The 58569-nt window shown below is 47.8% G+C and overlaps 1 long non-coding RNA gene across 1 annotated transcript; it reads right to left on the minus strand.

Moving 5' to 3' along the window:
• Positions 1 to 22795: 22795 nt before the first annotated feature.
• On the minus strand, positions 22796 to 35395 carry LOC311512260. The gene is made up of 3 exons (XR_014709430.1): positions 35177 to 35395; positions 31166 to 31198; positions 22796 to 22834 (listed from the first exon to the last, which is right to left on the minus strand). It is a non-coding gene; the product is annotated as an uncharacterized lncRNA (long non-coding RNA).
• Between the last annotated feature and the right edge of the window lie 23174 nt (positions 35396 to 58569).

A 58569-nucleotide genomic window follows, 5' to 3' on the forward strand; every position in this document is an offset into this window, starting at 1 on the left:
GTTCATTTAAGATTTTTATTTCATTTGACTCTGGTTTTTTTCACCTCTAGTGCCACTCCCCCACCAGTCCGACCGGTTCTGTCCTTCCAATCTAAAGAAATAGTATTTTTCAATTCACCTCATACAAGTACTGTCATGCAATCTCTTTCATGTGAAAGTGAAACTTTCAAAGGTAGATTTTATTTTAAAATAACTGCACTCAAAAACAAAACCATGTAAAACTTTAGAGCCTACAAATCCACTCAATCCTACTTCTTGTTCAGCCTGTTTCTAAGACAAAGAGATTTCTTTTCATTTACAGGATATGATGCTGCCCGCTTCTCACTTTCAGGTGACATTGTAAATAAGAAGAGGCATTCGCATGGCACTTTTGTAGCCGGCATTGCAAGGTATTTACGTGCTAGATATGCTAAACATTCGTATGGCCCTTCATGCTTTGGCCACCATTCCAGAGGATATGCTTCCATGCTCGTGACACTTCAAAAAAAAAAAATGCGCTAATTGAATTTCTGACTGAATTCCTTGTGCAAGATTGTATGTCTCCTGCTCTGTGTTCTACCCGCATTCTGCCACATATATTTCACATTATAGCAGTCTAGGATGATGACCCAGCACAAGTTAAAGAGGTACGGATTGGATGAATGGACTATAAGGTGGATAGAAAGCTGGCTAGATAGTCGGGCTCAACGGGTAGTGATCAACGGCTGGATGTCTAGTTGGCAGCCGGTATCAAGAACACTTTCGCTGCAGATTTGACAAAATGCAAAGAAGGTACCAATGTGAGGTTTCTAAAGATAGCTACAGCACTCAACCCAAGGCTTAAGAATCAGAAGTGCCTTCCAAAATCTGAGAGGGACAAGGTGTGGAACATGTTGCTCTTTTAAGACTTCTGACAACACTCCAATGTGGAAACTACAGAACCCGAACCAAAGTAATTTGACAGCAAAGTAATTTTGAGTACTCACCAGAGGAAAAGGTTTTCCAGCTGCATGTTTTCGAAACACCTGTAAGGAAACAGAACAGGATCAAGAAACTCCTTCTCCAATATCATTTCAAGGTTGTTGATTCCTCACAATGGCAATGGCGTTACCAACAAGCTCTACGCTAGGAACGCTTTGCCAGTACAGTTCTACCAGTACACTCGTGTGCTTTTGCTGGTATAGCATATTCTCCTCGAAAGGGAAATGAGGCCATGTCTACACTACAGAGCATATGCCTGCATAGTCCCTAGAGTACAGGCTGCATATGCTGACTTAAGGACTTGTTCCGACATAATAAGACCACTTCCCCACTTGATGTTCAGTAAGCTGAGAGACTCACCCTTCTGTCGGTCTAGTTGCCTCTATCCTGGGGATTTTTCAGCATAGCGTTTTTCACACTGCTAGCTGATATAGAGACACTGGCCGAACACTGAAGTGTACACCAGGCCCAGCAATACCAGCAAAAGCAGTTTTGCTGGTTATAACTGCAGTTACAATAGTCAGGCCTGACCAACCTGATTGCCTTCTATGATGAGATAACTGGCTCTCTGGATATGGGGAAAGCAGTGGACATGACATATCTTGACTTTAGCAAAGCTTTTGCTACGGTCTCCCACAGTATTCTTGCTAGCAAGTTAAAGAGGTACGGATAGGATGAATGGACTATAAGGTGGATAGAAAGCTGGCTAGATAGTCGGGCTCAACGGGTAGTGATCAAGGGCTGGATGTCTAGTTGGCAGCCGGCATCAAGCAGAGTGTCCCAGGGGCCGGTCCTGGGGCCTGTTTTGTTCAATGTCTTTATTAATGATCTAGATGATGGGATGGATTGCACCCTCCGCAAGTTCAGAGATGACACGAAGGTGCGGGGAGAGGTAGATATGCTGGAGGGTAGGGATAGGGTCCAGAGGGACCTAGACAAATTGGAGGATTGTGCCAAAAGAAATCTGATGAGGTTCAACAAGGACCAGTGCAGAGTCCTGCACTTAGGACGGAAGAATCCCATGCACCGCTACTGCCTGGGGACTGACAGGCTAAGTAGCAGTTCTGCAGAAAAGGACCTGGGGATTGCAGTGGATGAGAAGCTGGATATGAGTCAGCAGTGTGCCCTTGTTGCCAAGAAGGCTGACAGGATCTTGGGCTGCATTAGTAGGAACACTGCCAGCAGATTGAGGGAAGTGATTATTCCCCTCTATTCAGCACTGGTGAGGCCACATCTGGAGGATTGCGTCCAGTTTTGGGGCCCCCACTACAGAAAGGATGTAGGCAAATTAGAGAGACTACAGCGGAGAGCAATGAAAATGATTAGGGGGCTGGGGCAGGGAATTTACGAGGAGAGGCTGAGGGAACTGGGCTTGTTTAGTCTGCAGAAGAGAAGAGTGAGCGGGGATTTGATAGCAGCCTTCAACTACCTGCAGGGGGGTTCCAAAGAGGATGGAGCTCAGCTATTCTCATTGATGGCAGACGACAGAACAAGGAGGAATGGTCTCAAGTTGCAGTGGGGGAGGTCTAGGTTGGATATTAGGAAACACTATTTCACTAGGAGGGTGGTGAAGCACTGGACTGGGTTCCGTAGGGAGGTGGTGGAATCTCCATCCTTAGAGGTTCTTAAGGCCCAGCTTGACAAAGCCCTGGCTGGGATGATTTAACTGGGGATTGGTCCAGCTTTGAGTAGGGGGTTGGACTAGATGACCTTCTGAGGTCTCTTCCAACCCTAATCTTCTATGATTTTATGACTTTTGCCAGCGCAGCGATGTCGTAAGGAATCAAACTTCTTCACACCCCATACGGATCGAGCTATGCCAGCAGAAGTCCATATTGTAGACATGGCCCCAGACAGCTCTGCGATGGGAAACCGTCCCCCTATCCTTGCTTCTCAGGGCGGAGATTAACCTGGAATATGGGAGCTTCCTTTCGTGACTCTGATCCCTCAAGATAAGAAATAGAGATGATCAACATTTTTCGTAATAAATTTTTGCAAGCAAATTGTCACTTTTTTACCAGAAAATTAATCACTTCTTTTTTTGACAAAATCAGAAATGAAAAGGTTTTCATTTTTTCATTTTTCCCCCCTTTCTTCTTTGATGGAGCTCTTTGAAAAATTATAAGTTTGTTTGTGGCAAATTTCCAAGAAAAATAGCATTGGAACACTATTTGCAAATAGGACTCTGGGGAATCAACAAAATTCAAAACATTTTTAGTTCTATTTTTCTTAATTTTCATTGGAAAAAAAATCTTTCTTGAGTGGCAACAGCTAATTCAGATCCTATTATTTTATATTATAGTTGGGATTTTGTTTTCCCATGTGCATTACTTTGCATTTATCAACAATGAAGTTCATCTGCCATTTTGTTGCCCAGTCACCCAGTTTTTGTGAGATCTCTTTGTAACTCTTCGCAGTCTGCTTTGGACTTACAAAACTGCTCAAGATATTTATCATCTGCAAATTTTGCCATCTCACTGTTTATCCCTTTTTCCAGATTGTTTATGAATATGGTGAGTAGTACTGGTCCAAGTACACATCCCTGCAGGATACCACTCTTGACTGAAAATTGACCATTTATTCCTGCCCTTTGTTTCCTATCTTTTAACCAGTTGCTGATCCATGAGAGGACCTTCCCTCTTCTCCCATGACATCTTACTTTGCTTAAGAACCTTCGATGAGGGAGCTTGTTAAAGACTTTCTGGAAATCTAAGTACACTATATCCACTGGATTCCCCCTTGTCCACGTGCTTGTTGACCCCCCTCAAAGAATTCTAGTAGATGGGTAAGGCATGATTGCTCTTTACAAAAACCATGTGGACTCTTCCCCCAACAAATTGTGTTCATCTAGGTGTCCGGTAATTCTGTTCTTTACTACAGTTTCAACGAGCTTGCCCGGCACTCAAGTTAGGCTTACCAGCCTGTAATTACCGGGATGACCTCTCGAGTCTTTTTTAAAAATTGCAAAAAAAATTTACCAGCAGGACAGTGGGGTGGGAGGAGGTATTGTTTCATATTCTCTGTGTGTATATAAAGTCTGCTGCAGTTTCCACGGTATGCATCCGATGAAGTGAGCTGTAGCTCACGAAAGCTCATGCTCAAATAAATTGGTTAGTCTCTAAGGTGCCACAAGTCCTCCTTTTCTTTTTGCGAATACAGACTAACACGGCTGTTACTCTGAAACCTTTTAAAAATTGGTGTCACGTTAGCTACCCTCCAGTCATCTGGTACAGAAGGTGATTGAAATGATAGGTTACGTACCACACTTTGTAGTTTTGCAATTTCACATTTGAGTTCCACGAGAACACTTGAGTGAATGCCATCTGGTCCTGGGGACTTATTACTCTTTAATTTTTCAATCTGTTCCAAAAGCTCCTCTAATGATACCTCAATCTGGGACAGTTCCTCAGATTTGTCACCTAAAATGAATGGCTCTGGTTTGGGAATCTCCCTCACATCCTCAGCCGTGAAGACCGACGCAAAGAATTTATTTCGTTTCTCCGCAATGGCTTTATCGTCCTTGAGTGCTCCTTTAGCATCTCAATCGTCCAGTGGCACCACTGGTTGTTTAGCAGCTTCCTGCTTCTGATCTACTTCAAAACGTTTAGCTGTTACTTTTTGAGTCTTTTGTTAGTTGTTCTTCAAATTCTTTTTTGACCTTCCTAATTGTATTTTTACATTTCACTTGCCAGAGTTTATTCTCCTTTCTATTTTCCTCAGTAGTATTTAACTTCCACTTTTTAAAGGATGCCTTTTGCCTCTCAGTGCTTCTTTGACTTTGTTTCGCCATGGTGGCACTTTTAGGATTCTCTAATTATGTTTTTTAATTTGGGGGATACATTGAAGTTGAGCCTACATTATGGTGTCTTTACAAAGTTTCCATGCAGCGTGGGGGATTTCACATTTGGCACTGTACCTTTTAATTTCTGTTTAATTGACTTTCTCATGTTTGTGTTGTTCCCCTTTCTGAAATTAAATGCAGCTATGGCGGGCTGCTGTGGTTTTTCTCCCACCCGAGGGATGTTAAATTTAATTATATTGTGCTCACGATTACCAAGCAATCCAGCTATATTCACTTCTTGGACCAGATCCTGTGATCCACTTAGTAGGAAATCAAAGATTGCCTCTCCTCTTGGGGGTCCCAGGACTAGCTTCTCCAAGAAGCAGTCATTTAAGGTGTCAAGAAACTTTATATCTGCATCCCGTCCTAAGATGACATGTACCCAGTCAATATGGGGATTGTTGAAATCCCCCATCGTTACTGAGTTGCTGTGTTGGTTTTGTTTTGTTTTGTTTTATAGCCTCTCTAATCTCTCTGAGCATTTCACAGTCACTATCACCATCCTGGTCAGGTGGTGGGTTGTCTATGGAATTACTATCCATAGAGATTCTATGGTACAGTTTGGTTCATTTAAGATTTTTATTTCATTTGACTCTGGTTTTTTTCACCTCTAGTGCCACTCCCCCACCAGTCCGACCGGTTCTGTCCTTCCAATCTAAAGAAATAGTATTTTTCAATTCACCTCATACAAGTACTGTCATGCAATCTCTTTCATGTGAAAGTGAAACTTTCAAAGGTAGATTTTATTTTAAAATAACTGCACTCAAAAACAAAACCATGTAAAACTTTAGAGCCTACAAATCCACTCAATCCTACTTCTTGTTCAGCCTGTTTCTAAGACAAAGAGATTTCTTTTCATTTACAGGATATGATGCTGCCCGCTTCTCACTTTCAGGTGACATTGTAAATAAGAAGAGGCATTCGCATGGCACTTTTGTAGCCGGCATTGCAAGGTATTTACGTGCTAGATATGCTAAACATTCGTATGGCCCTTCATGCTTTGGCCACCATTCCAGAGGATATGCTTCCATGCTCGTGACACTTCAAAAAAAAAAAATGCGCTAATTGAATTTCTGACTGAATTCCTTGTGCAAGATTGTATGTCTCCTGCTCTGTGTTCTACCCGCATTCTGCCACATATATTTCACATTATAGCAGTCTAGGATGATGACCCAGCACAAGTTAAAGAGGTACGGATTGGATGAATGGACTATAAGGTGGATAGAAAGCTGGCTAGATAGTCGGGCTCAACGGGTAGTGATCAACGGCTGGATGTCTAGTTGGCAGCCGGTATCAAGAACACTTTCGCTGCAGATTTGACAAAATGCAAAGAAGGTACCAATGTGAGGTTTCTAAAGATAGCTACAGCACTCAACCCAAGGCTTAAGAATCAGAAGTGCCTTCCAAAATCTGAGAGGGACAAGGTGTGGAACATGTTGCTCTTTTAAGACTTCTGACAACACTCCAATGTGGAAACTACAGAACCCGAACCAAAGTAATTTGACAGCAAAGTAATTCTGAGTACTCACCAGAGGAAAACGTTTTCCAGCTGCATGTTTTCGAAACACCTGTAAGGAAACAGAACAGGATCAAGAAACTCCTTCTCCAATATCATTTCAAGGTTGTTGATTCCTCACAATGGCAATGGCGTTACCAACAAGCTCTACGCTAGGAACGCTTTGCCAGTACAGTTCTACCAGTACACTCGTGTGCTTTTGCTGGTATAGCATATTCTCCTCGAAAGGGAAATGAGGCCATGTCAACACTACAGAGCATATGCCTGCATAGTCCCTAGAGTACAGGCTGCATATGCTGACTTAAGGACTTGTTCCGACATAATAAGACCACTTCCCCACTTGATGTTCAGTAAGCTGAGAGACTCACCCTTCTGTCGGTCTAGTTGCCTCTATCCTGGGGATTTTTCAGCATAGCGTTTTTCACACTGCTAGCTGATATAGAGACACTGGCCGAACACTGAAGTGTACACCAGGCCCAGCAATACCAGCAAAAGCAGTTTTGCTGGTTATAACTGCAGTTACAATAGTCAGGCCTGACCAACCTGATTGCCTTCTATGATGAGATAACTGGCTCTCTGGATATGGGGAAAGCAGTGGACATGACATATCTTGACTTTAGCAAAGCTTTTGCTACGGTCTCCCACAGTATTCTTGCTAGCAAGTTAAAGAGGTACGGATAGGATGAATGGACTATAAGGTGGATAGAAAGCTGGCTAGATAGTCGGGCTCAACGGGTAGTGATCAAGGGCTGGATGTCTAGTTGGCAGCCGGCATCAAGCAGAGTGTCCCAGGGGCCGGTCCTGGGGCCTGTTTTGTTCAATGTCTTTATTAATGATCTAGATGATGGGATGGATTGCACCCTCCGCAAGTTCAGAGATGACACGAAGGTGCGGGGAGAGGTAGATATGCTGGAGGGTAGGGATAGGGTCCAGAGGGACCTAGACAAATTGGAGGATTGTGCCAAAAGAAATCTGATGAGGTTCAACAAGGACCAGTGCAGAGTCCTGCACTTAGGACGGAAGAATCCCATGCACCGCTACTGCCTGGGGACTGACAGGCTAAGTAGCAGTTCTGCAGAAAAGGACCTGGGGATTGCAGTGGATGAGAAGCTGGATATGAGTCAGCAGTGTGCCCTTGTTGCCAAGAAGGCTGACAGGATCTTGGGCTGCATTAGTAGGAACACTGCCAGCAGATTGAGGGAAGTGATTATTCCCCTCTATTCAGCACTGGTGAGGCCACATCTGGAGGATTGCGTCCAGTTTTGGGGCCCCCACTACAGAAAGGATGTAGGCAAATTAGAGAGACTACAGCGGAGAGCAATGAAAATGATTAGGGGGCTGGGGCAGGGAATTTACGAGGAGAGGCTGAGGGAACTGGGCTTGTTTAGTCTGCAGAAGAGAAGAGTGAGCGGGGATTTGATAGCAGCCTTCAACTACCTGCAGGGGGGTTCCAAAGAGGATGGAGCTCAGCTATTCTCATTGATGGCAGACGACAGAACAAGGAGGAATGGTCTCAAGTTGCAGTGGGGGAGGTCTAGGTTGGATATTAGGAAACACTATTTCACTAGGAGGGTGGTGAAGCACTGGACTGGGTTCCGTAGGGAGGTGGTGGAATCTCCATCCTTAGAGGTTCTTAAGGCCCAGCTTGACAAAGCCCTGGCTGGGATGATTTAACTGGGGATTGGTCCAGCTTTGAGTAGGGGGTTGGACTAGATGACCTTCTGAGGTCTCTTCCAACCCTAATCTTCTATGATTTTATGACTTTTGCCAGCGCAGCGATGTCGTAAGGAATCAAACTTCTTCACACCCCATACGGATCGAGCTATGCCAGCAGAAGTCCATATTGTAGACATGGCCCCAGACAGCTCTGCGATGGGAAACCGTCCCCCTATCCTTGCTTCTCAGGGCGGAGATTAACCTGGAATATGGGAGCTTCCTTTCGTGACTCTGATCCCTCAAGATAAGAAATAGAGATGATCAACATTTTTCGTAATAAATTTTTGCAAGCAAATTGTCACTTTTTTACCAGAAAATTAATCACTTCTTTTTTTGACAAAATCAGAAATGAAAAGGTTTTCATTTTTTCATTTTTCCCCCCTTTCTTCTTTGATGGAGCTCTTTGAAAAATTATAAGTTTGTTTGTGGCAAATTTCCAAGAAAAATAGCATTGGAACACTATTTGCAAATAGGACTCTGGGGAATCAACAAAATTCAAAACATTTTTAGTTCTATTTTTCTTAATTTTCATTGGAAAAAAAATCTTTCTTGAGTGGCAACAGCTAATTCAGATCCTATTATTTTATATTATAGTTGGGATTTTGTTTTCCCATGTGCATTACTTTGCATTTATCAACAATGAAGTTCATCTGCCATTTTGTTGCCCAGTCACCCAGTTTTTGTGAGATCCCTTTGTAACTCTTCGCAGTCTGCTTTGGACTTACAAAACTGCTCAAGATATTTATCATCTGCAAATTTTGCCATCTCACTGTTTATCCCTTTTTCCAGATTGTTTATGAATATGGTGAGTAGTACTGGTCCAAGTACACATCCCTGCAGGATACCACTCTTGACTGAAAATTGACCATTTATTCCTGCCCTTTGTTTCCTATCTTTTAACCAGTTGCTGATCCATGAGAGGACCTTCCCTCTTCTCCCATGACATCTTACTTTGCTTAAGAACCTTCGATGAGGGAGCTTGTTAAAGACTTTCTGGAAATCTAAGTACACTATATCCACTGGATTCCCCCTTGTCCACGTGCTTGTTGACCCCCCTCAAAGAATTCTAGTAGATGGGTAAGGCATGATTGCTCTTTACAAAAACCATGTGGACTCTTCCCCCAACAAATTGTGTTCATCTAGGTGTCCGGTAATTCTGTTCTTTACTACAGTTTCAACGAGCTTGCCCGGCACTCAAGTTAGGCTTACCAGCCTGTAATTACCGGGATGACCTCTCGAGTCTTTTTTAAAAATTGCAAAAAAAATTTACCAGCAGGACAGTGGGGTGGGAGGAGGTATTGTTTCATATTCTCTGTGTGTATATAAAGTCTGCTGCAGTTTCCACGGTATGCATCCGATGAAGTGAGCTGTAGCTCACGAAAGCTCATGCTCAAATAAATTGGTTAGTCTCTAAGGTGCCACAAGTCCTCCTTTTCTTTTTGCGAATACAGACTAACACGGCTGTTACTCTGAAACCTTTTAAAAATTGGTGTCACGTTAGCTACCCTCCAGTCATCTGGTACAGAAGGTGATTGAAATGATAGGTTACGTACCACACTTTGTAGTTTTGCAATTTCACATTTGAGTTCCACGAGAACACTTGAGTGAATGCCATCTGGTCCTGGGGACTTATTACTCTTTAATTTTTCAATCTGTTCCAAAAGCTCCTCTAATGATACCTCAATCTGGGACAGTTCCTCAGATTTGTCACCTAAAATGAATGGCTCTGGTTTGGGAATCTCCCTCACATCCTCAGCCGTGAAGACCGACGCAAAGAATTTATTTCGTTTCTCCGCAATGGCTTTATCGTCCTTGAGTGCTCCTTTAGCATCTCAATCGTCCAGTGGCACCACTGGTTGTTTAGCAGCTTCCTGCTTCTGATCTACTTCAAAACGTTTAGCTGTTACTTTTTGAGTCTTTTGTTAGTTGTTCTTCAAATTCTTTTTTGACCTTCCTAATTGTATTTTTACATTTCACTTGCCAGAGTTTATTCTCCTTTCTATTTTCCTCAGTAGTATTTAACTTCCACTTTTTAAAGGATGCCTTTTGCCTCTCAGTGCTTCTTTGACTTTGTTTCGCCATGGTGGCACTTTTAGGATTCTCTAATTATGTTTTTTAATTTGGGGGATACATTGAAGTTGAGCCTACATTATGGTGTCTTTACAAAGTTTCCATGCAGCGTGGGGGATTTCACATTTGGCACTGTACCTTTTAATTTCTGTTTAATTGACTTTCTCATGTTTGTGTTGTTCCCCTTTCTGAAATTAAATGCAGCTATGGCGGGCTGCTGTGGTTTTTCTCCCACCCGAGGGATGTTAAATTTAATTATATTGTGCTCACGATTACCAAGCATTCCAGCTATATTCACTTCTTGGACCAGATCCTGTGATCCACTTAGTAGGAAATCAAAGATTGCCTCTCCTCTTGGGGGTCCCAGGACTAGCTTCTCCAAGAAGCAGTCATTTAAGGTGTCAAGAAACTTTATATCTGCATCCCGTCCTAAGATGACATGTACCCAGTCAATATGGGGATTGTTGAAATCCCCCATCGTTACTGAGTTGCTGTGTTGGTTTTGTTTTGTTTTGTTTTATAGCCTCTCTAATCTCTCTGAGCATTTCACAGTCACTATCACCATCCTGGTCAGGTGGTGGGTTGTCTATGGAATTACTATCCATAGAGATTCTATGGTACAGTTTGGTTCATTTAAGATTTTTATTTCATTTGACTCTGGTTTTTTTCACCTCTAGTGCCACTCCCCCACCAGTCCGACCGGTTCTGTCCTTCCAATCTAAAGAAATAGTATTTTTCAATTCACCTCATACAAGTACTGTCATGCAATCTCTTTCATGTGAAAGTGAAACTTTCAAAGGTAGATTTTATTTTAAAATAACTGCACTCAAAAACAAAACCATGTAAAACTTTAGAGCCTACAAATCCACTCAATCCTACTTCTTGTTCAGCCTGTTTCTAAGACAAAGAGATTTCTTTTCATTTACAGGATATGATGCTGCCCGCTTCTCACTTTCAGGTGACATTGTAAATAAGAAGAGGCATTCGCATGGCACTTTTGTAGCCGGCATTGCAAGGTATTTACGTGCTAGATATGCTAAACATTCGTATGGCCCTTCATGCTTTGGCCACCATTCCAGAGGATATGGTTCCATGCTCGTGACACTTCAAAAAAAAAAAAATGCGCTAATTGAATTTCTGACTGAATTCCTTGTGCAAGATTGTATGTCTCCTGCTCTGTGTTCTACCCGCATTCTGCCACATATATTTCACATTATAGCAGTCTAGGATGATGACCCAGCACAAGTTAAAGAGGTACGGATTGGATGAATGGACTATAAGGTGGATAGAAAGCTGGCTAGATAGTCGGGCTCAACGGGTAGTGATCAACGGCTGGATGTCTAGTTGGCAGCCGGTATCAAGAACACTTTCGCTGCAGATTTGACAAAATGCAAAGAAGGTACCAATGTGAGGTTTCTAAAGATAGCTACAGCACTCAACCCAAGGCTTAAGAATCAGAAGTGCCTTCCAAAATCTGAGAGGGACAAGGTGTGGAACATGTTGCTCTTTTAAGACTTCTGACAACACTCCAATGTGGAAACTACAGAACCCGAACCAAAGTAATTTGACAGCAAAGTAATTTTGAGTACTCACCAGAGGAAAACGTTTTCCAGCTGCATGTTTTCGAAACACCTGTAAGGAAACAGAACAGGATCAAGAAACTCCTTCTCCAATATCATTTCAAGGTTGTTGATTCCTCACAATGGCAATGGCGTTACCAACAAGCTCTACGCTAGGAACGCTTTGCCAGTACAGTTCTACCAGTACACTCGTGTGCTTTTGCTGGTATAGCATATTCTCCTCGAAAGGGAAATGAGGCCATGTCTACACTACAGAGCATATGCCTGCATAGTCCCTAGAGTACAGGCTGCATATGCTGACTTAAGGACTTGTTCCGACATAATAAGACCACTTCCCCACTTGATGTTCAGTAAGCTGAGAGACTCACCCTTCTGTCGGTCTAGTTGCCTCTATCCTGGGGATTTTTCAGCATAGCGTTTTTCACACTGCTAGCTGATATAGAGACACTGGCCGAACACTGAAGTGTACACCAGGCCCAGCAATACCAGCAAAAGCAGTTTTGCTGGTTATAACTGCAGTTACAATAGTCAGGCCTGACCAACCTGATTGCCTTCTATGATGAGATAACTGGCTCTCTGGATATGGGGAAAGCAGTGGACATGACATATCTTGACTTTAGCAAAGCTTTTGCTACGGTCTCCCACAGTATTCTTGCTAGCAAGTTAAAGAGGTACGGATAGGATGAATGGACTATAAGGTGGATAGAAAGCTGGCTAGATAGTCGGGCTCAACGGGTAGTGATCAAGGGCTGGATGTCTAGTTGGCAGCCGGCATCAAGCAGAGTGTCCCAGGGGCCGGTCCTGGGGCCTGTTTTGTTCAATGTCTTTATTAATGATCTAGATGATGGGATGGATTGCACCCTCCGCAAGTTCAGAGATGACACGAAGGTGCGGGGAGAGGTAGATATGCTGGAGGGTAGGGATAGGGTCCAGAGGGACCTAGACAAATTGGAGGATTGTGCCAAAAGAAATCTGATGAGGTTCAACAAGGACCAGTGCAGAGTCCTGCACTTAGGACGGAAGAATCCCATGCACCGCTACTGCCTGGGGACTGACAGGCTAAGTAGCAGTTCTGCAGAAAAGGACCTGGGGATTGCAGTGGATGAGAAGCTGGATATGAGTCAGCAGTGTGCCCTTGTTGCCAAGAAGGCTGACAGGATCTTGGGCTGCATTAGTAGGAACACTGCCAGCAGATTGAGGGAAGTGATTATTCCCCTCTATTCAGCACTGGTGAGGCCACATCTGGAGGATTGCGTCCAGTTTTGGGGCCCCCACTACAGAAAGGATGTAGGCAAATTAGAGAGACTACAGCGGAGAGCAATGAAAATGATTAGGGGGCTGGGGCAGGGAATTTACGAGGAGAGGCTGAGGGAACTGGGCTTGTTTAGTCTGCAGAAGAGAAGAGTGAGCGGGGATTTGATAGCAGCCTTCAACTACCTGCAGGGGGGTTCCAAAGAGGATGGAGCTCAGCTATTCTCATTGATGGCAGACGACAGAACAAGGAGGAATGGTCTCAAGTTGCAGTGGGGGAGGTCTAGGTTGGATATTAGGAAACACTATTTCACTAGGAGGGTGGTGAAGCACTGGACTGGGTTCCGTAGGGAGGTGGTGGAATCTCCATCCTTAGAGGTTCTTAAGGCCCAGCTTGACAAAGCCCTGGCTGGGATGATTTAACTGGGGATTGGTCCAGCTTTGAGTAGGGGGTTGGACTAGATGACCTTCTGAGGTCTCTTCCAACCCTAATCTTCTATGATTTTATGACTTTTGCCAGCGCAGCGATGTCGTAAGGAATCAAACTTCTTCACACCCCATACGGATCGAGCTATGCCAGCAGAAGTCCATATTGTAGACATGGCCCCAGACAGCTCTGCGATGGGAAACCGTCCCCCTATCCTTGCTTCTCAGGGCGGAGATTAACCTGGAATATGGGAGCTTCCTTTCGTGACTCTGATCCCTCAAGATAAGAAATAGAGATGATCAACATTTTTCGTAATAAATTTTTGCAAGCAAATTGTCACTTTTTTACCAGAAAATTAATCACTTCTTTTTTTGACAAAATCAGAAATGAAAAGGTTTTCATTTTTTCATTTTTCCCCCCTTTCTTCTTTGATGGAGCTCTTTGAAAAATTATAAGTTTGTTTGTGGCAAATTTCCAAGAAAAATAGCATTGGAACACTATTTGCAAATAGGACTCTGGGGAATCAACAAAATTCAAAACATTTTTAGTTCTATTTTTCATAATTTTCATTGGAAAAAAAATCTTTCTTGAGTGGCAACAGCTAATTCAGATCCTATTATTTTATATTATAGTTGGGATTTTGTTTTCCCATGTGCATTACTTTGCATTTATCAACAATGAAGTTCATCTGCCATTTTGTTGCCCAGTCACCCAGTTTTTGTGAGATCCCTTTGTAACTCTTCGCAGTCTGCTTTGGACTTACAAAACTGCTCAAAATATTTATCATCTGCAAATTTTGCCACCTCACTGTTTATCCCTTTTTCCAGATTGTTTATGAATATGGTGAGTAGTACTGGTCCAAGTACACATCCCTGCAGGATACCACTCTTGACTGAAAATTGACCATTTATTCCTGCCCTTTGTTTCCTATCTTTTAACCAGTTGCTGATCCATGAGAGGACCTTCCCTCTTCTCCCATGACATCTTACTTTGCTTAAGAACCTTCGATGAGGGAGCTTGTTAAAGACTTTCTGGAAATCTAAGTACACTATATCCACTGGATTCCCCCTTGTCCACGTGCTTGTTGACCCCCCTCAAAGAATTCTAGTAGATGGGTAAGGCATGATTGCTCTTTACAAAAACCATGTGGACTCTTCCCCCAACAAATTGTGTTCATCTAGGTGTCCGGTAATTCTGTTCTTTACTACAGTTTCAACCAGCTTGCCGGCACTCAAGTTAGGCTTACCAGCCTGTAATTACCGGGATCACCTCTCGAGTCTTTTTTAAAAATTGGTGTCACGTTAGCAATGCTCCAGTCATCTGGTACAGAAGGTGATTGAAATGATAGGTTACGTACCACAGTTATTAGTTCTGCAATTTCACATTTGAGTTCTACGAGAACACTTGAGTGAATGCCATCTGGTCCTGGGGACTTATTACTCTTTAATTTTTCAATCTGTTCCAAAAGCTCCTCTAATGATACCTCAATCTGGGACAGTTCCTCAGATTTGTCACCTAAAAAGAATGGCTCTGGTTTGGGAATCTCCCTCACATCCTCAGCCGTGAAGACCGACGCAAAGAATTTATTTCGTTTCTCCGCAATGGCTTTATCGTCCTTGAGTGCTCCTTTAGCATCTCAATCGTCCAGTGGCACCACCGGTTGTTTAGCAGCTTCCTGCTTCTGATCTACTTCAAAACATTTTGCTCTTACTTTTTGAGTCTTTTGTTAGTTTTTCTTCAAATTCTTTTTTGACCTTCCTAATTGTATTTTTACATTTCACTTGCCAGAGTTTATTCTCCTTTCTACTTTCCTCTGTAGGATTTAACTTCCACTTTTTAAAGGATGCCTTTTGCCTCTCAGTGCTTCTTTGACTTTGGTTCGCCATGGTGGCACTTTTAGAATTCTCTAATTATGTTTTTTAATTTGAATTACATTGAAGTTGAGCCTGCATTATGGTGTCTTTACAAAGTTTCCATGCAGCTTGGGGGGATTTCACATTTGGCACTGTACCTTTTAATTTCTGTTTAATTAACTTCCTCATTTTGGTGTTGTTCCCCTTTCTGAAATTAAATGCAGCTATGGTGGGCTGCTGTGGTTTTTCTCCCACCCAAGGGATGTTTCATTTAATTATATTATGCTCGTGATTACCAAGCAATCCAACTATATTCACTTCTTGGACCAGATCCTGTGATCCACCTAGTACTAAATCAAAGATTGCCTCTCCTCTTGGGGGTCCCAGGACTAGCTTCTCCAAGAAGCAGTTGTTTAAGGTGTCAAGAAACTTTATATCTGCATCCCGTCCTAAGATGACATGTACCCAGTCAATATGGGGATTGTTAAAATCCCCCATCTTTATTGAGTTGTTGTCTTGTTTTTGTTTTGTTTTGTTTTATAGCCTCTCTAATCTCTCTGAGCATTTCACAGTCACTATCACCATCCTGGTCAGGTGGTGGGTTGTCTATGTGTGACGATGTGACTCAGCAGGGAGGGGGGAGTGTTGACCTGGGAATGTGCCCTGGGGATGGGAGACCTGAGAGCCTGTCCCCTGAGCCAGGAGGGGGAGGGGGAGGTAACACCTCTGTCCAGGAATGTGAACAGAGGCTGCAGCAGGGAACCTGCTGGGTGGGTTTAGTTTCAGTTTGGGGCTGGGTGGAGGAACACAGGGAACCCCAGGGCTGGGGTCTAAGCTCCCTGCTCCCCCAGAGGGACGTGATTGAGGGGTCCTGGTTGTACCCACAAGCTCTGTTTTGGACTGTGTTCCTGTTGTCCAATAAACCTTCTGTTTTACTGGCTGGCTGAGAGTCTCAGTGGATCCCAGGAAGAGGGGTGCAGGGCCTGGACTCCCCCACACTCCGTGACAACTGGTGGTAGCGGTGGGATCTACTGCACCCCGTGAACGGCGCTTCCTGCAGTAAGTGACTGGGGAGCAGTAAAAGGAAGGGGAATTGACGGGGACCAGGCGTGCTGAAGATCCAGAGAGAGACGGTTTCGGGGGGCGGTTAACCCCTGGGAATGTGTGACCAGAGAGAAAGACTTTTGCAGTAACAGGGTCCCCCGGGGGATTGCAGCGAGCGGTCCCAGGGGCGGAGGAGTCTGGAGCTCGACCCTGGAAAGAGTCGGTGACCTCAAGAAGGACTGGCACACGAGGGGCTTTTCCTGGAAACCGTGGGAAGCTGCCCGGCCTGCGAGTGGCCAGCAGGGAGATGTACGCTAAACGCCTTAAGAGCGACCTGGTGGAGCTGTGCAGGCAGAGGGGGCTGCGCATCGGGAGGTCCACCAAGGAACAGCTGATTGCCCAGCTGGAGGAGAGGGATCACTTGGATGACCCGATCCCTGTCCCTGAGGGAAGCTGCCCGGGGGACGCAGCGTGGGCCCTGGGGCCTGACCGGGCTGGGAGGGGTCAGACTGCTGCCGAGGACATCCCGAGACCCTTCCTACCTATGTCTGGGGGAGGGGTTGGGGGAAGCCCAGCGAATACCGAGGGCACCCTGACCCCGGCACCCAGCAGGGGATCCTCCCAGCGGAGCTCCCCATCCCTGGAGCGGAGGCGGCTGGAATGGGAGAGGGAGATGAAAATGAGGGAGCTGGAGGATCATGAAAAACAACGTCAACATGAGGAGAAACAACGTCAACATGAGCAGGAGGAGAAGGAGAAACAACGTCAACATGAGCAGGAGGAGAAGGAGAGGGAGCGTCAGGAGAAGGACAGGGAGCGTCAGGAGAAGGAGAAACAAAGACAGCATGAACTGGAGCTGGCCAGGCTGAGAAGCAGTGGGGCCCCGGCTGCGGTGAGTGCGGGGGGACCCAAGACTGCAAGGAACTTTGATAAGTGCTTCCTGGCCCAGCGGAAGGAGGGGGAGGACATAGATAGCTTCCTGACGGCCTTTGAGAATGCCTGCGAGCTGCACAGGGTTGACCCTGCGGACAGGCTCCAGTTTCTCAGCCCCTTACTGGACCCCAAAGCTGTGGAGGTGTACAGCCGGATGACAGGGCAGGAGGCAGGGGACTATGAACTGTTCAAACAGGCCCTGCTCCGTGAGTTTGGGCTGACCCCCGAGATGTACCGGAGAAGGTTCCGGAGTCAGCGTAAAACGCCTGAGGTCACCTACCTACAACTGGCCAACCGGATGCAGGGGTATGCCCGCAAGTGGACAGCTGGGGCCCGAGCTAAAGAGGACCTGCTTGACCTAATCGTACTGGAGCAACTGTATGATCAGTGCCCGTCCAGCCTGAGGCTGTGGCTGGTGGACAAAAAGCTCGAGAACCCCCAGCACGCAGGGCAGCTGGCCGACGAGTTTGTGAACAGTCGGTCAGGGGGTAGCCGGGAGGAGTCCCAAAAGAACAGGCCCCCCCCGATGCAGAGAGAGGGTCACCAGGGGGCCTCCCAGCGGGGAAATAGGGAGAACCCCCTCCCAAGGGGAACGCCTAGCGTCGGGCCCCTCCGACCTGCTCGAGGGGACCAACGTGACCTGAGCTGCTATCACTGTGGCCAGAGAGGCCACGTACGGTCCCAGTGCCCCGGGCTCAGGGACAAACTGAGCAGACCCAACCTACCCAGGGTTAACTGGGTAGGGACCCAGCTGGACGAGGGGCAGACGACCCAGGAAAGGGGGCCTACCAGTTTACCACCGGCCCCGGAGGGAAGAGTACCCCAGGCCAGCTCCACCAGAGGGCTGGAGGCTCTGGACTCAGGGTGCTCAGTTTACAGGGTGGGCGCGGGGCTGTCCCTCCGGAGAGAGTGCCTTGTTCCCCTGGAGGTTGATGGGAGGAAGGTCAATGGATACTGGGATATGGGCGCGGAGGTGACGCTGGCCCGGCCCGAGGTGGTGGCCCCAGATCGGGTGGTGCCCAACACCTATCTGACCCTGACAGGGGTGGGCGGGACCCCATTTAAGGTGCCCGTGGCAAGGGTACACCTGAAATGGGGGGCCAAGGAGGGCCCCAAGGATGTGGGGGTACACCACCATTTGCCCACTGAGGTTTTGATGGGGGGAGACCTAGAGGACTGGCCAAGCAAGCCCCAGGCCGCCCTGGTTGTGACGCGTAGCCAGAGCCGGCGAGGGGCACTGCGCCCTGACCTTGGGGAGGGTATCACACCGGAGGCGCAGGACCCTACCCTGGGGGGGAGGGAGCGCCGAGGGGCACGGCTCAGAGAGGTGGAGGCCTCAGACCCGGCCAATGAGAGGGAACCGGGCCCCGTCCCTTCCCCAGCCGCTGAGTTCCAGGCCGAGTTGAGGAAAGATCCCTCCTTGCGGAAGCTCAGGGACCTGGCCGACCTCAGGGTGGGACGGACCATGAGGAGAGGCTGCCAGGAGAGGTTCCTGTGGGAGAAGGGGTTCCTGTACCGAGAATGGGCTCCCACAAGGGAAGTAGAGTCCTGTGGGATCAGGAGGCAGCTGGTGGTCCCCCAGAAGTATCGCCGCAGGCTCCTGTACCTGGCCCATGACATCCCCCTCGCAGGGCACCAGGGAATCCGGCGCACCCGGCAGAGGTTGCTACAGAACTTTTACTGGCCCGGGGTCTTTACCACGGTCCGGCAGTATTGCTGATCCTGTGACCCCTGTCAGAGGGTGGGGAAGGCCCGGGACAAGGGGAAAGCGGCTTTGAGACCTTTGCCCATCATAGAGGAGCCTTTCCAGAAGGTGGCCATGGACATCGTGGGGCCTCTCAGCAGGACGACCCGGTCGGGGAAGAAATACATTCTGGTGGTGGTAGATTTTGCCACCCGCTACCCCGAGGCAGTGCCCTTAGCTTCCATTGAAGCCGACACCGTGGCCGATGCGCTCCTGACCATTTTCAGCCGAGTGGGGTTCCCCAAGGAAGTCTTGACAGACCAAGGCTCCAACTTCATGTCGGCCCTGCTCCGGTGCTTGTGGGAGAAATGTGGGGTCCGGCACGACTGGGCCTCAGCTTATCACCCCCAGTCCAATGGGCTGGTGGAGAGGTTTAACGGGACGCTAAAGATGATGCTGAAAACCTTTATGAACCAGCACCCGCAGGACTGGGACAAGTACTTACCTCACCTGCTGTTCGCGTACAGGGAGGTGCCCCAGGAGTCTACCAGATTTTCGCCTTTCGAACTGTTATATGGCAGGAGGGTGAGGGGCCCCCTGGACCTGATGAGAGACGAGTGGGAGGGGAAGGCCACTCCCGATGGAGAGTCAGTGGTGGAGTATGTCTTGATCTTCACAGAGAGACTGGCTGAACTCATGGGCCTGGCCAGGGAGAATCTGGCCAGAGCCCAGAAGAAGCAGAAGGTCTGGTATGACCGCACAGCACGGGCCCGTGCCTACGCCACCGGGGATCAGGTGATGGTTCTCATCCCCGTGAGAAAGAACAAACTACAGGCCGCCTGGGAGGGCCCTTTCAAGGTCGTCAAGCAGCTCAATGAGGTAAACTATGTGGTGGAGCTGTCGAACCGGGCGCACCACCGCCGGGTGTACCATGTGAATATGATGAAGCCATATTATGCCAGGGGGAATGTGGTGTTGGCCGTGTGTGGACAGTGGGAAGAGCAGGGAGATGACCCTTTAGTAGATCTATTCCCTGGGACCAGAGCTGGTTTCCCCCTGGAAACAATTCCCCTCTCGGATCAGCTAACCCCTGCCCAGCAAGTTGAGGTCAGGGAGGTGCTGCATCCGTACCGACAGCTGTTTTCCAACCAGCCTGGACGCACTAATCTGACTGTCCACCGGGTGCAGACAGGGTCGCACCCGCCGATAAGATGCTCCCCCTTCCGAGTCACAGGGAAAACTGCTCAGGACCTGGAAAGAGAGGTCCGGGACATGCTGGCTTTGGGGGTGATCCAGCCATCTGCCAGCCCTTGGGCCTCGCCGGTGGTGCTGGTCCCCAAAAAGGACGGGTCGGTCTGGTTCTGTGTGGACTATCGGAAGCTCAATGCCATCACTGTATCTGATGCCTACCCCATGCCCAGGCCTGACGAGCTCTTAGACAAGCTGGGAGGAGCTCGGTACCTCACCACCATGGACCTTACAAAGGGCTACTGGCAAGTGCCGCTGGATGCAGATGCCCGACTGAAATCGGCCTTTATCACCCCTCTGGGGCTCTATGAGTTCCTGACCCTGCCTTTCGGCCTCAAGGGAGCGCCGGCCACCTTCCAGCGCCTAGTGGACCAGCTCCTGAGGGGGATGGAGAGTTTTGCCGTGGCGTATATTGATGACATCTGTGTCTTTAGCCAGACCTGGGAGGACCACGTGTCCCAGGTTAGACAAGTGCTGGACCGACTCCAGGGGGCTGGGCTGACTGTAAAAGCGGAGAAGTGCAAGGTGGGGATGGCGGAAGTATCTTACCTGGGCCATCGGGTGGGGAGCGGCCGCCTAAAGCCGGAACCAGCCAAGGTGGAGGTGATCAGAGACTGGCCCGCTCCCCACACCAAAAAGCAGGTCCAAGCCTTTATTGGGATGGCAGGATACTACCGAAGATTTGTGCCCCACTTTAGCGCCATCGCCACCCCCATCACGGAGCTATGCAAGAAGGGGAAGCCAGACAAGGTGGTCTGGACCGGGCAGTGCCAGGAGGCTTTCCGGGCGCTGAAGAAGGCTCTGGTCAGTGGCCCAGTTCTGGCAAACCCAGACTTTGACAAGCCCTTTGTGGTGTTCACCGACGCCTCCGACACGGGACTGGGGGCGGTGTTAATGCAGGAGGATGAAAAGGGGGAGAGACACCCCATCGTGTACCTGAGCAAGAAGTTGCTACCCCGGGAGCAACACTACACGGCCATCGAGAAGGAGTGCCTGGCCATGGTGTGGGCCCTCAAGAAACTAGAGCCCTATCTCTTCGGACGACACTTCACCGTCTACACCGACCACTCTCCCCTGACCTGGCTGCACCAGATGAAAGGAGCCAACACCAAGCTCCTGAGATGGAGCCTGCTCCTGCAGGATTACGACATGGACGTGGTCCACGTGAAGGGAAGTGCCAACCTGATAGCGGACGCGCTGTCCCAGAGAGGGGGCCCCGAACTTCCCCAGGTCACTGGTCACAGTGACCCCGCTCAGTTCAGTCTCGAAGGGGGGAGAGATGTGACGATGTGACTCAGCAGGGAGGGGGGAGTGTTGACCTGGGAATGTGCCCTGGGGATGGGAGACCTGAGAGCCTGTCCCCTGAGCCAGGAGGGGGAGGGGGAGGTAACACCTCTGCCCAGGAATGTGAACAGAGGCTGCAGCAGGGAACCGGCTGGGTGGGTTTAGTTTCAGTTTGGGGCTGGGTGGAGGAACACAGGGAACCCCAGGGCTGGGGTCTAAGCTCCCTGCTCCCCCAGAGGGACGTGATTGAGGGGTCCTGGTTGTACCCACAAGCTCTGTTTTGGACTGTGTTCCTGTTGTCCAATAAACCTTCTGTTTTACTGGCTGGCTGAGAGTCTCAGTGGATCCCAGGAAGAGGGGTGCAGGGCCTGGACTCCCCCACACTCCGTGACACGATGGAATTACTATCCATAGAGATTCTATGGTACAGTTGCCTTCATTTAAGATTTTTATTTCATTTGACGCTGTTTTTTTTCACCTCTAGTGCCACTCCCCCACCAGTCCGACCTGTTCTGTCCTTCCAATCTAAAGAAATAGTATTTTTCAATTCACCTCATACAAGTACTGTCATGCAATCTCTTTCATGTGAAAGTGAAACTTTCAAAGGTAGATTTTATTTTAAAATAACTGCACTCAAAAACAAAACCATGTAAAACTTTCGAGCCTACAACTCCACTCAATCCTACTTCTTGTTCAGCCAATTTCTAAGACAAAGAAGTTTGTTTTCATTTACAGGAGATAATGCTGCCCGCTTCTCACTTTCAGGTGACATTGTAAATAAGAAGAGGCATTCACATGGCACTTTTGTAGCCGGCATTGCAAGGTATTTACGTGCCAGATATGCTAAACATTCGTATGGCCCTTCATGCTTTGGCCACCATTCCAGAGGATATGATTCCATGCTCGTGACACTTCTTCAAAAAAAAAGAAAATGCACTAATTGAATTTCTGACTGAACTCCTTGTGCGAGATTGTATGTCTCTGTGTTTTACCCGCATTCTGCCATATATATTTCATGTTATAGCAGTCTCGGATGACGACTCAGCACACGTTGTTCATTTCAAGAACACTTTCGCTGCAGATTTGACAAAATGCAAAGAACGTACCAATGTGAGATTTCTAAAGATAGCTACAGCACTCAACCCAAGGCTTAAGAATCTGAAGTGCCTTCCAAAATCTGAGAGGGACAAGGTGTGGAACATGTTGCTCTTTTAAGACTTCTGACAACACTCCAATGTGGAAACTACTGAACCGGAACCACCCAAAAGGAAAATCAACCTTCTGTTGGTGGCATCTGATTCAGGTGATGAAAATGAACATGTGTTAGTCTGCACATTGCTTTGGATCATTATCGAGCAGCACCAGACAGCAAAGTAATTTTGAGTACTCACCAGAGGATAACCTACAGGGGGATGTTCTGGAAACACCTGTAAGGAAATAGAGCAGGATCAAGAAACTCCTTCTCCAATATTATTTCAAGGTTGGTGATTCCTCACAATGGCAATAGCATTACCAGAAAGCTCTACACTAGGAACGCTTTGCCAGTACAGTTCTACCAGTACACTCGTGTGCTTTTGCTGGTATAGCATATTCTCCTCGAAAGGGAAATGAGGCCATGTCTACACTACAGAGCCTATGCCTGCATAGGCCCTTGAGTAGATGCTGCATATGATGACATAAACTTTTTCACACCCCATACAGATGGAGCTATGCCAGCAGAAGTCTGTATTTTAGACATGGCCCCAGAGAGCTCTGCGAAGGGAAACAGCCCCACATCCTTGCTTCACAGGGGTGAGATTAACCTCCTGAATCTGAATATGGGAGCTTCCTTTCTTGACTCTGACCACTCAAGATAAGAATTAGAGCTGGTCAAAAATTTTCCTAATGAATTTTTGTTTAAAAAAAAAAATTCTCAAACTTTTTCCAGAAAATTGATTAATACTTTTAAGAAAATCAGAAATGAAAGCTTTTTGCATTTTTTCATTTACTTTCCCCCATTTTTTTCTTCTTTTCTGGAGCTCTTTGAAAAATTATAAATGTGTAAATTTCAAAGAAAAATAGCATTTCAACTCTATTTGGAAATTGGACCCTGGGGAATCAAATAACAAAATTCCAAACTTGTTTTGTAAAAAGAAAAGGAATACTTGTGGCACCTTAGAGACTAACAAATTTATTAGAGCATAAGCTGTCGTGAGCTACAGCTCACTTCATCAGACGCATACAGTGGAAAATACAGTTGCTAGATTTTATATACACAGTGAACGTGAAACAATGGGTGTTACCATACACACTGTAACGAGAGTGATCAGGGAAGGTGAGATGTTACCAGCAAGAGAGAAAAAAAAACTTTTGTAGTGATAATCAAGGTGTAAGGTCATGTCTGCATTACACTGCATTGCCCCTGCGGAACATTCTGTGCACGCCAACAGAAGGTCTTTTTCCGCCAATATAGGCACTCCACCTCCCCGATGGATGTTCGGTATGCTGATAGACTCACCCTTCTCTTGGTCTAGTTCCGTCTATACGGGGGATTCTCCAGGAAAATAGCTGAGTTGCCCAAGAGGGGTGATTTTTCCACACAGCTAGTTGATATAGCTGCGCTGGCAGAACTTTATAGTGTAGACCAGGCCCAGCAATACCAGCAAAAGCCCAGTTGTGCTGATTACAACTGCAGCTACAGTAGGGAGAGGCTTTTGCCAGCACAGCCGTGTCAGTCAGGAATCAAACCTCTTCACACCCCATTCTATAGAGCTGTGCCAGCAGAAGTGTGTATTTCAGACATGGCCCCAGACAGCTGTGGGATAGAAGACATCCCCTCTACACTTCCTTCTCAGTACTCAGATTGACCCCCAGAATCTGGAATTTGGGAACTCCCTTTCTTCAGTCTGACTTTTCAAGATAAGTATTAGAGCTGGTTCAATTTTTTCAAAGTGAATATTTGTTATAAAATTGTCATTTTTTTTCCAGAGAACAAATTCATTGTTTGATAGAATCAAAAATGAAAAAGTTTGACATTTTTTCATTTACTTCCCCCTCCCCCCGCTTCTTTCTTTTTTACTGGAGCTACTTGAAAAATTATAGAAACTTTTTGGGATTTTTCAATGAAAAATTACATTTCAACTCTATTTCCAAAAATGGATCTTGGGAATCAAATGACACAACTCAGAACTTTTTTGTTTTAGTTTTCATTTATTTCAATAATGTTTCAAAATGCTCGAGCCCGCAAAGAATGAGACCTCCTGAATCACTGACCACTGCTGCACTTGTTGGCCTAAATGTGGAAGGACATGGCAGAGTAAACTGTTGTCAGTCAGTGAGAGCCTCTCTCTGTCTTCTGCACACAAAACACTTTTAACCATACATGTACACATCAAGTCTGAAATTTGGAACAAAAGCTGCTTTTGAGATATCTGAGCACAATAACATCTAGACAGTTTTCTTAATATGTGATGAAAACCCTTCAGCCTCCTCCCCACCCCCGCTGTTACTCAGGATCTTTCTACACTTAAAACGCTACAGCAACACCGTGCAGCGCTAAATTTGCACACTGAAGCACTTCAGTATAAACACTCGCTACCGTGACGGGAGGGGTTCTCCTGTCGCTATAGTTAATCCACATTCCCATGGAGCAGTACCTAGGTTGAGTGTAAAATTCTTCCGGCTAGCTAGCACTGTCTGCAATGAGGATTAGGTCGGGATAGCTGCTACTTTCAGGGGTGTGGATTTTTCATGCTCATGAGAGACATCATGCATCATGCTCATGAGAGACAGAGATATCAATGTGAGTATTCAGGATAGATGGGGCCTCAGACAATTCAAGCTCAGCTACAGGGAATGCCAAGAGATCATCACAGAACAATTCACCATTGGGTAGAGAGAAAAAGGAGACATTTATGTTACTATATCACAGAGAAAATCATCTTTCTAATATAAAGTATTAATCCTAGTAGTACTTTCACTTTTACCAGCAGAGCTTCTACCGGCAAAGCACTGCTTCCCTTTCGGTAAAGGGTGGAGATGGGGGTAAAGGCAGCCATGATTTGGAGCTTAATGTTGGTTTCTGTTTGTTTCTTCCGATTATGAAATCCGCTTTCAGGCTGGGGAGGTTTAGCAGCTCCATTGATACCATGAGTCGTCTATGACGTTACAAGCCTGATTGCGCAAACCCAACACCTTGTTTGTTAAAGAGACCAATGGCCTTTGTCAATGAGGAACGGTCAGAGTTGATTTACCTCCCGGTGTAATATGGCTATATACTCTCCCTAGAGTTTCTGAACATAGTTTTTATGGTGTGGATGGGGTCTGTAATCATAAGTACATAAGAATGGCCATCCTGAGTCAGACCAAAGGTCTATCCAGCCCAGTATCCCATCTACCAACAGTGGCCAATGCCAGGTTCCCCAGAGGGAGTGAACCTAACAGGCAATGATCAAGTGATCTCTCCCTGGCCATCCATCTCCACCCTCTGACAAACAGAGGCTAGGGACACCATTCCTTACCCATACTGGCTAATAGCCATTAATGGACTTAACCTCCATGAATTTATCCAGTTCTCTTTTAAACCCTCTCATAGTCCTAGCCTTCACAACCTCCTCAGGCAGGGAGTTCCACAGGTTGACTGTGTGCTGTGTGAAGAACAACTTCCTTTTATTTGTTTTAAATCTGCTGCCCATTAATTTCATTTGGTGGCCCCTAGTTCTTATATTATGGGAACAAGTAAATAACTTTTCCTTATTCACTTTCTCTAAACCACTCATGATTTTATAGATCTCTATCATATCCCCCCTTAGTCTCCTCTTTTCCAAGCTGAAAAGTCCTAGCGTCTTTAATCTCTCCTCCTATGGGACCCGTTCTAAACCCCTAATCATTTTAGTTGCCCTTCTCTGAACCTTTTCCAATGCCAGTATATCTTTTCTGAGATGAGGAGACAACATCTGTATGCGGTATTCAAGATATTCTCCGTCTTATTCTCTATGCCTTTTTTAATGATTTGTTTGCTTTTTTGACTGCTGCTGCACACTGCATGGATGTCTTCAGAGAACTATCCACAATGACTCCAAGATCTTTTTCCTGATTAGTTGTAGCTAAATTAGCCCCCATCATATTGTATGTATAGTTGGGGTTATTTTTTCCAATATGCATTACTTTACATTTATCCACATTAAATTTCATTTGCCATTTTGTTGCCCAATCACTTAGTTTGGTGAGATCTTTTTAAAGTTCTTCACAGTCTGCTTTGGTCTTAACTATCTTGAGCAGTTTAGTATCATCTGCAAACTTTGCCACCTCATTGTTTACCCCTTTCTCCAGATCATTTATGAATAAATTGAATAGGATTGGTCCTAGGACTGACCCTTGGGGAACACCACTAGTTACCCCTCTCCATTCTGAAAATTTACCATTTATTCCTACCCTTTGTTCCCTGTCTTTTAACCAGTTCTCAATCCATGAGAGGATCTTCCCTCTTATCCCATGACAACTTAATTTACATAAGAGCCTTTGGGGAGGGACCTTGTCAAAGGCTTTCTGAAAATCTAAGTACACTGTGTCCACTGGATCCCCCTTGTCTACATGTTTGTTGACCCCTTCAAAGAACTCTAAGGCCTGGGCTGCACTGGGGGCGGGGGTTCGAACTAAGATACACAACTTCCGCTACGCTATTTGCGTAGCTGAAGTCAAAGTATCTTAGTTTGAGTTACCTGGCCGTCCTCACAGTGGCAAGTCGACCGCGACAGCTCCCCCGTCGACTCCGCTTACTCCTCCTGCCGAGGTGGAGTACAGGCGTCGATTCAGGGATCTATTTATCGCGTCTAGACGTGATTTATCGCGTCTAGACGTGATTTATCGCGTCCCCGATAGATCGATCACTACCCGCCGAGCCGGTGGGTAGTGAAGACGTGCCCTAAAAGGTTAGTAAGACACTATTTCCCTTCACAGAAACCATGTTGACTTTTGCCCAACCATTTATGTTCTTCTATGTGTCTGGACACTTTTACTTTTTACAATTGTTTCAACTAATTTGCCCAGTACTGACGATAGACTAACCGGTGTGTAATTGCTGGGATCACCTCTAGAGCTCTTCTTAAATAGTGGCATTACATTAGCTATCCTCCAGTCATTGGGTACAGAAGCTGATTTAAAGGACAGGTTCCAAACCCTAGTTAATAGTTCCGCAATTTCACATTGGAGTTCTTTCAGAACTCTTGGGTGAATGCCATCTGGTCCTGGTGACTTGTTACTGTTAAGTTTATCAATTAATTCCAAAACCTCCTCTAGTGACACTTCAGTCTGTGACAATTTCTCAGATTTGTCACCTGCAAAAGATGGCTCAGGTTTGAGAATCTTCCAAACATCCTCAGCCGTGAAGACTAAAGCAAAGCATTCATTTAGTTTCTCTGCAATGACTTTATTGTCTTTAAGTTTGTCTGCGGAAAAGGACCTAGGGGTGACAGTGGACGAGAAGCTGGATATGAGTCAGCAGTGTGCCCTTGTTGCCAAGAAGGCCAATGGCATTTTGGGATGTATAAGTAGGGGCATAGCGAGCAGATCGAGGGACGTGATCGTCCCCCTCTATTCGACATTGGTGAGGCCTCATCTGGAGTACTGTGTCCAGTTTTGGGCCCCACACTTCAAGAAGGATGTGGATAAATTGGAGAGAGTCCAGCGAAGGGCAACAAAAATGATTAGGGGACTGGAACACATGAGTTATGAGGAGAGGCTGAGGGAGCTGGGATTGTTTAGCCTGCAGAAGAGAAGAATGAGGGGGGATTTGATAGCTGCTTTCAACTACCTGAAAGGGGGTTCCAAAGAGGATGGCTCTAGACTGTTCTCAATGGTAGCAGATGACAGAACGAGGAGTAATGGTCTCAAGTTGCAGTGGGGGAGGTTTAGATTGGATATTAGGAAAAACTTTTTCACTAAGAGGGTGGTGAAACACTGGAATGCGTTACCTAGGGAGGTGGTAGAATCTCCTTCCTTAGAGGTTTTTAAGGTCAGGCTTGACAAAGCCCTGGCTGGGATGATTTAACTGGGAATTGGTCCTGCTTTGAGCAGGGGGTTGGACTAGATACCTCCTGAGGTCCCTTCCAACCCTGATATTCTATGATTCTATGATTCTAAGTGCTCCTTTTGTATCTCAATCGTCCAGGGGTCCCACTGGTTGTTTAGCAGGCTTCCTGCTTCTGATGTACTTAAAAAACATTTTGTTCTTACCTTTTGAGTTTTTGGCTAGTTGTTCTTCAAACTCCTTTTTGGCTTTTCTTATTACATTTTTACACTTAATTTGGCATAGTTTATGCTCCTTTCTATTTACCTCACTAGGATTTGCCTTCCACTTTTTAAAAGATGCCTTTTTATCTCTCACTGCTTCTTCTACATGGTTGTTAAGCCACAGAGGCTCTTTTTTAGTTCTTTTACTGTGTTTTTTAATTTGGATTTACATTTAAGTTGGGCCTCTATTATGGTGTCTTTGAAAAGTGTCCATGCAGCTTGCAGGGATTTCACTCTATTCACTCTACCTTTTAATTTCTGTTTAACGAACCCCCTCATTTTTGAATAGTTCCCTTTTCTGAAATTAAATGCCATAGTGTTGGGCTCTTGACGTGTTCTTCCCACCACAGGAATGTTAAATGTTAGTGGATTATGGTCACTGTTTCCAAGCGGTCCTGTTATAGTTCCCTCTTGGACCAGATCCTGCGCCCCACTCAGGACTAGATCGAGAGTTGCCTCTCCCCTGGTGGGTTCCTGTACCAGCTGCTCCAAGAAGCCGCCATTTAAAGGATCGAGAAATTTTGTCTCTGCATTTCGTCCTGAGGTGACATGGACCCAGTCAACATGGGGATAATTGAAATCCCCCACTATTAGTGAGTTCTTTGTTTTGGCAGCCTCTCTAATCTCCCTTAGCATTTCATCATCACTATCGCTGTCCTGGTCAGGTGGTCGATAATAGATCCCTACTGTTATATTCTTATTAGAGCCTGGAATTACTATCCAGAGAGATTCTATGGAACATGTGGATTCATTTAAGATTTTTACTTCATTTGATTCTACATTTTCTCCCCCTCCCCCCCCCCACCCCCGCACGACCTGTTCTGTCCTTCCAATATATATTGTACCCCGGAATGATTGTGTCCCATTGATTGTCCTCATTCCACCAATTTTCCGTGATGCCTATTATGTAAATATCCTCCTTTAACACGAGGCACTCTAGTTCACCCATCTTATTATTTAGACTTCTAGCATTTGTGTACAAGCACTTTAAAAACTTGTCACTGTTTATTTGTCTGCCCTTTTCTGATGTGTCAGATTCTTTTTTATGTGACTGTTTCTCATCTGATCTGGCCCCTACTTTATCCTCTTCCATCCTCTCCTCCCGACTAAAACCTAGAGAATCTCTATCAATAGACCCTCCTGTAAGAGAAGTCTCTGTCCGATCCACGTGCTCCTCTGCAGCAATCGGCTTTCCCCCCGCCCCCATCTCTTAACATTAAAAAGGTTGCAGAGCAATTTTTAAACTAAGTGCCAGCCGTCTGGATCCACCTTGGTTTAGGTGGAACCCATCCTTCCTGTATAGGCTCCCCCCATCCCAAAAGTTTCCCCAGTTCCTAATAAATCTAAACCCTGCCTCTCTACACCGTCATCTCATCCACGCATTGAGACTCTGAAGCTCTGCCTGCCTACCTGGCCCTGCACGTGGAAGCATTTCTGAGAATGCCACCACAGAGGTCCTGGATTTCAGTCTCTTTCCTACCAGCCTAAATTTGCCCTCCAGGACGTCTCTCCTCCCCTTCCCTGTGTCACTGGTACCTACATGTACCACGACCACTGGCTCCTCCCCAGCACTGCACATAAGTCTGTCTAGATGCCTCGAGAGAAATCATAGCTGGCCCTATGACCACCACCTGAAACTCCAGATTCTGAACATGATGGGAAGCCAGATGAATAAAAGAGAGACTAGGATTGCCAGGGATCTCTCACTTCATAGATTTGCTAACCCTAACCGTGAAGGGAATGGGCTTCCGCCATTTAATCTGGCCTCTGTCTGTTAAAAGTATCAGGCTAATAGAACAGACTCTTGAAGCAAAAGGAACTTGCAGTACTCACAGGCAGAGCATCACTGACGCGGCTCACCCCTGCCCTGCCTCCAATGGAGCGACCTCGGTTTAGCCTGGACCATGAACTCCGACACAGGAATGTTGATTTACATCCATTTGGAATCTGGCCCGTTGACTCCAATGAAGCTACGGATAAGTTACACCAGAAGGGGATCTGGCCCTGCTGACTTTACTGGAGCAATGGTTGATTTACCCCTGTTGTTCTGTCTCCACTTACTTTGATAGAGCAACACTAATTTACACCAGCTTGGGATCTGCTCCCTTGTAGAGATGAGGCCATGTACGGGATTGCCCATGGTGACACTATGATCTGCAGTCTCTCGGATGCAGAATGACAGAATTCTCCATATATCACAGCTCCCAGTATGTATGACTCCACCTGGGAAGTGATTATAATGAACAGAGCCCACAGTAACCCAGCAAATTGTCTACTTTTATGCTGGGAGACTTGAACCTGCAAAGAACGCTTGGATTGACACTTACATGCCCCATGGGACTTGGAAGTCCATTGCTTTGTGTTTTGCACCAGTCTTTGAACATGTGTCCAGGATACTCCAGTTGACTCTGAATCTCAGGGTTCGGGCTTGCGAAGAGGTACTGAGATAATATGACAGCCTGACAATAAAGTAAATCTAGAGTACTCACCGAAACAGCTTCTTCAAATGGAGTCTCGACATCCTGTAAGGAGATAGTTAGGAGTTATTTCACCCTGCTCCTTCTCCAGTATCATTTCAATGTAGCTGATTCCTCACAATGGCAATAGCTTTCCCAGGTCAGTTCTACACAAGGAGTGCTTGGCCAGTGTGGCTCTACCGGTAGACTAGTGGGCTTTTGCCAGTATAGCATGTTCCCCCCAAAGCCAAATAAGGTCATGTCTGCATTACGCTGCATTGCCCCGATGGAACATGCTGTGCACGCCAACAGAAGGTCTTTTTCTGCCAATATCAGCACTCCACCTCCCCGATGGATGTTCGGTATGCTGACAGAATCACCTTCTCTTGGTCTAGTTCCGTCTATACGGGGGATTCTCCAGGAAAATAGCCATGTTTCCCAAGAGGGGTGATTTTTGCACACAGCTCGTTGATATAGCTGTGCTGACAGAACTTTATAGTGTAGACCAGGCTCAACCATACCAGCAAAAGCCCAGTTGTGCTGATTACAACTGCAGCTACAGTAGGGAGAGGCTTTTGCCAGCACAGCCGTGTCAGTCAGGAATCAAACCTCCTCACACCCCATACTATAGAGCTGTGCCAGCAGAAGTGTGTATTTCAGACATGGCCCCAGACAGCTCTGCGATGGGAAACAGCCCTCCTACACTTCCTTCTCAGTACTCAGATTGACCCCCAGAATCTGGAATTTGAGAACTAAGTCCCTTTCTTGAGTCTGACTTTTCACTATAAGAATTAGAGCTGGTTAAATGTTTCAAAATGAATTTTTGTAAAAATATTGTCATTTTGTTTTGCAAAATCAGAAATGAAAAGAATTTGTGGTTTTTTTATTTATTCCCCCCCCCTTCATCTTTTCTGGAGCTGTTTGAAAAATTATAAGTGTGTTTTGGGGACATTTCAAAGAAAAATAGCATTTCAAATCTATTTGCAAAAATGGGTCTGAGGAATCAAAGAACAAACCTCAAAACTTTTTTCTTTTTCTTTTTCATTATTTTTATGGAAAAATTGGGGGAAAAGGTGGCTAGAAAATTATGTAATAGAACTCATGCCTTTTTTTCTTTTTAGTTTTCATTATTTTCGTTGAAAAAAACAGAAGAAACAAATTTTTCCATCAAATTTTTCTTTTAAAAAAAATCATTTTTAGTTAAAAATAAAATAGATTAGTGACAAATTTCAAGTAGTTCTACATTTTTCTCCTTTCAAAAATGACTGAGCATCCTGTTTGTTGTTTTCAAAAAATATAGAACGTGGAGGGAAGAGTTGATTGCACAGCTGAAACTGTTCAGCACTTTTGGGAATCAAGTCCAAATCGTCAGTGATTGCGCCCCCAAAGAATGAGATCTGCAGGTTTTGCTAACTGTGTGAGGGAAATGGCATGATAAGCTATTGTCAATTGGTGAGGGCCTCTCTATATCTCCGGCACACAAACCTCTTAGAACCATATGTAAACACTGAAGCTGAAGATTGGAACAATAGTTGCTTTTGTAATATCTAAGCACAATAATGGATCCAAAACATTTTCTGAATAAGCAAGGAAATCCCTCTAATCTTCTCCCCTCACTACACCGAGACAATTCCAACTCAGCTACAGGGAATGCTAAGATACTGTCCCTGAGCAATTCACCTTTGGACAGAGAGGAAAGGGGAGACATTTCAGATCGTATTTCACAGAGAAAATCATCATTATAATAGAAAGGTCCAACTTATGACATTCTCCTAAGCAAAGTAGGGAAATATGATCTAGGTGAAATTGGTATAATGTGTGTGCACAACTGGTTGAAAGGCTGGGTAACGGTGGTTCTCTGTCAAGCTGGGTGGACGTATCTAGTGGCGTTCTGCAGTGGTCACTCCTGGGTCTGATACTATTCCATATTTTCATTAATGACTTGGATAATGGGGTGGAGAACACACTTATAAAATGTGCAGATGATACCAAGCTGGGAGGAGTTGCAAGCAGAGGGTTAGAATTCAAAACAACCTTAACATATTGGAGAATTGGACCAAAAGCATCTAGATGAAATTCAATAGACAAGTGCAAAGTACTTCTCTTAGGAAAGAAAAAAACAAATGTACAGCTACAAAAGAGGGAATAACTGGCTAGGTGGTAATACCCGGAAAAGGATCAGGTGGTTATTGTGAGTCACAAATTGAATATGAGTCAACATGTGATACAGATGTAAAAGAGGCTATTATCATTCTGGGATATATTAACAGGAGTGGTGAATGTAAGACACAGGAAGTAATTGTTCCATTGTGCTCAGCACTGGGGAGGCTTCTGTTGGAGCCGTGTTTTCAGTTCTGGGCGCTACACTTTAGGAAAGATGTAAACAAATCGGAGAGTCCAGAGGAAAGCAACAAAAATGGTAAAAGGTTTCGAAAATGTGGCCTGTGAGGAGAGGTTAAAAAATGGGGCATGTTTAGTATTGAGACAAGAGGACTGAGGAGGGGGACCTGATAACAGTCTTCAAATATATTAAGGGTTGTTCTAAAGAGGACTGTGATCAACTGTTCTCTGTGTCCACTGAAGATAGGGCAAAAAGGAGGGGGCTTAATTGCAGCAAGGGAGATTTTGACTCGATATTAAAAAGAACTTTCTAACTCTAAGGGTAATTAAACTCTTGAGTAGGCTTGTGGAATCCCCATCATTGCACGTTTTTAAGAAAACTTTGGACACCACCTGTCAGGGATGGTTTAGGTTTCTTGGTTCTGCCTCAGTGCAGGGAGCTGGACATGATGACTTCTTGCGGTCCCTTCCAGCTCTACATTTCTATTATTTTACAAAAGTCATCGTTATGACAAATAGTATGTCACTCCTAGCAGTGCTTTCATTGTTACCAGCAGCACTCCTATGGGCAGAGAGATGCTTCCCTTGGGCAAAGGACAGAGATGAGGGGAATGGCAGCCATGATCTGGACTTCCATCATCGCTTCCGTTCAGCTCTTCCAGATGAGCAAGTCCCCATTGTGGCTGGGGAGTTTAGCAGCTGTATTTATCCCCTGTGTCATATCTGACACTACAAGCCTGATTGCTCCAACCCAATCCCTGGATTGTCAAAGAGATCAATAGTCTTCATTAAACTAAAAAGGTCAGGACCATCGTATTAGTCCTTCTGCAATATGGCTGTATGATGTCCCTAGAGTTTCTGATTACAGCCTTTGTGGTGTGGAAAGTGGGGGAGGTTTAGATTGGATATTAGGAAAAACTTTTTCACTAAGAGGGTGGTGAAACACTGGAATGCGTTACCTAGGGAGGTGGTAGAATCTCCTTCCTTAGAGGTTTTTAAGGTCAGGCTTGACAAAGCCCTGGCTGGGATGATTTAACTGGGAATTGGTCCTGCTTTGAGCAGGGGGTTGGACTAGATGACCTTCTGGGGTCCCTTCCAACCCTGATATTCTATGATTCTATGATTCTATGGAAAGGGGCTGTAACCAAAGCATCCTCTGTTATTTTCAAACATTTTAGAGAATGGGGTGGGGAGTCGGGGAGGGGGGTTCTTTGCACAGCCCAGGATGTTCAGCACTTTTGGGAATCAAGATCAAGTCATCTCTGCTTGAGCCTCTAAAGAATGAGACCCCACCCCCAGCCCATATCGCTGACCACTGGGCCACAAGTTGGCCAAATGTGTGGTGGAAATGGCATAGTAAGCTAATGTCAATCAGTGAGGACCTCTCTATTTCTCCAGCACGCAAACCACTTTGAACCATATGTACACATTGAATCTGAACTTTGGAACAAAATGCGCTTTGGGGATATCGAAGCATAATAACAGATCTAAAGAATTTTCCAAATAAGTGAGGAAAACCCTTTAATCTTCTCCCCCCATTACTGTACTCGGCCAATTCAAACTCAGCACAGTGCTAAGACACTGTCCAAGAACAATTCACCTTTGGGCAGAGAGGAAAGTGGAGCCATTTCAGATCCCATTTCACAGAGAAAACCAGCATTATAATAGAAAGTATTATACTGCTCGTAGTGATCGCATCCTTACCTGTGCGCTGACCTGCTGCGCGCTGCTTCTCTTTGGGGAAAGGATGGTGACGAGGAGAATGGCAGCCACAATCTGGAGCTTCATCTTGGCTGCTGAAAGATTCTTCCAGGTCCTGATATCCCCAGTGTGCAGCTCGAGGGTTTAGCATCTATATTTATACCATGTGTGGTACGTGACATTACAAGCTTGATTGCCCAAACTCCATGCCCGCATTGTCAAGGAGACCAATCACCTTTATCAATAAGGAAAGGTCAGACAGCTCATTTATCACCAAAACTCACCCTGTGGAATCTGATTTCTGCTTCCAAAGGCCAGGATCCAACTTCAGCTGGAAAAATAAACTGTTGTTCTCCCTAAACTTATCAAAGTGACTTATTTTTTCCTTTCTGGCATGGAGAGGCAGAACCTGCTTTATCTTTCTAATCTGCCCCAATCCCCATGCCCACCGTTTCTGCTAACTAATCAACTAGCCCATCCCTAGCCCTGCAGCCTCTCAGTTTCCCCTGCGCTCTACGGGCTGTTCCCTTGAAGGGGCCACGAGCCTGATCTTACCCTACTCTCTCAAGCGCAGTATCTTGCGCCACTGGTTCTGCCCAGTGGAACCAACAAGTCTCTCTTTACCCTCCCATGATTGCCCAGACTTTGCAGCCTGCAACTCCTGCCACTTTATTGTCTCGTTCAGGTCATGAACATTTCTTCTTTCCCTCTGCGAAAGGTCTGCCCCCCACAGTAGAGATGTGTCTACCGTAGGTGAAGATATGTCCGTCCACAGCTGAAGTATCTCCCAATCTTTCATATCCTTAACCTTCCAACCCCCCTGCAAGGACAGGAAGTGCTATTGTCCCTGTCTTACAGATGGGAAACTGAGGCACAGAAGGACTCAATAACGTAATCAAGGTCACACAGGAGTCTGTGGCACCACAGGGGATTGAGCTGTCGTGTCCTGAGTCCTAAGCTAATGCTCTAACCACTGGGCGACCCTCCTTCCATAACCTGAGTCCCAAAAGCCACCCCTGGAGGCAGGAATGTAGCAAGTAATAAAATCAGAGGCGCTCCCAAGTGTAAGGGGACTGTTGCCCCCTTACTAACATTCAGTGGGGGTGTTTTAGTTGCTAGCTGCCAGTACTAAAAAGGGGGAAGGTTGGATGGGGAATCAGGACCCTGAGACTGACAGCCCCCAGGAACAATGGGGAGAGGCCAATGCTCCAGATCAGCCTGAATGACAGGGCGAGCAGGCTAATCAGGGAGTCAGAAGGCCAAGGAGGTCCCGTCCTCGTCCTCCATGTGAGCTGGATTTGCCTGGGTCAGACAGAGTGGGGCCGAGCTAAGGAGAAAGCAGGGGCCCAAGCTAAGCTGGGGAGCAGAGCTGGGCCAGATCCAGAGGGACCTGAAAAGCAGCCCAGAGAGAGCAGACCCTGTCCTGGGAGCAGAGCTGCAGCAACCAGAGCCAGAGGGGCCAAAGAAGCAGCCCAGGGAGCTGGAGGCAGCAGCAGCCGTGCAGAGGCCGAGCGGTGGAGCTGGGGCTGGAGCAGTCCGGAGCCGGGTGCGTGAGCAGCTGGGGAGAGCGAGGGGGACCCTGGGCAGTGGGCCCAGCACAGGGAGACGCCTCAGCCAAGAGGCTCTGCAGGCCAGGCTTGGATCGTAACCCCGCCAGGGCGGGGGCGACACTGGGCAGAAGGGTCCTACCACTTAGAGCCTGAGAGCGTGTGGCCACCACCAGAGCAAGTGTCCAACCCACAGCATCCCTGCTGCACAGCCAGGGCCTGAGAAGAAGGCCTGGGACTTACGAGGAACAGACTGTGAACTGCCCTGACGTTCCAGAGACACTGTTTGTGATTTTCCCTGCCACAGAGCAGGGTGATGTGTTTCCTTTAACCTTTCTCATTCTTCCTTACTCTTTTTAAAATTAATTGTTGATTAAATAACTTGTATTTGCTTTAAGTTGTATGTAATGGTCAGTAGGTCAGAGAAGTGCCCAGTGCAGAGAGAGTACCCCGGAGTGGGGACACCCTAGCCCCTGTCCTAGGTGACCAGAGCAGGGTTGGGGGTCGAGCCCCCCAGGAATCCTGGGCCCAGCCTTGTTGGGGTTACAAGGACTCTGCCAGACAGGAGAGTGGAAGGGGAGTCCTCAAGGGCAGGGAGGCCACTGGGTAAAGGAAGTGGGCGTGAGGACTCGGATCCTTTCGCTAGCCCACTTCACCGGGGTCGTGCAGAAGCCAGGAAAGTTCCCCACAAGAGCGGGACTATTTCCCCGCTTACATAAGCATGCTCAGACTTTATGTACAGCAAAGACATCAGTGGAGTATGCTTCCATTGGGTGTACTCAGCTACTGGTTTACTGGCTGACAATAGTGTAGCAAGAGAAGGCTGAGAGTTATCCAAGTCTTCCCGTCCCAAGTAATGCTCCCCTGAACTTCTCTCCCGCAGCCATGGCTCTCAGGTCATCCTCCTCAGAGATGTCCGCCATTCTTGGCCCCCGCTAGCAAATCACAAATGGTTTTCTGGAGGAAAGGAATAGCAAGACTGGATTAGACCCAAGAGCCATTTCCTCCAGTATCCCATCTCCGGCACTGGCCAGCACCCACTGCTTCCAAGGAAGGTGTAAGAACCCCAACGTGGGAGAATCTGCCCCCATGAAAGTCTCATCCTTATCCCTAAGCAGAAGGTTTCATAACCCTTCCAAAATTAGGATAATGCAACATAAACCTGATTTGAATGGAAGAAGAGCCTGCACACAGGGGTTTTCATGGTTGAACTAACTCAGATTAAACTCCCACAAAATTGGTCAAATAATGTATCTTTCTTGTGTAGACAAGGCCTGAGAATCTGGGCCTCTGTTTTCTCTCTCTCCTTCCACAACCGGGACCCAATCCAAGCACAACAAAGAGCTACTACTGAGGCCCCTTTTTGCCTCGCTGGACACCCCACTTTTCACCTGTCGCCGGTAGCATTGCTATGTTGGCACAGCTCTTTCATGCAAGAGCTCTTCTGAAAACACAGCCACACCTGACAGCCTGTTCTTCCTGTCTGCCCTTGTTCACCTCTGGCAGGCATCGATCTCATGCTGATAAGAGCCATGGGTTCTGCTTCCTCCTCTTAATGACTGACTGTTCCCATTCTTAAAACCCCATGAACTGTCCAGTGGACAAACAATAGGAGCCTGTTTAGAGTCTGACCGGGCGTCACCTCAGAACAAGAGCTTTAGCTGTTTGCTGTTCAGAGACGGTGATATAACAAGGACAGTCCACGTCAGCAGCCAGAAAGGACATTTCTTCGCATGGGTCACTCACTCTAAAATACCTTGCTGTAGGAGGTTCTCAGGATCACTCCTGCTGATTCCCCACTGGACTTCTCTCCAGATTCTAGCAGGCTGTGCAGCTCCTGGTACTCTAGCGCTTCAGGTACGCGACTGAACCCCAAGTCCCGGCCTTTTCAGTCCTTACCTGGTTATTCCCTGTGGATCTGTGTGGCATAGAGCTGGGTGGTATCACTAAGTAGCCCAGGGAAAGCATGTAGGAATTCCCATACCGGATCAGATTATGATTATTATTTATCATCTCTATTATGGTCGTGACTAGGAGGCAGATGAGATGAGGACCCTATTGTGCCAGGTGGTAGACACACAAATAGTGAGAGACAGTCCCAGCCCCAGCTGGGATCACGGCCCTGTGGTGCCGCATGCTGGTGGGGATGTTAGTGGAGGTGCAAGCACAAGTGGTTTGTAGCGTGAGGACACGGTCTGCTCACATCAACATAGGCACAGGCAGATGTTCCTTGGGAGGCTGGAAGGATAGACACCTCTCTGACCATTGGCCATTTCCAGGTGAAAACTTCTCCCCTCCCATCTCCACTTTCATTCCTATTCACTTGACTCCTGACTTCTCATTCCCCATCACCCAGCCACCACCGTCCCCACCCTCCAAGCCTCTGTCTACCCTCCTGTTTCTCCTTGCCCGGCCCCACCAGCTCCCACCTCCCTTCACATTCCCCCTCACCGGACCTTGTCTCCCCTCCCGTTCCCTCTTGCTTGACCCCACCGGCCCTCTGGTTGCCCCTTGACTGCCTCCCATCTCCGCACCTGGTCTCTAATACCCAACCCTGTCTCCCTTCCCATCCCCGTCTGCCCTCCTGTTCCCCAGTGCCTTGCCCTCCCCACTCTCCCATTCATGGCTTCATAATGTCACTATGGCAACTACAGAAAAATACTGTAATTCTGATAAATTCTGATAAAATACTTTTCAGAAAACATTCCATGTGTTTCTGGCTCCTATTACCATGATTTAGCTGCTAGAAATAGGACGGGTCAGCAACATGTAACCAGCCAGCTCCCTATAGACCACCATCAAGGGCTCCATAGAGCCCAAGTGAACGGGACCTATTCCCAGTACTGATCCAGCCTCCGATGTACTGAGGCAGGGTTGAGGGGTATGGTACTTTCTTATCTGTGTGCTGGTGAGATGTGAGATGTGGCTTCTAAGAGTTAATCTCTGTCCAGGGTCAGGTCCCTGACACAGTCCCTGAAGTCTACACAGACTGACTCTCCACGGGGCAGGAAGCTTTTCTTTTGTGGGTTTCTTAAAGGGAAGGAAGGGGCGTTCGCGACTGAAGGGTGCAGAAGGGTTTGGTTTTGATGGTCTCTACTGAGTGTTACAGACAGGCAGATGTCCTGCGATTGTGGACTTCTAAAGATTCCTTCAAACTCACATTTCCTCTGTTGTGTGGAATGCTGAGCCCTAGTGCCCTGCTCTAACCACTAAACACCGTATCCCTCCCAGACTCAGGGAGAGAACCCAGGAGTCCTGTCTCCCAGGCCCCCTTGCTCTAACCCACTAGACCTCACTTCCCTCCCAGTAGGGGAATGCACAGAAATTTAACTTTGATCGCTTTTTTGAGGGGGGCACGTTCTGTGCCCCCCACACACAGCTGCCCAGGTCCCGGGAGGAGCTCACTCTTCCCTCCTCCCCACTGCAGCCCCAGGGCTGACGATTATTGGGGGGGGAGTGCCCCTGCTTGCCCCTCCATGTGCGCTTCCTGCCTCCCACAGTTGGAAGTAGAATCCAGGAGTTACTGCTTTAACCTACTAGATTCTACACCCTGCACAGCACTGAGAATAGGACCCAGGCGTCCTGACTCCCAGCCCTGCATTTCTCACCAGACTGAAGACTGTATATCTTTTTAAAAGATAATTTCTGATTGGTCTATAACTTATGGGCTTGATGCAGAAATGATGGGTGAGACTGGCCTGTTATGCCCGAGGCCAGACTAGATGATCCTAATAGTCCTTTCTTTCCTTAAAAGCTATGAATCTATTAACCACTAGGCCCCTCCTTCCCACCACCACTGGGAATAGAACGCAGGTGTTTTGGTTTACAGTCTCACTGCTGTAAGTCACTAGATAACATTCATTAGTCCAAGAAACTCTTGCGGCTTGATACAGAAGATACAGAACTGGATTTGGATAGACAAGACTAGTTCTAATTAGACTGGTTTGAGAGTAGCAACCGTGTTAGTCTGTATCCGCAAAAAGAAAAGGAGTACTTGTGGCACCTTAGAAGCTGTTGCCGGAACCCAGGGCCAGAGGCGAGCAACAGCAGGGGTTCGTTGCCCGGTATGCATCACCCAAGAATCACAACGGGGTGGAGAAGCAGAAAAGTTTATTTGCAGCTGCAAAGAAGGTACAGGGAGAATAGAATCTCAAATCCTGCACACAGAGCAGGAAGTTACACAGGCTTTTATCCATCCTTTCTTCAGCATACTTATCCAATAGCAAGCTGCCCTAAGTATCCATATAGCCAGCCAATCCAGTTACCAGCTAGTTCCCCTGTTAAACCATACATAAAGCTGCTTTATTCACCATTGTTCTTCCATATCCGCCCTGTTTGGCCTTGTTTAGTTTCAGGCAGCCTGACTCTGCAACATATTGTTGCAGATCCTCAGCATAACTGCTGTGAGTGCCTCCAGGCGGGGGGGGGGGCAAGGACACTCGGGCCTAGTACGCAGAGCTGCTGTGAGTGCCTCCAGGCGGGGGGGTGGGGGGGCCAAGGACGCTTGGGGCTAGTGCGAGGGGGCTTCATCGACACTCGTGGTCTTCCATCCCCTCGAGTTACCTAGTGGCCATGCCCAGTGTCCCCAACAGGACTAACAAATTTATTTGAGCATAAGCTTTCGTGAGCTATAGCTCCTTTCATCGGATGCATTCAGTGGAAAATACAGTGGGGAGATTTATATACACAGAGAACATGAAACAATGGGTGTTACCATACACACTGTAACGAGAGTGATCAAATAAGCTGAGCTATTATGAGCTACTTTTACGTAGAGATTGTCCAGTTTGGCCAATGTACAAGGCAGAGGGGCATTGCTGGCACATGATGGCATAGATCACATTGGTAGACACGTAGGTGAATGAGCCTCTGATAGTGTGGCTGATGTGATTAGGCCCAATGATGGTGTCCCCTGAATAGATATGTGGACACAGTTGGCAACGGGCTTTGTTGCAAGGGTAGGTTCCTGGGTTAGTGTTTCTGTCGTGTGGTGTGTGGTTGCTAGTGAGTATGTGCTTCAGGTTGGGGGGCTGTCTGTAAGCGAGAACTGGCCTGTCTCCCAAGATTTGTGAGAGTGATGGGTCGTCCTTCAGGATAGGTTGTAGATCCTTGATGATGCGCTGGAGAGGTTTTAGTTGGGGGCTGAAGGTGATGGCTCGTGGCGTTCTGTTATTTTCTTTGTTGGGCCTGTCCTGTAGTAGGTAACTTCTGGGTACTCTTCTGGCTCTGTCGATCTGTTTCTTCACTTCAGCAGGTGGGTATTGTAGTTGTAAGAATGCTTGATAGAGATCTTGTAGGTGTTTGTCTCTGTCTGAGGGGTTGGAACAAATGCGGTTGTATCATAGAGCTTGGCTGTAGACAATGGATCGTGTGGTGTGGTCTGGATGAAAGTTGGAGGCATGTAGGTAAGTATAGTGGTCAGTAGGTTTCCGGTATAGGGTGGTGTTTATGTGACCATCATTTATTAGCACCATAGTGTCCAGGAAGTGGATCTCTGGTGTGGACTGGTCCAGGCTGAGGTTGATGGTGGGATGGAAATTGTTGAAATCATGGTAGAATTCCTCAAGGGCTTCTTTTCCATGGGTCCAGATAATGAAGATGTCATCAATGTAGCACAAGTAGAGTAGGGGCATTAGGGGACGAGAGCTGAGGCAGCGTTGTTCTAAGTCAGCCATAAAAATGTTGGCATACTGTGGGGCCATGCGGGTACCCATAGCAGTGCCGCTGATTTGAACCCTAATTAGACTGTTGCACAAATCATTACAAATCATACGCAGGATCCATAGGGTCAGCAGAGAAACATTCCCTATGAAGCTCTCTTGCTTAAAGGGAGATCTATTGAGAAAGAGTGCTGTGATGAAAAGGGGCCACTCCTGGGTAAAGCTGGCCTTCAATGGGTGAAAGAACGGGAAAGAACATCCTGTACCAGGGAGAGGAATTCTGAGATAGACTGGAAAGGGAAACCTCTGCAGCAGCAGTTGGCTCAGTAGCAGATATATAGGCCAAGGCCTGTTCCACCCAATTCAGGACATTTTAACCTCTGAGAAGCCTAAGGGAACTGGTAAGCCAGTAGTATGAAGATAGACAAAAGGATGGATGTGTGTCAACTGTGAACAGCAAGACCATTTAGTACAAGACTGTGAGAACTCACCTCAGCCCAATTTAGCGCAACAACGGCAAAGCTGCCTGCTGGAGGATTTGTGTGACGGGGACAGCCAGCAAAGCAGTCATGTAGAGGCACAGAGTACAATCTGGATCTCATGAGGACAATCCTGGAGAAGACTCAGCATACTAAAAGAGTTTCAGACAGCAAGACCATAGCCTGGAAGGACAAATGTGCAAGATTCTGTTCCTGTTGATTGGAAAGTTTTGCAGTGACAAGATAGGCATATAGGACACTTGATTCACTTTCTCGAGTCTGGCCCTTGACGCAGTCAGGGTTAGGAGGAGAAGGAGAAATATAATATATATATATATATAAAATATAATATATAAAAAATATATATTTAACTGGGAATTGGTCCTGCTTTGAGCAGGGGGTTGGACTAGATGACCTTCTGGGGTCCCTTCCAACCCTGATATTCTATGATTCTATGATTCTAAGACCTGTCTATACTTAACGAGACTGGCCAAAGCTTTTTGTGTTCAGTGGGGTTTTGTACAGAAAGATTCAGAAAAGAGTAGATTTGGGGTAGCTAGTGATTCCCTACACTCATTGAGACAGCATTAGAAGGAATCCCTGGGAAGATATGCACCACATGGGAATAGAAAGAACACTAGAGTTGCTAGAGGTCAGTTTTATTTGCCTTAAATGACCCGAGCCGTAGAAAGGAAATGTCTGCAATCAGAACTCAATCCTCAGTCAGCGGAATTTGACCCAAACAAGAGGAGTCAACTTCATGAAGATCAACTGGAAGGGACACAAACCAGGGAAATTTCCCACCACAACATCTGTAGAGAGTACTGCAGAAGTATCTATTGGATCTCACAGAACATGGCAAGTTAGAAGCCAATTAGTCCAATTTGGCGACCATCTCCCTCACTCTGTTATTAATCCAAGGGCTGGAATATAAGGAGCCCTAGACTTTGGTTTGCTGACAAGGCAAGTGTTTGGGAAAGAATCAAGTTGCTGCTGTTCTTTCCAAGTGGTGAAGGTGACACATGCCACGTGTTATGAAGAGTGAGACCTCATCTCAGAAAGAAGATCAGAGAGCACTATGTTTGCTATGTGTGTGCTAACGTGTAAAGGCTATGTTGAAAGCTTGTATTTAAATATATGCAACAGCACCAAAGTGGGAAGGCTGTATAAGGGCTAGATTTAATACCAAATAGCTTGTGTTTAAAAAATTATTCAGAAGAATTCCAGATACTATTTGCAGGGTGTTTGCATGTGTTCAGTGTTAGTTTATAAGACATTGCACTGGACTCTCTCTCTCTCTCTCTCTCTCTCTCTCTCTCTCTCTCTCTCTCTCTAGCTGCTTGGGAACTGTTAAGACCTATGTTCAAGGTTTTACATACAAGAGCCCTGAGGTTTAACTCTGTGCAAAAGCTTGTGCTTCAACAACGGGCTCAGCTGAGGACGTGCAAGAAAGAGGGGTGTGTAACCAAGTTACACATCCTAGTGGCGCAGCAACCCTTATCCTGTTATGTGTTGTCTTCAGATACCACCTCCCCTCTCCTTTCTCCTGTGTGATGTCACCCAGAGCCCCTGTCGTTTCCCAGGCGATTGTAGTAAACAAGTCCCTGGAGGTTCTGCTATGCCATGTGAGTAATGGCTTCCTCAGCCCCAGGCCAATTCAGTTACTCACCTCAGAGCCAAGGTACTGAATGGAAAATACAGGGGATGGTGGGAGGGACCCAGTTGTTTCTGGAGCTGACTAAGAAGAGGGCATGGTAGAATAACATGCAGGCCAGAGGGCTCTTCCACTCTCAATGGAGGTGGATCATGCCCATGTTCAAGTCAGCCAAGACCTTCTCTGCCTCCCAACTCACCACTCCATCCTACATTCCTTCTGCTGTCTCTCTACCTCTCACCCCCATCACTGCCCCTCCACTCCCGTTGCTGTTCCCATGTTGGTCTCCCCTCCACACAACACTGCTTGTTCCCCGTTCCCCTCCCTGGGACTCTCACCTTGTTGTTTTGGGCAGGCAATGGAGGGAACCCAGCTGCTCCGGCCTCAGCCATCACCTCCAAGCCCAAAGGAGGAAGAGTAGGGAGCGGCCAGCAAGAATTCCTGCTCCCCCCACCACACATTTTCAACCAGACAGCTCTGCCAAGCAACAACTCAGGGCTCATCTACAGCCTGATGGATGCCACTGTGTCCTCGCCCTCAGTGCTGGTCCAGACCCTGCCGGGGTCCTTCCCAGACATCTATGATGGAGACACCAAGAAGTGGGAGGAGCATTTCCACAGCATCCAGAGAGCCTACAAGGAATTTGGTAAGGATGATGACTTGGCCATCCGGGTGCTGACCGAGGACTTCACCCTGCCATTCCCATTTACCTGGCCGGCTGAAGGTGAGGCATCCCTGCAGCCATCCTATGACCCCACCGACTGCTCCAGCTTCGACTTCTTCCTGCACCCAGGCAAACCCGTGCCTCGGATCCTGCAGCCGCTGCATGCCACCACCCAGGCCTTCTTCAAGAAGAGACACCTGGAGCAGCTGGCCCTCAGCTATGCCAGCCAGGGTTCCCAGGGGCCACCAGCACAAGGAGCCACTCCCCCGATGCAGACAGACGTTGTGATGATCACCAGCCTGCCGCATGTGAGCACCTCCACCATTCCTGGAGAACCCACCTTCCTTCTAAAGGATGTCAAAGGCCTGAGGAACATCCAGCCTGCCCCTGTGGCAGTCTCCAATCCTGCCCCACCACAGCTAGGAAATCCTGGGTTCCTTACCCCAACCATTTCCCATTTAAACCTTCAGTAATGCTCCAGATGTGAATGAACCCAAACGTGGCCCATCTGAATACTCCAGATGTTTATGAAACCTCGACAAACCCCATGTGAACACTCAATAATGCTCCAGATGTTTATGAACTCCAGCGCTGCCCGTCTTAATGTTCCAGATGTTTATGAACTCCAGCACTGACCATAACACACACTGATGTTCCAGATGTTTTTGAAGCCCAGTTCTGCTCACCTGTCCACTCAGGTAAATCTACATTACAAAAAACCAACCCCATGGCAGCGAATCACAGAGCCAAGGTCAACTGGTTTGGGCTCATGGGGGCTCATGCTGCTGGGCTTAAAATAGCAGTGTAGACATTGGCACCCAGGATGGAGCCCAGGCTCTGAGACCCTCTCCCCTTGCTGGGTTTCCAGCCTGGCATGGAACGTCTACACTGCTATTTTTAGCCTTGTAGTTTGAGCTTAGCAAGCCCGAGTCAGTTGACACAAGCTCCAAGAGTCGCTGCTGCAACGTAGACATATCCTCAGTGATGATCCAGATGTTTGTTGTCTAGCTAGGATCTGTATGTTACAGCCTGGGTTGAAAGTTTAATAAAAATCGGCCTATCTGCTGAAGAGGGACCCTACCAGCCTACCCTGTATATGGAGAGAGCATCCCGGGGCGAAGATTAGTAAAATCGAATCAACTTGGACTCATCTTTGATCTTAGAATGAGCTCATCAGACAGAAACATAGATCCTCTTCCACACCACAGCCAGGTCTCTCGCCATGGGAAGTCAGGTGTCAACACAAGTCAGCTGTCCTTTTCACTATCACCTTCAGCACCATGGTCAGGGATTAAAATAGGCCCAGGACACTGAAGCTGCAGCATCCAGATGAAGGCTGGTCAAAAACTTGCCATCAAAAATGGTATGTCCCAAAACCGAAATATTTCCATTCTCAAATGCCACCAGGGTGCCTCATGGGAGCTGTAGTTTGGGTGACTCGTGCTTTTGGGCTAGGCCCTGGTCAGGCTCCCATGATACACCAGGGTCATACAAGTGCCATAATGCATGGCCTCCCCTTGCTAAGCGAGCAGCTGGCAGTCCCTCGTGGGCAATGTCCAGATGGGGAGCCTGGTCCCCAGAGCAGAGTATGAGGCACCATTTCAGAATGGAAATCCTGCAATTTTTTCCCCCCAAAAACTGCAAATTTAATCCCATTTTCCAGCTCTAATCCAGACCTCTTCCTACTCTCCAACTGGCAGGTCCCGCCCCTCTCTCTCCCCTGCAAATCCATATCATGAGTGTGTGTGTGGGGAGCTGAGCTCTCAGTCATAGGGTGGGTGAGGATGAATGCACCAAACAATTCCTAAATTCTGCCCCCCCAGCACTGGCAAACCCCACTGTGACACTTCCCGGGGATACCCAGGGCTGGGAGACACCCTGCCACCCTCTGCTCTTGCCGTGTGGGAGCCACCTGTGCTAGCCATGGGTCAGCTCCCCAACTCCACCAGCCACAGGTGACACAAGCAGTCAATCCTCAGTCTGTGCAGACCCCACTGTCCCTCTGCAGGTTAGCGAGAGGTGCACTCCAGCTCCCAAGCCTGCCAAGCATCTTCAGCATGGACCCCCTTGTGCACTGGACACTCACTGTGTTTTCTCCCAAGGAACAGCACCCCGCAGCTTGCCAGTTATACCTCAGATCACTGCTCTCCTTAAACACAGCTCTTAGAGCTGCTTAGGGAGAAAGCAAGCAAACATTTATTTAACAAAGAGTAGATTTCAAATAATAGCAAGTAGGAGTAACTGGAAACAAAAAGTTACATGTAAAATTGTTGCGGTTCAGTGATGAGACAGAACACAGCTTTATGCAAGCAAACAGGCTGGTCAGCGGAGATGGGCTGTTCTGCCCCCCCGCCTTCCACCTTCTCCTTTTATTATATTTCTCCCCCTATGCATTACACACTGCTACACAAAGGAATGTATGACGTTGATTCATATGCTTAGTTACCATCCTCTATCTACTACAATCCTGGTTCTCAGGCCTTGAGCCCAGGCTAAAAAAACCTCCCACAGTTGCTGTCCAAACAATCAAGTTCTCAGGGTTCATATCTAGCCCTTGTCCTTGGATAGAGCAATGTGTGCATTGCTCCTAGGAAACAGTCAGGGTGTGCCCCGCCTGCTTCCAGGTGGAATAGCTAGACATTAACCCTTCATCTCCCCTTTTTTGTTTATTGAAGTTGGCCATCTCATGGTAGCCGCCAATTTGCTTTATCATGCTATTTAACTCCCAGACAGACAAGGACATAACCTGGGGAGCTTTCCAGGGCAAAAATTTTACAAAGTCTTAACAAGGAAGGAATACATTGTACACAGCAGCAACAAAAAAAATAAGCCCAATGATTACAAACACAGAATAACCAAAAGCTTAACATCTGCAATATAATCATCTAAAAGGGGTACACTTCTTTTACTACAATTGTGACCAGCAAAAGGCAATATAAGTGTCATTCTACTAAGACAGCAAAGGGTGCCATCACTTAAATTTGCAGGAATATAATTAAAGGTGCATGAACCACAAGTAAAAACCCATCCTGATGGTAGGATGATATGGCCATAATTATATGAAACATTAACAGCATGGGAACAATTTAAAAGGAATTGAGAAATTTTTTGACAGCCCAATGGCACCTTTGTACTAGTGCAGTTAACTACACGCGCACAGGTGACATTGTGAGCCCCGGCCGGGTACGGTGTGTGGAGGGATATAGCCGTGCGAGGCAGAGTATAATTGGCCGGGCCCCAATTAGCCATGCTAGAGTACTGGGAGAAAAGATTAGCATAAGCAGAGAACAGTGTCTTATTCTCCTTCGGGCTTGTAACGGGGGAGGCGCTTCCGAGCCAACCCCTACAGGAAATAGCAGGCACAAAAGGCACACAATCATCACAGAATTAGCAGTGATTTGGGCGAGAATCGCCACAAACAAAGTCTTAGGAGTTTCTGGCTGCTGATCTGCTGCCAGTTTTCGTTGAGCCGTGGTGACCAATGCTTTTACTGCTCCCCATGTCACGGGCTGGCTTGGGACGCTACGCCTCCTCCGTTTCCGTCCCGCCGTTGTCGACTCGGGGGGCAACGCGGTCTCCTCCAAGGTCAGCTGAAACTCTGGTATGGGATTCGACAGCCCCTGGTGCCATGCCATGTTGTTTAAGTGCTGGTCGCACGCACCGGGCTGGAACCCACAACGGTCCTGCAGGGAGAGACACAGCAGCATATCCCCGACCCCAAGTGATTAGAGGTGCTGGGCCCAGCCACTGTGGATCGGGCAGCTGACGGTAAAAGACACGCGGTCTTTCCAGTACCTCAGATTTGTGAAAATGCCGATCCGCAGGGGTCTGCTGATCTGCATTCAGTGTTAAATTATTTAAAGTAAACAAGAGGATATACATTTGTTGTTGAATGTCTCCTAAGGTTCGGAGATGCAGCTCCCCTTGTTTTAATTGTTTATCTAGCAAGGTTTTGAGTGTGCGATTGGCACGTTCAACAATGGCTTGGCCCGTGGAATTATAAGGGATTCCGTGTTTAAGACGGATGTCCCAGCGGGCACAAAAGGTGGAGAGGGCTGCAGAGCAGTAGGCTGGGGCATTATCTGTTTTAATTTGGCAAGGGCGACCCATAACAGAAAAGCAGGCCAGCAAATGGTGAATAACTTTGTTAGTGGCTTCCCCACGTTGTGGGGTTGCCCAAAGGAAGCCTGAATAAGTATCAACGGAAACATGTAAAAATGAATAGGGGCGGAATTGTGGTACATGAGTAACATCCATTTGCCACAGCTGATTTGCTGCGGTACCTCGGGGGTTAACAGCATAAGAAAAAGTAGGAGCAGCAGCAGCACAGTGGGGGCAGGAACGAACAATGGAACGTGCATGATCAGCAGGAATGTGAAACTGCCGGGCCAAAACAGAGGCAGACTGATGAAAAAAGGCATGGCTTTCAATGGGGTCAGAAAAAAGGGAATTTACCTGACCACGCAACGCGCAATCGGTGCGTGCATTGCCCTCAGTGAGTGGCCCAGGCAGAGGGGTATGACTGCGAATATGAGCAACAAAGTAAGGGAAATGACGAGTGGCAAGAAGATGCTGTAAAGACAAAAACAGGTGAAGGAGGTCTGCATCAACCTGAGGGGTAATGAGGGCAAGGGGTAAATGATCAATTACCTGATAAACATAATGGGTATCCACAATTAAATTAAAGGGACAATCAGCAAAAAGTTGAAAGGCCAAAATAACAGCAGCCAATTCTGAACGCTGTGCAGAACGCTGAGGCAGTGGAAAACGAGAATGCCAACGAGGGGGGTCACCCAACTGATAAGTGACTACACCTCGGTGGGGAGAGCCATCAGATGTTAATATCGAGGGTGGTGTCTAACTTTGTAAGTAAATCACGGCCCCAAATATTGAGGTGGACAGGGAGCACAAAAGGGCGGATTGTAGCAAGGGCACGGCCTCCTGGTTTAGAGACCGTGACCCAAGACAAACTTTGGCGCCCGGGTTTGCTACCCCCAATCCCCCACAACTCTTTAGAAGGAACCGTAGGCCAACTAACTGGCCACTCCAGATCACGAATCACTGTAACGTCAGCTCCAGTGTCCACCAGCCCTGTAAAAGGAACATCATTTAAAAGAAGTGTAAACTGAGGTTTCGAGGGGCGGACTGACATTGTCAGAGCAACAAGTGGAGAAGACGCGCTGTGAGACGGCGAGTGAGACAACGTAGATCCAAAGCCTCCTCTGCCCCGAGTTCGATCCTCGGCAGCTGGCACCTGATAGGGGACTAAATTCAATTGTGCAATTGACCGTCCACGCGGGAGCGACTGTGGAAGATGAGTCCACACCTGAACCTTAATAATGCCAGTGTAATCAGCATCAATGACCCCTGGAATGACAAAAAAGCCCTGTTTCCCAGCATGTGAGCGAGGGAGAACAAGACCTACAAAGCCGGCAGGGAGAGGTCCCATCACCTGTGTAGGTATGGCACAGACCTCCCCTGGCAGCTGAAAGTCAGTGTCCTCCTGCATGATCAAATCAAGCCCTGCACTTCCAGCAGTCGCTGCCCTCATAGAGTCTACGGATTCCAAGGCAGAGGAGCGATTGCCTGAGTAGGAAACACCCCCGTTTGGCCCTGGGTTTGGGGGGGACCCGTCGCGCGGTTTCCCGACCCGCCACGACACTGATTAGCCCAGTGATAATCTTTCCCACACTTGGGGCACTTCTTTGAGGGTCGGGCTGGTGCCTTAGATGAGCAGCACTCCCGCTGAAAATGACCCTCCTTTCCACAGCGGTAACAGCGCTTCCCCTCCTTCCCAGTTTTTCTGAGGGCGGCAGCCAGAACTCCAGCCTTGTGGGCTTGTGTGCCAATGTTCTGGCACGCCCGCAGCATGTCTGAGAGCTCTAAAATACCAGAGGCTTGTGCTGCCTGGAGAGCACGGCGGCAATCCTCATTTGCATTTTCAACTGCCAATTTTAACAGGAGCTCGTGAGCTGCCTCAGTGTTATCCACCTGTCGGAGGATAGCCTCCTGCAATCTGTTGGTAAAATCCAAAAAGGACTCTAAGGCACCCTGACGGATACTGACAAAGCTTTTGGTAGGCTTGCCTGAATCCGGGACCTTCTTGAAAGCATGCTGGGCACAGGTGGAAATAATGGGGAAGACGGCCTGAGGGAGTTGAGACTGCATCTCAATAGTAGCAAACTGGCCCTCCCCTGCCAAATGCTCATAAATGATACCTTGCTCTCTATATACCTGGGCTTGGCGTTCTGCCATCTGCCGATACTCACTAAGCCAAATAACATACTGACTGGGTGACAACATCATGCGCAGCAGCGTTTTCCAATCCTCAGGGATTAGGGAGTACCCAGCACCCATCCCTTCAATGAGACCACGCACAAAGGTGCTAGTCAGGCCAAATTCACGAATTGCTTTCTTTACCTCTCTAACCACCGAGTATGGCAGAGTGGTCCAGGTGCCCACGGGGTTGCCCTGGTCATCATTCTGCCAGGTCACCGGGCAAACGGAGACCAGATCAGCCAGCTCCTCTGCTGTAAGATCTGATCGAGCTTTCGCTGCGTGAACCATTTGTTGCACCAGTGAAAGCTTCTGAGCAGATGCAGATGACTCTCCGGGGGGCCCCACGCGGGGAGGGTGATCACACACTGGCTCCGGTGGGGAAGGCCAGGGAGGCGGTGGTAATAGAGGCACTGGGGGTGAAGCAGGGGGAGGGATGGCTGCAGGAGCGGACGGGGGTGGCAGGATCGGCAGCTCCTCTGTTGGGGCTGGAGAGGGCCTTTCCGAGGCGACACGCTGTGTCGCATCGCCAGGAGGGGGGATGGCTGCAGGGGCGGACGGGGGCGGCGAGAGCACCAGCCTCGCGAGGGAGGGTCTGTCCGAGGCGACACGCTGTACCACGTCGCGGCAGAGGTGCCAGGCATGTAAAGCCTGCACGGGTGCCCGAGGCTCTTTGTGCAATGTCTGGCCCAATCGCTCCCAGTCCGCTAGCTTAAGGCTTCCAGCTTCAGGATACCACGGGCACTTGGCACGCACCTCCTGTAGCAGGAGAGTGAGTTCTCGAGCCAGGCAGTCATGCTGAGCCTTACGCAGCAAATACTGCAGCTCATTGCGGTGTTGCACTTGCAAAGCAGAGAGGGAGCTTCCCATACTTACCACAATGAAAAATACTCACCGGGATCCACGAAGTGGATGAGTGACGCATCTGAAACCCTTGCCGGGCGAGGTGAGTGCTGAGGGCCCCACGTTTGGGCGCCAGTTGTTGCGGTTCAGTGATGAGACAGAACACAGCTTTATGCAAGCAAACAGGCTGGTCAGCGGAGATGGGCTGTTCTGCCCCCCCGCCTTCCACCTTCTCCTTTTATTATATTTCTCCCCCTATGCATTACACACTGCTACACAAAGGAATGTATGACGTTGATTCATATGCTTAGTTACCATCCTCTATCTACTACAATCCTGGTTCTCAGGCCTTGAGCCCAGGCTAAAGAAACCTCCCACAGTTGCTGTCCAAACAATCAAGTTCTCAGGGTTCATATCTAGCCCTTGTCCTTGGATAGAGCAATGTGTGCATTGCTCCTAGGAAACAGTCAGGGTGTGCCCCGCCTGCTTCCAGGTGGAATAGCTAGACATTAACCCTTCATAAAATAAAATCACAGCACATATCGGAGGGCGTAGGCAATTAACCAAATACTAAGGGTTGCTCCCCCAAAGATCCTCACAGCGATTTACAGCCTGCTTGGCTGTGACCTTCTGTTCATAGGCAAACACACAGCTTGCTTCCTAGGAGAAGGATCCGACCTGTCTCTTTGCAACCCCAGATATCTCAAAACAGTCCTTTGATCTTTGTTCATAAAGTGTGCGCTCCTTCTTGTAGATTTCACGGTCTCTTGTCGATGTCACAATCTTGATTAGCTGGTGGCTGTATATGAAAATAAACTTACATTCTGAGATGCACAGTGCACAATGATCAGACAGAGAGATAAGCACCTGCTGCCCCCTGCCTGAACAAAGCCTGTCTGAGGCATGTCACCACCTGGTGACCTGCCTTTGACTTCAAAAGCTTGAAGACATAATTTCCAGTATAAATACATCACTCCTTAAATTTGATCCTACATACATTACACAAAGATGATGATCACTACTGGCTCTCAGCAGACACCTTATGACATCCTTCGGTGAATTCTTCTGCATATACTTGACCCAGGGGATTCGTGTAAAAGTCTCCCCCATCCCCCCCGTGCCTTCTGCCAGTTGGCACCAGGAGGTTTCTGTGTCACATGTCACACAAGACTTTGGGAAGTCCTGGGCCAAATCTCATTCAGTGGGACCTGCGTTCTGTGACCCTAGTGCCCCCGTGACCCCCCACCAACACGCCTCTGCTTCTCCCTCAGCAGCCGCCTCTCCCTGAGGTATCCCAATGAATCCCTTCATGTTCCTTTCTACAACCCTTAGTCACCAGTGTCGGGATTACAGCCAGGAAAACAGAGGTTTATTAGACGACAGGAACATGGTCTAAAACAGAGCTTGTAGGTGCAGAGGACCGGACCCCTCAGCTGGGTCCATTTTGGGGGGCAGTGAGCCAGACAACCCCATCTGCCCTTCACTCCATGTCACCAGCCAGCCCCAAACTGAAACTCCCTCCAGCCCCTCCTCCCCTGGGCTTTGTTCCTTTCCCGGGCCAGGAGGTCACCGGATTCCTTTGTTCTCCAACCCTTTAGTTCTCACCTTGCGGGGGGGAAGGGCCCAGGCCATCTGTTGCCAGGAAACAGGGTGTCGGCCATTCTCTGTGTCCAGACCCCTGCACACACCTGCCCTCTAGGGCTCTTCAATGATCATACACCCTTATCCCACCCCCTAGACATTTAAGAACTGCCTAGGGGAAACTGAGCCACCCCACACTATTCAGAGGAAACATTAAGAACAGTCCCACTTGGTCACAGGGGGGTCTGTGTCTCAGTGAGGGGTGATGGGGTGAGGGTTGCTGGGGGGTCTGTGCCTCAGTGAGGGGTGATTGGGGTGGAGAGGTGGGTCGGGGGGTCTGTGTCTCACTGAGGGGTGGTTGGGGTGGGTGGTTGCTAGGGGGGTCTGTGTCTCAGGGAGCGGTGATTGGGGTGGAGGTGGCTGGGGGCTCTGTGTCTTAGTGAAGAGTGATTGGGGTGGAGAGGTGGGGGGGGTCTGTGTCTCAGTGAGGGGTGATTGGGGTGGGGTGGCTGGGGGATCTGTGTCTCAGTGAGGGGTGATTGGGCTGTGGATTGCTGGGGTATCTGTTTCTCAGTGAGGGGTCATTGGGGTGGTTGGTGTCATGGAGTATGGGGGAGTCAGGGCCCTGCACCCCCCACCCGCCACTTCCTGCGATTCACCATGACTCTCAGCCAGCCAGTAAAACAGAAGGTTTATTAGACAACAGGAACACAGTTTAAAACAGAGCTTGTAGGTACAGAGAACAGGATCCCTCAGTCAGGTCCATCTTGCGTGGTGGGGAGCCCAGACCCTGGTTCTGGGCCTCCCTCTGTTTTCCCGGCCAGCTCTAAACTGAAACCCCCTCCAGCCCCTCCTCTGGCCTTTGTCTCTTTCCTGGGCAAGGAGGCCACCTGACTCTTTGTTCTCCAACACCTTCAGTTGGCACCTTGCAGGGGAGGGGCCCAGGCCACGGCCATTCTCTGTGCAGACACCATCACACTGGCCCTCTAGGGCTCTGCAGCAATCACACCCCCTTATCCCACCACCTAGATACTTAAGAACTGCATAGGGGAAACTGAGGCCCCCACAGTATTCAGAGAAAACGTTAAGAACATTCCCACTTCATCACATCTCTCTCCCCTTTGAGACCGAACTGAGCGGGGTCACTTTAGCCAGTGACCTGGGGAAGTTAGAACCCACCAACGTTCCCATGGATGCCCCAACATTTCTCCCATTGTTTGGTGGGAGTTACACCAGGCCTGTCAGGGTTCCTTCCCCACTCTGAACTCTAGGGTACAGATGTGGGGACCTGCATGAAAGACCCCCTAAGCTTATTCTTACCAGCTTTGGTTCAAAACTTCCCCAAGGTACAAACTTTGCCTTGTCCTCGAACCCTATGCTGCCACCACCAAGCGTTTTAAACAAAGAACAGGGAAAGAGACCACTTGGAGACATCTTCCCTCAAAATATCCCCCCAAGCCCTAACCCCCCTTTTCTGGGGAAGGCTTGATAAGAATCCTCACCAATTTGTACAGGTGAACACAGACCCAAACCCTTGGATCTTAAGAACAATGAAAAATCAATCAGGTTCTTTAAAGAAGAATTTTAATTAAAGAAAAGGTAAAAGAATCACCTCTGTAAAATCAGGATGGAAAATACTTTACAGGGTATTCAGATTCAAAACACAGAGGATCCCCCTCTGGGCAAAACCTTCAAGTCACAGAAAACAGGAATAAACCTCCCTCTTAACACAAGAAAAAGTCACATAAAACAAAAGATAAACTAATCCGCTTTGCCTGGTTTACCTATAGTGGTTGCAATATTGGAGACTTGGATTAGGATGGGTTGGAGAAGATGGATCTCTGTCTGGCCTCTCTCAGTTCCAAGAGAGAACAACCACGTAAACAAAGAGCACAAACAAAAGCCTTCCTTCTCCCCCCCCCCGCAACAAGATTTGAAAGTATCTTGTCCCATTAATGGTCCTTTGGGTCAGATGCCAGCCAGGTTAGTTGAGCTTCTTAATCCTTTATAGGTAACAGGGTGTTGCATCTGGCCAGGACGGATTTTATAGCACTGTATACAGAAAGGTGGTTACTCTTCCCTTTATAGTTATGACAAGGCCCTTCCAGTTTCATACCCTCCCGTAGGTCGGGTGTGCTTGATGGCACTCGCAGGCCACATGTGGGAAGGTTTATGTGGCCTGTGCCCTTTTGCCACCCCAAAACTCCTGGGGTTCAAACTGAGATCGGGTCTTCTCCCAGCACTCCAGTCTGGAGGGCTGTGATTCGGGCTCTCTTGGTGTTAAGGAAAAGTTAGCACATGTGACTCCATTTTGGTTTGGGGCCCAGCATTGTCGAAAAGCAAACACATCATCCAGCAGGAGGAGTGATCCTTAGATACTGAATCCCTGTGAAAATCCTCCTCCTTGTCTCCAGCCTGCCTTGACTCCCAGTATCTGTTTTTTGTCAGTCTCTAACTCCCTATCTCTTGGCCTTTGATGTGAGGCCTCCCATCCTGAAAATAAAAGTTACTAATGCATGGCTTTAGGACCATGCTGTGTAATTAACATACTGGTTTAGCAGGAGGAATGCACCAAGCAGGGATAGGAGGTAGATAAGAAAAGGGTTTGTTTATTGGCTAAGGTTTCCGATGCACGAGGGCAACATGCTTTGCTAAAAAGTATATAACCTTTGTATAATCTGTATTCAGGGTCCCCTCCTGGCTAGCAGGGGGGCACCACGCTCAAGCGTAATAAACTTAGTGTCTTTTGGGAACTCTACAGCTGTGGACTATGTTTATGTGCCTCAGCCTAGATTCGAACTGTGCGTGACCTATCAGGTATAATTCGCAGCAGTTGTGTGCGTGTCCTCTCAGGTGTAATTCCTAACACTTGGTTAAAAGCCCCCACCTTGACCTTGGCCACCCTCTGCCCAGGTGTGTCTGTCACCAGCAGCTCAGCATCAGCCCCTTTCATTTGATGCAGCCACGTTGGGGCAGAGGGGTCAGGATACACAGCAAAGCACCGCCCAAAGAGATACGGCCACAGCTTTTTAGGGGCCTGCCCCATGGCCAGGCATTTCTTCTCTGTGGCCGCATAGTTCTGCTCCCGGGGCAGCAGCTTCTTGCTCGGGTACCCAATGAGGTGTCTCTCCCCCTCAGCATCGGCCTGCATCAGCACCGCATCCAGCCCTGCGTCAGAGGTGTCGGTGAACACTGTAAAGGCTTGGCAAAATCTGGGTTTACCAGATTTACCAGAGCCTGGATTAGAGCCTCCTTCAGCGCACAGAGAGTCCTCTGGCACTGCTCAATCCAGACCATCTCGTCTGGCTTCCCCTTCTTACACAGCTCAGTGATGGGGGCAGCTAGGGAGCTAAAGTGGGGTACAAACCTCCAGTAGTACCCCGCCATCCTGATTAAGGCCTGGACCTGTTTCTTGGTCTGGGGAATGGGCCAATCTCTGATTGTCTCCACCTTGGCCGGCTCTGCGCTTGGGCAGCTGCTCCCCACCTTGTGGCCCAGGTACAACACCTCTGCCATCCCCACCTTACACTTTCCAGCTTTCACCGGCAGTCCTGCCTCCTTGAGGCAGCCCAGCACCCTCTTCACCTGGGACACGTGTTCCTCCCAGGTCTGGCTAAAGACATAGATGTCACCAATGTACGCCAAGGCCAAGTTCTCCATCCCCCTCAGTAACGGAACCACCCGGCGCTGGGAGGTGGCCGACCCTTGAGGTCGAAAGGCTGGACCAGGAACTCAAAGAGCCCCAAAGGGGTGAAAGCAGATTTCAACCTGGCATCTGGGTCCAAAGGCACCTGCCAGTCACCTTTGGTGAGATCCATAGGAGTGAGTAATGAGCCCTCCACAGCTTGTCTAGTATCTCACCAGGCCTAGGCATGGAGTAGGCATCGGACATGGTGATGGCATTAAGCTTCTGATAGTCCACCCAGAATCAGATTGACCCATCTTTCTTGGGGACCAGCCCCACGGCTGAGGCTCATGGGCTGTTGAACAGCTGGATCACCTCTAAAGCCAATATGTCCTTGACCTCTCTCTCCAGGTTCTAGGCTGTTTTCCCACTGACTCTGAACAGGGGACACCTGATGGGAGGATTGGCTCCCATCTCAGGGAAGAATCATAGAATCATAGAATATCAGGGTTGGAAGGGACCCCAGAAGGTCATCTAGTCCAACCCCCTGCTCAAAGCAGGACCAATTCCCAGTTAAATCATCCCAGCCAGGGCTTTGTCAAGCCTGACCTTAAAAACCTCTAAGGAAGGAGATTCTACCACCTCCCTAGGTAACTCATTCCAGTGTTTCACCACCCTCTTAGTGAAAAAGTTTTTCCTAATATCCAATCTAAACCTCCCCCACTGCAACTTGAGACCATTACTCCTCGTTCTTTCATCTGCTACCATTGAGAACAGTCTAGAGCCATCCTCTTTGGAACCCCCTTTCAGGTAGTTGAAAGCAGCTATCAAATCCCCCCTCATTCTTCTCTTCTGCAGGCTAAACAATCCCAGCTCCCTCAGCCTCTCCTCATAAGTCATGTGTTCCAGTCCCCTAATCATTTTTGTTGCCCTTCGCTGGACTCTCTCCAATTTATCCACATCCTTCTTGAAGTGTGGGGCCCAAAACTGGACACAGTACTCCAGATGAGGCCTCACCAATGTCGAATAGAGGGGAACGATCACGTCCCTCGATCTGCTCGCTATGC

Source organism: Lepidochelys olivacea (assembly GCF_965140295.1).
Source record: "Lepidochelys olivacea isolate rLepOli2 genome assembly, chromosome: 24".
Classification (NCBI taxonomy): Eukaryota; Metazoa; Chordata; order Testudines; family Cheloniidae; genus Lepidochelys; species Lepidochelys olivacea.